General features: G+C 40.3%; 3 protein-coding genes across 4 annotated transcripts in view; 1 reads left to right on the top strand and 2 right to left on the bottom strand.

The window, feature by feature from the left end:
* Positions 1 to 3,609: 3,609 nt before the first annotated feature.
* Positions 3,610 to 10,242, top strand: naa10 (N-alpha-acetyltransferase 10, NatA catalytic subuni). Its single transcript, XM_060937900.1, has 8 exons — positions 3,610 to 3,797; positions 4,150 to 4,248; positions 4,330 to 4,388; positions 4,472 to 4,517; positions 6,434 to 6,549; positions 6,658 to 6,702; positions 6,780 to 6,864; positions 9,849 to 10,242. Exons 1-8 carry the CDS (start codon positions 3,777 to 3,779, stop codon positions 10,050 to 10,052), a joined length of 675 nt encoding a protein of 224 aa, XP_060793883.1. The 5' UTR covers positions 3,610 to 3,776; the 3' UTR covers positions 10,053 to 10,242.
* A 15,434-nt stretch (positions 10,243 to 25,676) lies between these two features.
* On the bottom strand, positions 25,677 to 38,516 carry lmod3 (leiomodin 3 (fetal)). Of its 2 annotated transcripts, none has more exons than XM_060936870.1 (4): positions 38,258 to 38,516; positions 37,743 to 38,020; positions 36,018 to 37,547; positions 25,677 to 25,891 (listed from the first exon to the last, which is right to left on the bottom strand). In XM_060936870.1, exons 1-4 carry the CDS (start codon positions 38,442 to 38,444, stop codon positions 25,844 to 25,846), a joined length of 2,043 nt encoding a protein of 680 aa, XP_060792853.1. In that variant the 5' UTR covers positions 38,445 to 38,516; the 3' UTR covers positions 25,677 to 25,843. The 2 variants fall into 2 exon arrangements, with proteins under 2 accessions (XP_060792853.1, XP_060792854.1); XM_060936871.1 differs by having other exon boundaries at positions 37,743 to 38,017.
* A 5,939-nt stretch (positions 38,517 to 44,455) lies between these two features.
* The window catches only part of zbtb46 (zinc finger and BTB domain containing 46), a 187,848-nt gene continuing 171,355 nt past the window's right edge, over positions 44,456 to 60,948 (bottom strand). The window contains exons 5-6 of the mRNA XM_060937920.1: positions 49,923 to 50,098; positions 44,456 to 48,204 (exon numbers count right to left, since the gene is read on the bottom strand). Coding sequence (XP_060793903.1) covers positions 47,806 to 48,204; positions 49,923 to 50,098 — 575 coding nt within the window. The 3' untranslated portion in view covers positions 44,456 to 47,805. The remainder of the gene's footprint in view (positions 48,205 to 49,922; positions 50,099 to 60,948) is intronic.

The following is a 60,948-nucleotide window of genomic DNA, read 5'->3' as shown; positions in this document are numbered from 1 at the left end:
TTGTTGGATGTTGATAAAATCTGTTGCATCCATTGTTGGGTCAAGTTTTCTATCACAGGTTGATAATGGAGGTGGATGCAAGTGCAGATTTATGAAACAAAGTACAAGCAAAAGAATCATAAACATGGACTATAAACACAATGCAAGAATCATACAAACTAGAAGCAATGGCATGGCACGGCTCAACAACGGCAAGAGCAATAGCAAACGCTTCACAAAGGGTGTTACGCAAGACAAGACGTGTATACAAGTTCTCATTATCCTACAACTTCATATGATTTGGGTTTGTTTGATCATTTGTGGTGTGTGATGTAGTGTGTATTGCAGTTCTGTACTTTTGGTGCTACCCTGACACTACAAAAGAAACTTGAACATAGGATAAAGTATCTCATCTCATTATCTCTAGCCGCTTTATCCTGTTCTACAGGGTCGCAGGCAAGCTGGAGCCTATCCCAGCTGACTACGGGCGAAAGGCGGGGTACACCCTGGACAAGTCGCCAGGTCGTCACAGGGCTGACACATAGACACAGACAACCATTCACACTCGCATTCACACCTACGGTCAATTTAGAGTCACCAGTTAACCTAACCTGCATGTCTTTGGACTGTGGAGGAAACCGGAGCACCCGGAGGAAACCCACGCGGATACGGGGAGAACATGCAAACTCCGCACAGAAAGGCCCTCATCGGCCACAGGGCTTGAACCCGGACCTTCTTGCTGTGAGGCAACAGCGCTCCACTACACCACTGTGCCGCCCAGGATAAAGTATGTCAAAAAAAAAAAAGGCATGTAGACTTTTTCTTAGTTGCATTGCTTATGATAACTAATTTCCCAGTTAAAGCATTCTCCAAAAAGGAGACGGGGCCTTCCAGGTCTTAGAAGTATGCAAATTTTTAATGATAAAATAGCAAGGTATGGAGATATCAAGTCAGCAGCTCTTGTCCTCAAAACTGGGAGCTGTAACAGCACCAAATATCATCACATTCCAACCTTGGTTCACTTTGAGCACATGAGCAATAGCAAATGTGTAGAGGCAGCAAAGGCCAGGAAACTTTTCATGACAATGTCATCGGCTAGATAAACACTCACCAGCCACTTTATTAGGAACACCCATCCACCTGCTGTTTTATGCAATTATTTAATCAGCCAATCACTTGACAGCAACACAATGCATAAAATCACGCAGATACAAATCAAGAGCTTCGGTTAATGTTCACTTCAAACATCCGAATGGGAAAAATTGTGATCTCCAAGTGTGACTTTCACTGTGGCATGGGTGTTGGTGCCAGATGGACTGGTTTGAGTATTTCAGAAACTGCTGATCTCCTGGGGTTTTCACACACATCAGTCTCTAGAGTTTACACAGAATGGTGTGAAAAACATTGAGTGGGTGACAGTTCTGTGGGTGGAAATGCCTTGTTGATAAGAGAGGTCAGAGGAAAATGGCCAGATTGGTTTGAGCTGCCAGGAAGGATATAGCAACTCATATAATCACTTTTTACAACTGTAGTGATTAGAAAAGCATTTCAGCATGTAACAGCAGAAAACCACATTGGGTTCCACTCCTGCCAGCCAAGAACAGGAATCTTAGACTCAAGAACAAGTTCCTATTAAAGTGGCTGGTGAGTGTAAATACTGCATACAGTCTAGTATGTGGATCATTTGAAATAGACCAAACTAACGTGCTGGCAACAGCGGCCTTATGTGGGCTGGTGGCTGGTATGTTTACAGATATGTACTGTCTATTCTCTAATATAGTAATGATTATACTCAACTGATGTATCCATCCATCCATTATCTCTAGCCGCTTATCCTGTACAGGGTTGCAGGCAAGCTGGAGCCTATCCCAGCTGACTGTGGGCGAGAGGTGGGGTACACCCTGGACAAGTCGCCAGATCATCGCAGGGCTGACACATAGACACAAACAACCATTCACATTCAATTTAGAGCCACCAATTAGCCTAACCTGCATTGCCTTTGGACTGTGGGGGAAACCGGAGCACCGGGAGGAAACCCACACAGACACGGGGAGAGCATGCAAACTCTGCACAGAAAGGCCCTCGCCGGCCACTGGGCTCGAACCCAGGACCTTCTTGCTGTGAGGCGACAGCGCTAACCACTACACCACCGTGCCGCCCTGATGTAATAATATTTAATACAATTAAGTAATTATTAAAATAATGATATCAAAAATGGGTGTGAGATTCAGGAGCTGGAGCCAGTGTCCACCTCACTGGTGTTTCAGTCCATGGGACAAGACCAAGACTACCCAAGCAAAGGATGTAATGGAAACACCATTTTCAGTGATTTATTGGCATGCTCAAGATATGAAATTTTTATTTCGAAGGCGAAGAAAATGGTTCAAGGTGAAGGTGGGACTCCATCAAGGATCTGCTTTGAGTCCTTTTTTTGTTTGCCATAGTGATGGATAGCTTGACGGACGAAGTGAGGCAAGAGTCACCATGGAACATGATGTTTGCGGATGATATTGTGAAATGTGGTGAAAGTAGAAAGGAGGTTGAGTTGGGTTTGGAGAGATGGAGGTATGCATTGGAACGAAGAGGAATGAAGGTGAGCAGTAGCAAGACAGAATACTGTACATGTGCATCAATGAGAATGGAGATGAGAGTGTAGTGAAGATGCAAGGAGTAGACGTAAAGAAAGTTGGTGAATTCAAGTACCTGGGGTCAACTGTGCAGGAAAATGGGGGCTGTGATAGTGAGGTGAGAGAGTGAGCGCAGGCAGGGTGGAGCAGTTGGAGAAGGATTTCGGGAGTCATTTGTGAGAGGAAAGTCCCAGCACAAGTGAAAGGTAAGATGTAGAAGACAGTAGTGAGACCAGCTGTGATGTATGGATTGGAGACCGTACCCTTAACGAAGAGACAGGAGGCAAAGTTGGAGGTGGCGGAGTTGAGGATGTTAAGGTCGGACAGGATAAGGAACGAGCACATCAGAGGGACAGCACATGTGGAGAGCTTGGGGAATGAAGCTAAGAGAGATGAGACTGAGATGGTATGGGCACATCCTGAGAAGAGATGCAGAGCATGTTGGAAGGAGAATGTTGAGGATGGAGCTGCCAGCCAAACGAAAACAAGGAAGGCCAAAGAGGAGATACATGGATGTGGTGAGAGAGGACATGAAAGTGGTAGGGAAGGATGCAGAAGACAGGGAGCGATGGAGACGAAAGATCCCCCCTAATCGGGAGCAGCCAAAAGAAGAAGAAGAAGGCGAAGAAAACATGCGCATTCAATGTGTATAAAGGGGAAATGTAATGCAGTGCATACAAATAAATATTCCAACGTTCAAAACTTCGCGATGACGTAGTCGGTGTAGGAATTTTTAGTAACCACTAGATGTCGTAGTGGAGCAAAATGTCAAAAGCTTAGAAGCACCAAACTGTTTTGGCTGTAAAAGCGTCAGTTTCTAGTTTGAAGTTCACTATAGTAGAACAATACCAGTAGACACTCAGGCCTGTAACTGTAAAAGCGCGGTTAAAGTCACTTTTTATAAGCTTCATCTGCTTAACAAAGCAAACTCATGGGAGTAACCATGCATTCTTCATGCACGCATAACGCATGCGCAAGAGTTTTATGCGTCAACTTTCCAACGCGCCCCCTAGTGGTAGTGAAGTAGTTATTGGGCCTTGTTTAGAGTATGAACTGTTAGCGGCTATGAAGTAATTTTGACATATATTACAGATTTAGTTGTGTATATTTGCCTATAGCAAATATATTTTAATTTGTACGGATATAGTAAAAATCAGCAGCTTTTCAAAAATGAATATTCGCAATGCGCGGGTGAGTAAATGGCCTTGTGGTGTTTGGTATTCGGTGAAACGGACACATTAGTGATGCTGTAGTGAGTTAAACCTGCTGTTATTAAATAGGATTGATTAAATTAGCTTGGCAACCAACTGCTCAGCTCGAATAGTGCTGCCACTCACTGTCTAGAGCGTTAATGTGTACTGCAATTACTCCAAATATCGTCTGTTTGGGAGAAAACAAAAGTGTTGTGATTAGCTAGCTAGCTAGCTAGCTAAGGCTAACTTAGCATTAGCTTTGGCTGGAAAGCGTGCGCACAGGGCTGAATACTCAGTGAGTATCCACGCGTGTCTCCTGGATCAGTTGTGTGCGATGTTTTTATTTACAGCCCGAGGATTTGATGAACATGCAGCACTGCAACCTGCTGTGTCTTCCAGAAAACTACCAAATGAAATACTACTTCTACCACGGGCTGTCATGGCCACAGGTCTCCAGCAAACCTACATTATGAAAATACTTGTGTTCGTGTATAATTGTGTTTGTGATTGACCCAAGTCTTGTATTTTAGCTTTCCTATATAGCTGAGGATGAGAATGGGAAAATAGTTGGATATGTTCTGGCCAAAATGTAAGTTAAAATAGTTTTGTTTCATTTATTTTTTTATGTGCTATCAAGGTTATAGTTGTAATACTGTTTCTTTTACTTTGTAGGGAGGAGGATCCTGATGATGTGCCTCATGGACATATTACATCATTAGTGAGTAAAAGTAGTTGTCCCATCGACAACCGGTCTTTGACAGATGATCTTCTTCTTTTGGCTGCTCCCGATTAGGGGTCGCCACAGCGGATCTTTCACCTCCATCGCTCCCTGTCTTCCGCATCCTTCTGTACCACACCTGCCACTTTCATGTCCTCTCTCACCACATCCGTGTATCTCCTCTTTGGCCTTCCTCGTTTTCGTTTGCCTGGCAGCTCCATCCTCAACATTCTCCTTCCAGCATGCTCTGCACCTCTTCTCAGGATGTGCCCATACCATCTCAGTCTCATCTCTCTTAGCTTAATTCCCAAGCTGTCCACATGTGCCGTCCCTCTGATGTGCTCGTTCCTTATCCTGTCCAACTTTATCCCTCCATTCACAAACCTTAACATCCTCAACTCCGCCACTTCCAACTTTGCCTCCTGTCTCTTCGTTAAGGGTACGGTCTCCAATCCATACATCACAGCTGGTCTCACTACTGTCTTTTACATCTTACCTTTCACTTTTGCTGGGAATTTCCGATCACAAATGACTCTTTGACCGATGATGTGAAACCGAAATGCATTTTGGGTTAATTTGACATTTTGGAGGTATTCTGTGGTCAAGTCCAAGCTAAAATAAAACACATTTTAGGATTCCCACCAATAGTCAGCTCGGAACACTTTCTATTTGTTACTTTCCTTTTATTGGTGAAATGGTATGATTGTGTTATGTGAACAGCTGCAATAATAAGTCCAGTGATGGAAAAGTTAATCACGGTGCAAGGCACTGGTTACTTTACTTTATTTTACATTACAGGCATTTAGCAGACGCTGTTATCCAGAATGACGTACAACATAGTTGGGAGTTAGGTGCCTTGCTCAAGTGCACGTCAGCCATTCCTGCTGATCCAGGGATCGAACCGGTGACCTTTTGGTCCCAAAGCTGCTTCTCTAACCTTTAGGCCATGGCTGCCCATGTTTTTTGTGTCTCCACAAAAAACATGTTTGTGTTGTTTAAGTAATGCTACTAAATCTGCTGGTTTTCTGTCTTCTGAAGTAGCTAAATTAAATTTTCTATCCAGGCAAAGACCTGATAAAGACTGATTGCCTCAGTCATCTGTTGTTTGAATTGTAATCTTTTATCTTTATGGTTATGGTTAAGCCCCTTTCACATACAAAACCCATTCATGCATCAGGTAAAAACAGCACGGGATATAGAACAAACTTTCATTCCATCATAGTCTTCATAATGATAAATTAACGGGTGTTATATATTCCCACCTGACTGTATTTAATGGGAGGCTACAAAGCATTAATCTCCATGATAAGTGTGACACCAGATATGATATATAATTCACAAAGTGGCAAATCCATATTGTCGCGAAAAGCCCAAGTGGTGACATTAGCTAGCTAGTTAGTTAGTTAGAAACATGGTCAAGCTGCATCATGTCTCTGTTGAGAGAGAGAGGGTCCTCTTCCTGCTTCTGAACATTTGTTTTGTTCAAGCAAAGACTATTTATAACATATTTTTACTTTGTAAAAACACATTCTGATGATGTGAAGGATTTTGCATGTGCATCGGAATGCATCAGATGAGACCTATGAATCAGACAGGAGCAGATGATGTAGAGGCTACTTTAGAAAAAAAAATAGCGATGAATCCATTGCAATATCACTCCATTTGTGTCACCTCCAGCAATGTCACGACCGGTCACAATATGTTAATACAGTGGCTCCAGTTCACACTGGAGCCTTGGCAAAAGATTATCATTAAATTTTAATAGGTCACCAGGGGATAGACCAATGCTTCGACTTTACAGTTTTGCTCCCATTCCCGCAAGACACCATTACAACATAATAGTGATAAGCGGTTTTCAGTGTGAGGGTGAATGAGTGTGAATATATGTTAATGTCTTAATCTGTATTCTCTTATAGGCAGTTAAACGTTCCCACAGAAGACTTGGTCTGGCTCAGAAGTTAATGGACCAGGCCAGTCGAGCCATGATCGAGAACTTCAATGCCAAATATGTATCTCTTCATGTTAGAAAGAGGTATGGTCTTTACATCTCATGCTCCAGTTTATCAGATGCAGTTGACAAAGTACTTGTCTTGCTTATATATACCGTATACATTTTTCTTTTACTGCATTGCCTTTTCAGCAATCGAGCAGCCCTTCATTTGTACTCCAACACACTCAAATTTCAGTAAGTATCTTATATTTTGTCAACTTCTTTTGCTTTCTGTGAAAAAGATACTCATGATCTGATCTACTCTACTCCAGAATAAGTGAGGTAGAGCCAAAATACTATGCAGATGGTGAAGACGCATATGCAATGAAGAGGAACCTTACACAGATGGCAGATGAGGTATGTTTGTGTGAGTTGAATTCTGTGAAGTATAATGTTGATTTGTGCTATATGCCTTTATTCAGTGCCGTATCTCAGCCAGCATGTCCATGTCGCCCACATGGGTCTAAAAGGGGCTTGAAACTGGTGCCTATGTGGGCAGCCAAGCTGGACCCCACCAACTTTTTTCCACAGTGGCCCCACATGTGGATGCCTGTATGGGTTAATGATTTGGCCCAGACAGGCTGCATATAAGGCCCTTGTAGGCAAAAAGGGTGGTGTGCTTAATGTGGGTTATTATGCAGGGATGTGATTTTTCCAGATTAATCTGGAGATTTTCTGACCTGAAAACGTGACACGTAATTCATGCAGAAAAAAAATTTTCCATGGGGGGAAAAAAAAATTGGGGGGTGGAGTATGAACTGTTATATCTGCAGGCTAAAATGCATGAAAATTTTTCCTTTCCAAGTATCCACAAGGATGTTTGTTTGCGTTCAACTTGAGCTCAACATGCCTCCATACCTTTGCAGATGCATGGGAGGATGTTTTAAGTACAGTGCAGCCCTCTGCCTTTCCCATGCACCTGTAAACCCCAGCCCACTCATGCGTCAGTGGTAACCTGCATTGTCGGTTAACAAGCAGATCGGCATTTCAGATCGGATAATTCGGGTATGCTGTGCCGGAGTGGCTAATCAGGAGAACCTGAAGAATTCCTGTTGGGCCGTGGGTTGGCAATGCATTAAAGTCAGTGTAATAATTTGGAACTACTTGTTGCAGTGTAGGCTGCAGACAGCTGTGCTCTGAGCCGCATCCTCGCATATGTAAACCTGCACATCCTCATACAGGAGACAATGAGAGCAGCCCTCCGAGATTCCTGACTGACTGACTGATTCCAGGCTGGTCACATGACATGTACAGGTTTACAGTTAGTCAAGACAGTCATCTTAGTCTTTAATCAATATGTACAGCAAAAAAGAAAGGGGGAGAGGAAAAGACCAAATTAAAGAAAAGAAAGGCACCAAACTTACAGACGTGTTTGTGACAGTAAAGATGATAGCGATGCAGCTGTTGAGACGAGTATCTATGGCGCACATAATGCGGCACTGCATAATACACTCTACTCCAGCAGTGACTGTGTGATCATCCCAGTGCAAATAATATTAATGCAAATTGCCTACAATTTCTAGATAACTTGTCTTCAAGTTATTTTCAGTTTAATGTTCATTTTTAGCGCCAAAGGAATGTTCAAAGCATTGCAGGGATATTTATGAATTGACTGACTGATTTGTAAGTTTCAAAATGGTTGTGGCCATATAAGTGTGAAAGATATTTGCTGTTTTTGTAGTCTCAGATGCTCTTTTCATATTTTCATTACAAGTGGCTGACTGTGGAGGTTTATCAGTCGAGTCGTAAATATCAGAACAGTTCACTTGAAAGGGAAAAAGGTGAGAGTAAAGTAAGAGTGCCTGTCTGCATAAAAAAAAATTAAAGAATGGTCTTAGTCAAAATATAATTTTAATGTCTTCATTTGAAATGAGCTATATATAAATTTATATTTTAGACCTTGTACAGTACCAGTCAAAAGTTTGGACACCCCTACTCATTCATAGGTTTTTCTGTTTTTTGGCTGTTTTTTACTTTGTAGAACAATGCTGAAGACATGAAAATATATGGAATTATGTGGTAAACAAAAACATGTTCAATAAAACGTTTCATATTTTGGATTTTTCAAAGTAGCCACTATTTACCTTGATGATGCTTTGTACAGTATTGGCATTATCTTCACCAGCTTCATGAGGTAATCACCTGGAATGCTTTTCAATTAACAGGTGCCTTGTCAAAAGTTAATTAGTGCAATTTCTTGCCTTCTTAATGTGTTTGAGATCAAACCGTAAATAGTAAATAATAAACATACAGTAAATAGCCCTATTCCACGACTGTAGTAATCCATATTATGTCAAGAGCCGCTCAACTAAGTAAAGAGAAATGACATCCATCATTACTTTAAGACATGAAGTGTCTTTTAATTAATAAACATAAAGAAAAACCATCGAATTAGGTGTGTCCAAACTTTTGGCTAGTACAGGGTGTTTAAAAAAAAAATTATATTATTTGAGATGTAAATATCCCAGAAACTACATAGTCCAGGCAAATGAAACTGAACAAGCTTAATGTTGAACAATATAAGATTTATTCCTCAAAATTTGAATGAGAAATTCAAAGTTATGTGGAGTCCATGAACAATTTCACAAATTTTCAATATGCACGCCGCCTGAAAGACAGACACACAGACAGCCTTCCTCTTTGAACTTTTTGTGCCGTGTCCAAATCTGCATTGCAGTTGGTGCATTTTTAGAGAATTCTCTCATAAATGCACGCTGCACAGTGTTGTTCGACTGTGTTTGAGCGTACTCTAACACACAAAACGCCTTTTCTTTTCCAGTGAATGGCCTTTCTGTACCTAAAAAGATCAAGACAAAAAACATGAAAAACAAAATTTTGACCCGTTTCCACACATGCTGTTAAAATTTGAGGTCAATTGAACGAGAATTGACAAAGTTATTAGATTCTGAAATGATATCTCATTTTTTGAAATGCCCTGTATTATGTATATTTTCCCAGCAGCCCAACTGGCCCTCAGTAAGTCATGCTTACTGGGGGGGGGGGCTTGCATTTTAATTCTGATATTTTGTTTCAGTTCTCTGTACAACTGTGCAGACACCCCTGCAGTCAGGATTTTAAGTATTCAACAAAGGTCGAGTAGACTTTGTTGTGTAAAGTGACAACTTGTGTATTTTACAAGCTGTCATACCACTTTATTTATCCATTCATTCATTCATTCATTCATTCAAAATATTTGTGTTGATTCTCTGTAACTTCTCTTGGTGGTGGTGATGGGGGAAATCCTCATTTATTTATTTATGAATGAATGACGCATGCACTAGTTCACCGAAACACCTTGTGTTATTCAGTCGTTATTAACATGTAGTGATGCTGTCGTGTAGCTGCAGAAACCTGGTGTGCGTCTGCGGGGATCTGAGACGCCTCAGTCGCAGACAGTTGCAGTCACAGAGCTGGTGCAGAAACTCTCAATGCAGGATGGAGAGAAGGAGGGTGATGGAGACAGCGGAGGAGAGAGCAAAGAGATGAGTGAAGTAAGTGAGGCTACTGAAAGCACAGATGTCAAAGACTCCTCTTCTGATTCCTGAACAGCCTCAAATCATCGGACGACGTCTGTCCCTCCAACATGTCAACCGAGGATTCTGAATTGCTTTACTGTAACTCAGCATTTGGTTTATTCAGCTACGTTATCAATGTACAAAAAGGCAATTTGCAAAAAGTATTCATGACTATGGGAATATTTCTACACAGGAACTGTTAATAAAATTTGACACTATACAGATTTGTTACTGTGTTGTATGTTGAAGTTAATGTTTATTGCGGTTTTACTCAGTGCTTGTTAATTGAACTTGGATATTTGCTAACTTACATATATGCAAAACCTAATCTAATACAGAAACATATTTTAACAAATGTGAGGTCAAACAACAAAGGAGAATGTGAAAATTATTAAAACATGTTGACGTTTGTAGACAGTATGGCTGTCACATGTAGATCATTCATTAAGGTGGAGCTGTCACACGAGTGCTTGTGTGGATTCGAGTGAAACTTAACTTAAAAGCCATATTACAGGACAAGATTTTAAGGTCTTTAGACGACATTTATTAGAGTTACACTTAATATCTTAAAGATAATATACACATGGCTCCAAAAGGTCATGTGTGCTATTCATGTTTCTTCACACAAAAACAAGGATCTCTCTTCAAAAATAAGCTGTACAATGAAAATTATTTTTAGGTTGATTATTTTGATCCAAGTGCTTAAACCCTGCTTTTTGGAACATTTGGCACCATCTAGTTAAATTTGTTATAATTTACCACATAATATGCAAAACCTACTTCTGTCCCAGGTTTTTTTTTTTTTTTTAAGTGTCAAACTGTTCAGCACTGTGAAGATCCATCATTATCAAAAACATGCTGACATTTGCAAACAGTATCGTTCTCATACATCAGTCAGTTCTCAGGAGGCAGAACTGTTTACTCCAACAGCTGAAATTCATTATTTGTTATATAGATTTGAACTAAATCAAAAAAGACATGTTCAGTAAAAAAGTTCTGAGGATGTCTTCTGAGGTTGGGGTGTTATCATGTTGAAACTAAATTTAGTCAGCATGATATCAGTATGTCCATTATAAATTGTAAAAGGATTTTTGATATTGTGACTAGGGCGGCACGATAGTGTAGTGGTTAGCACCGTCGCCTCACAGCAAGAAGGTCCTGGGCTCGAGCCCAGCCGCCAGTGAGGACCTTTCTGTGTGGAGTTTGCATCCAGGGTTTCCTCCGGGTGCTCTGGTTTCCTCCACAGTCCAAAGACTAGGTGTGAAATGTGAGTGTGAATGGTTGTTTGTCTCTGTGGCAGCCCTGCGATAACCTGGTGACTTGTCCAGGGTGTACCCTGCCTCTTGCCCATAGTCATCTGGGATAGGCTCCAGCTTGCCTGCGACCCTGTAGAACAGGATAAGTGGCTACAGATAATGAATGGATGGATATTGTGACTACAAAAAAATGGACTGTGCATCATCTCTAAAAAGTGAAGCCACCACACAGGAAGAACCCGTTATGTTTTGGAGTGGATCCGACTTACAGGTCGGCTCGACAAATTCAGTTCATTTTCGCTAATGTTGTGGCATTTGGCCTTGGTGGATGTCTGCGTTCTCCGAGTACCTTTCTGTTTTCTACTGAAACACCCTGAGGGAGAGAGACATAGAGTTACCCACTCTGCGACAGTTGCAATCCCATTCTGTGTTAAAAACAAGGTGAGTTATTCAGCTCACAGGATGTTTTTTTTTTCTCTCTCCGTGCTTCCATGGAAGGCGGTTGCATTTTTCTCCGCTCTCCCTCTCCCTCCTTTTTTTCCCTGCTTGTGCTCCTTTGTCTTGTCTCGTCTGTCTATACTTTTGAGAGACTCCGCATTGCTCTCTAAACTAAAAAAACAACAACATGGAATTGATAAACTGGTCTCCTAACGAAATTGACCGTTTTCTCGACAAGAAGCCTGGGTTCGGGGGAACCCGCCTGTCCTGCCGGAACGTTCGTGGCTGATTACACGATGGATGCATGGGAGTGGTGGCAGGTCGTGTGCCTGGCGATTCTTTCTGTGGAGGACATTGAAGATATCTACCTATTCGAAACCATGATTACAGGACTTTTGCTGATTGGATTAGGCATTGCCCTGGTTTATCGAGGAAATCAGAAAACGGTGACAGCTGTTCAAAGCCCCACAAAGCTGCCCGATATGATTGAAGTGGTGGGCAGAGCTGTCAGCACTCAGACTGTGGCTATTCAGAACTTGAACCACAACATGGTTGTCATCTTGGAGAAGCTTTCGGTTTTGCAAAGGAAAAGTATTTCGGAGACCAAATTGGACAGATATGGACGATTGGAGTGGACGGGCAAAAAAGGCGTCTGCTCGCAAGACCAAACAATCCCAATCTTATCTACTTTCGGCTCCCTGAGACAGCACCAGCCTCCGCCAAGGCCGTTGCTGGGACAATACCTCCCCCTGAAGGTCACTGCTGTGAGACGCTCTTGCATTCCTCACATTCCTTCCCCCACTTCCCGCGGTCGCCGCCTTCACCCCCAGTGTGACAAGCGGGTGTGTGACCACTGCTCTCATGGCTGCAGGAGTGGACGGCTGCTTGCTTGCGCTGGGTTACCTCTACCTCCTCCCTTACCCCCCCCCCCCCCCCCGATCCCCCCCCCTTAAGTCCCGTGTTTTCATGTTGTAAAGTGTACTTGTGTTTTTTGTGCTTATGTGCTGAGTTTTTTTTTTTAATGTTCCCACACTGTACTCTCGCATGAGCATACAGTGAGGGTGTTTTTTTTCTCCTTTCCTTTCCTCATGTTCTCTGTAATTTCTTTTTATGCCTCCGCCACCGTAAGGTGCAGGAGGCATTGTTTTTGGGTTGTCCGTCTGTCCCGAAACCTTGTGAACGCGATTTCTCAAAGGTTAATGAAAGGAATTTCACCAAACTTTCACCATTTGTGTGCTTTGGGACAAACGTGAACTGATTAGATTTTGAGATCAAAAGGTTTAAGGTCAAGGTCACTGTGAGGTTAAATGTCTGTCCGAAAACCTTGTGAACACAATATCTCCAAGGCAAATGAAAGGAATTTCACCAAATATTCACCCTTTGTGCATTTGGGGACAAAGATAAACTAATTAGATTTTCAGATCAAAAGGTCAAGGTCACTGTGAGGTCAAATGTCTGTCCGAAAACCTTGTGAACGCAATATCTCCAAGGCAGATGAAAGGAATTTCACCAAACATTTACCATTTGTGCACTTGGGGACAAAGATAAACTGATTAGATTTTGAGATCAAAAGGTCTAGGGTCAAGGTCACTGTGAGGTCAAATGTCTGTCCGAAAACCTTGTGAACACAATATCTCCAAGGCTAATACAAGTAATTTCACCAGGTCAAGATTACTGAGAGGTCAAATCTCCATCCCCAAATCACAACTTAATAAGGCGTGTAGTCTACCGGGCGGAGGCATCCCCATCGATGCCATTGGCATCGAGTTCTATCTAGTTTTTCCCTGTCTTCCTGTCCTGTCTACTCCCCTTAATTATGTGTGTATGTATGTATGTATGTATGTATGTATGTATGTACACTTGTGTTCAAAATAATAGCAGTCCAACATGACTAACCAGATCAATCACTGTTTTTGGTGGAAATTATATTACTACATGGCAAATAATTTACCGGTAGGTGTAGTAGAGTCATAGAAAACCAACAGACCCAACATTCATGATATGCATGCTCCTGAGTCTGTGTAATTGAATAATTAAGTGAAAGGGACGTGTTCAAAATAATAGCAGTGTGGAGTTCAATTAGTGAGATCATTCATTCTGTGAAAAAACAGATGTCAATCAGGTGGCCCTAATTTAAGGATGAAGCCAGCACATGTTGTACATCCATTTCTCTCTGAAAACCTGAGAAACATGGGTCATTCCAGACATTGTTCAGAAGAACAGCGTGCTTTGATTAAAACGGTGATTGGAGAGGTAAAATGTATACTGTAAAGAAGTGCAGAAAATGATGGGCTGCTCAGCTAAAATGATCTCCAGTGCTTTAAAATGGACAGCAAAACCAGAGAGACGTGGAAGAAAACAGAAGACTACCATTCGAATGGATCGAAGAATAGCCAGAATGGCAAAGACTCAGCCAATGATCAGCTCCAGGGTGATCAAAGACGGTCTGAAGTTACCTGTGAGTACTGTGACAATTAGAAGATGCCTGTGTGAAGCTAATCTATCGGCAAGAAGCTCCCGCAAAGTTCCACTGTAAAAAAAAAGATGTGCTGAAGAGAATACAATTTGCCAAAGAACACATCGACTGGCCTAAAGAGAAATGGAAAAACATTTTGTGGACTGATGAAAGTAAAATTGTTCTTTTTGGGTCCAAGGGCCGCAGACAGTTTTTCAGACGACCCCCAAACACTGAATTCAAGCCACAGTACACTCTGAAGACAGTGAAGCATGGTGGTGCAAGCATCATGATATGGGAATGTTTCTCTTACTGTGGTGTTGGGCCCATTTATCGCATACCAGGGATCATGGATCAGTTTGCATATATCAAAATACTTGAGGAGGTCATGTTGCCTTATGCTGAAGAGGAAATGTCCTTGAAATGGGTGTTTCAACAAGACAACGACCCCAAACACACCAGTAAGCGAGCAGCATCAGGGTTCAAGACCAACAAAATGAAAGTTATGGAGTGGCCAGCCCAATCCCCGGACCTTAATCCGATAGAAAACTTGTGGGGTGACATCAAAAATGCTGTTTCTGAGGCAAAACCAAGAAATGCAGAGGAATTGTGGAATGTTGTCAAATCATCCTGGGCTGGAATACCTGTTCACAGGTGCCAGAAGTTCTCAGAAACCGTGGTTATACAACTAAATATTAGTTTAGTGATTCACAGGAATACTAAATCCTTAAGATTTTTTCAGTTTATACAGTAAATATTTGGAGTTTGTAATGAAAAATGCAGACACTGCTATTTTTTTGAACAGCCCAATGTTCATTTTTCTTCATTTTCTGTAAAGTAATTAAAATATTCATACATTTTTCTTCATGTTTTGATGTAGAATATAATGTGCAGTGTTCCCGATGCATGGAAATAAAAACTATTATAAGGATTTTGAGCTTTACTCATGTTTTTAAACACACTGCTATTATTTTGAACACAACTGTATGTAAGGACAGGTTGATGGTCAATTTCACTGGTACAGTGATAATAAAGGGTTCATTCATGTTGATGTAAGGTTCACAAGCTAGCCTATGTAAACACACCTCTGGATATAAAATTTCACACAATTATGCCACAGCCAGCGCTCACACACGAGCAGCAAGCACCAGACACCAGAAATATAACAAGATGGTTTGTGTACCTTTCAGCCTCAGATTCTGAGATCACAAACCCATGCTGCCAGTTACCAACACCTCAACTAATGAATCAGTAGTGTTCCATTCCATAGACCTAATGTTATTTGAATGAGCATCACATGGAGATAAATATAAGAAGTCAATTTGTGTCTCAACAGCCAAATGCATTAAATTTATAATTGACAACAGAGGAAAAAATCATGCACTTACCACTGGATATCTTTATAACAACACAATGCGTCTGTTGATTGAGTCCACACGTGGATGTTTTTGAAGTAAAAACAATCCGTTATGATATCACTAATGCTAAATTACAAAAAAATGTGCTCTGGCTAACAGGATGTGAAAGGAAGGTCAAAAGTTCAATGTGCGCTGTACCCATGGGCTGAATCAGATCATCTGTGTTGGCTTTATATTTTTAGCCTAAAAATAATCAGTTTGTGTTAGAAAGTATATTTATTTTTCAAAATATAAATTATAATTTTCACACGTTAAAAGCTTTAAATAAAACAGAAATTTCTTGGGGGTGCTATGGCTGTGCTATGGCTATCCTCGGAGTTGCTGCAGCACCCCCAGGCCCTCCCCTGGTGTCGCCCATGCAAGCCACCCTGAACTGCACAGAACTTTGGAGCTGCAGTTGTACAAAATAACTTTTCATAGCAAAAGGGATCCTTTCTTATAACACTTAGCTATGCTTGTACATATGCTAATACACATCAAACATATCGTTGCCTTACAGACCTCTTTTTCTCCAGCACGTCTCAAAAACTTTCAATGGCATTAAGGTCAGGACTCTCTGGTGGCCAGTTCATGTGTGAGAATGGTTCCTCCTGCTTCCTGAACCACACTTTCACAATTTGAACCTGATGTTCGTCCTGGAATATACCTGTACTATCAGGGAACAAAAAAATTCCTTTGAAGAGATAACCTGGTTGTTCAGTCCATTCAGATAGTCAGCTGACTTGATTTCATTGCTGTATAATGTTGCTGAGCCTAGAATTGATCAATTGAAGCAACCCCAGATCATAACACTGCCTCCAGGGGCTTAGACAGTGGCCATTATCCATAGTGGGTGCATCGCTTCATGTGCTTCCCTTCTGACCCTTACATAGCCTGACACTCTGGAATAGGGTAAATCTGGACTCATCAGACCACATGACCTTTTTCCATTGCTCCAGAGTCCAATCTTTGCGCTACCCAGCAAACTGAAGCCTTTTTCCCGATTAGTGTCATTAACAAATGCTTGTCTAATAGCCACACAGCTGTTTAGTCCAATCCTGTGAGTTCTTGTGTGTGTGTATATACAGTGGTGCTTGAAAGTTTGTGAACCCTTTAGAATTTTCTACATTTCTGCATAAATATGACCTAAAACATCATCAGATTTTCACACAAGTCCTAAAAGTAGATAAAGAGAACCCAGTTAAACAAATGAGACAAAAATATTATACTTGGTCATTTATTTATTGAGGAAAATGATCCAATATTACATATCTGTGAGTGGCAAAAGTATGTGAACCTTTGCTTTCAGTATCTGGTGTGACCCCCTTGTGCAGCAATAACAGCAAATAAATGTTTCCAGTAACTGTTGATCAGTCCTGCACACTGGCTTGGAGGAATTTTAGCCCATTCCTCCGTACAGAACAGCTTCAACTCTGGGAAGTTGGTGGGTTTCCTCACATGAACTGTTTGCTTCAGGTCCTTCCACAACATTTCCATTGGATTAAGGTCAGGACTTTGACTTGGCCATTCCAAAACATGAACTTTATTCTTCTTTAACCATTCTTTGGTAGAACGACTTGTGTGCTTAGGGTCGTTGTCTTGCTGCATGACTCACCTTCTCTTGAGAGTCAGTTCATGGACAGATATCCTGACATTTTCCTTTAGAATTCACTGGTATAATTCAGAATTCATTGTTCCATCAATGATAGCAAGCCGTCCTGGCCCAGATGCAGCAAAACAGGCCCAAACCACGATACTACCACCACCATGTTTCACAGATGGGATAAGGTTCTTATGCTGGAATTCAGTGTTTTCCTTTCTCCAAACATAACGCTACTCATTTAAACCAAAAAGTTCTATTTTGGTCTCATCAGTCCACAAAATATTTTTCCAATAGCCTTCTGGCTTGTCCACGTGATCTTTAGCAAACTGCAGACGAGCAGCAATGTTCTTTTTGGAGAGCAGTAGCAGTAGCTTTTTACTTTCAACCCTGCCATGCACACCATTGTTGTTCAGTGTTCTCCTGATGGTGGACTCATGAACATTAACATTAGCCAGTGTGAGAGAGGCCTTCAGTTGCTTAGAAGTTACCCTGAGGTCCTTTGTGACCTCGCCGACTATTACACGCCTTGCTCTTGGAGTGATCTTTGTTGGTCGACCACTCCTGGGGAGGGTAACAATGGTCTTGAATTTCCTCCATTTGTACACAATCTGTCTGACTGTGGATTGGTGGAGTCCAAACTCTTTAGAGATGGTTTTGTAACCTTTTCCAGCCTGATGAGCATCAACAACGCTTTTTCTGAGGTCCTCAGAAATCTCCTTTGTTTGTCATGATACACTTCCACAAACATGTGTTGTGAAGACCAGACTTTGATAGATCCCTGTTCTTTAAATAAAACAGGGTGCCCACTCACACCTGATTGCCATCCCACTGATTGAAAACACCTGACTCTAATTTCACCTTCAAATTAACTGCTTATCCTAGAGGTTCACATACTTTTGCCACTCACAGATTTGTAATATTGGATAATTTTCCTCCATAAATAAATGAGCAAGTATAATATTTGTGTATCATTTGTATTTGTATTGTAATGTATTTGTATCATTTGTTTAACTGGGTTCTCTTTATCTACTTTTAGGACTTGTGTGAAAATCTGATGTTGTTTTAGGTCATATTTATGCAGAAATATAGAAAATTCTAAAGGGTTCACAAACTTTCAAGCACCACTGTGTGTGTGTGTGTGTGTGTGTGTGTGTGTGTGTGTGTGTGTGTGTGTGTGTGTGTATATATTCAAGAGAGAGAGAGAGGATATTACACAATTACACGAAGATATGAAGTTTGTCTTCAAGTGGTGAATGTATGTGTCACGAGTGAGTGAAGCAAATGAGTGATATATTTTTCAACACGAGACGATAAAGTTCATATCTTCGCATCACAGTGTATTGTTGATATTATATGGACACATTCACAAAAAATGTGCAAGTTAATCAAAAGAATTTTAATTTTGAACCGGTTTGCCATTTTGAGAACGCACATCAAGTCAGCAGAAAACACTGGGAGTGACATCATCAGAGTGAAATATCAGGAAATATGTCACTCAGATCTATGATGTATTTTATATGAAAAATACGAGTTTTTCAACACGAGAAGATAAACTTCATATCTTCAAGCCAACATGTGATTTTCTTTTTATTACATAGAGACATTCACAAACAGAAAGTACCCAAATGTATCAAAACAGTTCATCGATATTCTCATGTGTGACATATTGAAAATTATTATACATACAAGACACTTTTACAATGGAATAAAAACATGTATTCTATTCCCTTCTAGCGGGTTTCATTCATTTGATTTGATAGCATGCAATATTGTTAGCATATCGCTTATCCTATGTGTATTACGCCACTCTACCCAATGGAGAATGAGCGTTGAATATGGTTTACGATATTGCATGGTTGTCAAGACAACATGACATCACACATCGGAGATGTAAAATTTCCGTGCTAGCAAGCGACTGTGACAATTTGTAAACAAACATGGCCGCCAGGTTTGCTTCATTAAATATGGAAGATTTTGAGAGAATTTTGAAAGAGAAACACGCGTTGGACACCCAAAAGGAATGTATAATAATAATAATAGCTGCCTTTTTTGTGGTATATCAGATATATTCCATTCAGCTAGCATGATATTGAGCTTATCTTTGACTTGTTCAATATCATGCTAGCTGAATGGAATATATCTAATATACCACTCAACACCAGCCAATGTTACTTAAATATGTCCCAGATGTAGTGCGTATGAAAAATACAAGTGGTGAATTTCCCAGTAAAAAAAACCCCTCGTGTCTATGTAAAATATAATGTACAACTCTGGAAAAAAAATTAAGAGACCACTTTAATTTTTGCTTAAATCAGCATCTCCATGTATGGCAGCCATTTCATTCCAGTGTCTGTGGTGGAATTCTCACACAAGCACACTTCATTTTATTTAATGAGGTACTGATTACGTGATCACCCGAACCAAATTTTATTTAATGAGGAAAGGTCTAAAAACCAGGCGGCACGGTGGTGTAGTGGTTAGCGCTGTCGCCTCACAGCAAGAAGGTCCGGGTTCGATCCCCGTAGCCAGCGAGGGCCTTTCTGTGCAGAGTTTGCATGTTTTCCCCGTGTCTGCGTGGGTTTCCTCCGGGTGCTCCGGTTTCCCCCACAGTCCAAAGACATGCAGGTTAGGTTAACTGGTGACTCTAAATTGACCGTAGGTGTGAGTGTGAATGGTTGTCTGTGTCTATGTGTCAGCCCTGTGATGACCTGGCGACTTGTCCAGGGTGTACCCCGCCTTTCGCCTGTAGTCAGCTGGGATAGGCTCCAGCTTGCCTGCGACCCTGTAGAAAGATAAAGCGGCTAGAGATAATGAGATGAGATGAGATGAGATGAGATGAGGTCTAAAAACCACTGCTGTGGTCATCACTATCCTCTTGCAATAGACCAGTTTGGATGGCAAAAACAGTGCTAGTTGTACCCTAAATTTAATTAGAATACAAAAATATCTATTCATCATGCCAAAAGAGTTAAAAAGTAAAAGTTTTGAGTGAGAAAAAAAGGTTTAAATTCTGTCTTTACTGGCAGAGGGATACAGTGCGCTTCAGGCAATTTCATTACTGTTTTTACAAGCTCCTGTTGGCCAAATGAAATGAGCCTGTGCTTGTTTGTCACATGTGTTCTGGGGGATTCATCTGATTCACACCAAATTTGGTCAGCATGGACATGATGCTGAACTGTGGAGAAGATTTTGATAACTTTAAGATAACATTAGGTGGCACGGTGGTGTAGTGGTTAGCGCTGTCGCCTCACAGCAAGAAGGTTCTGAGTTTGAGCCCAGTGGTCGTCGGGGGCCTTTCTGTGTGGAGTTTGCATGTTCTCCCCGTGTCTGCGTGGGTTTCCTCCGGGTGCTCCAGTTTCCCCCACAGTCCAAAGACATGCAGGTTAGACTAATTGGTGGCTCTAAATTGATCTAGGTGTGAGTGTGAATGGTTGTCTCTGGCAGCCTTGCGATGACCTGGCGACTTGTCCAGGGTGTACTCCGCCTCTTGCCCATAGTCAGTTGGGATAGGCTTCAGCTTGCCCGCGACCCTCACAGGATAAACGGTTACAGATAATGGATGGAAGATAACATTAAGTCTGTTGCCATGGTGACTTGTCCAGGGTGTACCCCGCCTCTCACCCATAGTCAGCTGGGATAGGCTGCAGCTTGCCTGCGACCCTGTATAGGATAAGTGGCTACAGATAATGGATGGATGGATGGATGGATGGATGTTGCCATGGGGAGGCAATCAATTCACCATTTACACCACACAAACAGTGGCATATTGCCACTACACATCATGCAATGGGGCCCAAAGTTTACATTTATATTCAATGATGGGCCATGGTCACAGGCACATGCCAGTAGTGGTTTATTGCTATAATGCCACCAACTGGCAAGTGAGGCTTTTACATCAAACTTTTTAACACTCCTCCCATGGGGTTTATCATATTTAAACCAAATGACATCAACATGATGTCAACATATATCCATGATAATAAATTATGAATTAATTTTTGTTGTCTTAAATGGTATCGCAATGGTGAGGGCAACAACTGATGTGACGTCAAGCAATCAAGAAGTGTGGCATAATTCCAAAGCACATGATGCAATGTGGCTTAAACTTCACATGTATATTAAATGCTGGGGCTTAGGCACATAGCAAGAGTATTTTTAGTAAGATGTCACAATATCTGTGATACTAAATTGTGCAGGGTGAGTAAGAGTCATAGCACATACAGTCAGAATGACGTCAATGTAGCCATGATATTAAAGTTGGGAAGTAAATGTTGAACTCTGGAACAGCATTGCCATGGTGAGGAGACCAATTAACATATAATGTTAAACACAAAGTCCACTGTACATTGTGCTAATTGGCATAAAGATTATGCGTATGATTAGTGTTATAGCATAATTATATCCACATGCTAATCTTGGCTGTTGTAACAGACACTACTGTGTCCTTCTTGCTTGGGCACACCAATTGCTGCTTGCAATTTCTTTAGCCCAGCAGGAGGCAGCAGTTATAGCAGTTCTGGCAAACTAGATGCAAGTTAGATAAAACAGCAACGTGGAAACAGTTGTGTATATTAAAACGTTATCTTCCTTCATATTATTCTAAAAATAAGTATAAATTTGTGACAATGCAAAGGCAAAGCTGAAAGAATACTGGAAACCATAGACCAGTTTTTACTGAGGTATATTTTAAAATCTGTTTTCTTCTGTGCCTGAATCTAAATACACATCCGTACATATTTGGGTAAACAAAAGTGGAAATACTTTGTTCCCAGGTTACACATCATAACATAGCTATTAAAAATCCAACTTGTAGGAATACAGAGGCAAACTAGATACAGTGTTACTAACCAAATCATCCTGTAGAACTATTTAAAAATTAAATTAGCCATAATTAAATTCAGAGCCATTGACAAAAAAGTAAACCATATGAAAAGTCAATGAAGCAATTTCTAAACACATTTATGTAAGAAAAAGATAAGTGTTAAAAACACGCTGTTGTGTGTGTGTAACAGTTATTTCATGAAATCAAGTTGTAGATGAGCTGATAGCCGATGAGGCGCATAATGCCAAGTTGGCTATAAGCCATGTACAATGAGATTGAATGGAATAACTGTTTTATTCTATCCACATTCACTGGATTTTGAGAAACAGCATTTTTGTTTTTATTGCAAATTTGATAAATAAAAACTTTACATGGGCGGCATGGTGGTGTAGTGGTTAGCGCTGTCGCCTCACAGCAAGAAGATCCGGGTTCGAGCCCCGTGGTCGGCGAGGGCCTTTCTGTGCGGAGTTTGCATGTTCTCCCCGTGTCCGCGTGGGTTTCCTCCGGGTGCTCCGGTTTCCCCCACAGTCCAAAGACATGCAGGTTAGGTTAACTGGTGACTCTAAATTGACCGTAGGTGTGAATGTGAGTGTGAATGGTTGTCTGTGTCTATGTGTCAGCCCTGTGATGACCTGGCGACTTGTCCAGGGTGTACCCCGCCTTTCACCCGTAGTCAGCTGGGATAGGCTCCAGCTTGCCTGCGACCCTGTAGAACAGGATAAAGTGGCTAGAGATAATGAGATGAGATGAAAAACTTTACACAAAATGTCTGACAAAATCATTTCCGCTTAGAATGTAAACAAACCGGTGAAATGACAGTAGCAATTTGTGAAAAATGCGATAATAATTATTGAAAAATAAAAAGATACGTTCTTACTATCAAATACTTTTAGCATACTTTGCATACTTTGTTGCTTTTAAAAAACTTTGGGGGGGGTGGGGTTTCTTCTTCTTTCGAGTTTTTGGTGGTTGGCAAACCAACTTAAAGGTGCTTTACCGCCACCGACTGGGCTGGAGTGTGAAACAGGAGATATAGATGACTTACAACCACGTGATCAAAATCTGCTGCGTCATGAGCATCCGCCATGATGGTGGATATACAAAGCAACTAGGATGGCAACCGCTGAAAGCATGTCTGTAAACAATGCTGAATTTTCTCAGCATTACCATGATTTGAATGGTCAAGCGAAGATTCAATACAAAGAGAAGATAGATATGTGTGGTTTTGACCCATATTATTTAAAAAAGTCAGACTTTTCTGAAGATAAGATGCTTCTACCGACCATCGAGTCCCCAGATATCACGTTCTATCTGGTTTGGCTGCTGAAGAATCAAGTCCGACCTTGGACGAAACACAGCCCATTTTCCGAGTGGGTGCCCAGTCTGGATTGTTTCTATCGTATAATTTTGCTGGCGCTCCTAGAAGCGAAATGGTAATACACGTGTTAAAATTATAACAACGACCGAGTGAACCACGACAAGAGAACGCTCATTTTATAACAAAATTCTAACAACACAAAATTCTTCCATGATGATAGTGAGAAAGCTTTTGAATCTCACCTGAGATAAAATGATTACTGCAAACACGAAGCTGTTTTGGTTTTAGCCTCTGTTAGTTCAGCCCTGCCGATGTTGTTCAGCCGTGCTCGTCTCCTCTCCGTACTAAGCCTCAGAGTTTCCTTGCCCTCTTTCTGAATCACGGACAGAATTCAAAAAAATTGGAACGTGCCATGGTCACGAGTACTGTTGCGACCACAACCATATACAGCACAAAGAGATGGCATAGCTAAAAGAACGCTTAAAGCAGTGGAAAAACAAAGAGAGTTGAGCACACATGATTATGTTTTGTATGGAATGTCACTTGACCTCGCATTTGTATCTCAACCAACATGGCCGACATCTGGGTTTCTATTTTGCTTTGACGGCACTTGCAAGTCAAGGATTGGGGGGAAAAAAATAGCCTCAGTGAGGCTGTAGCTCAAACCTGCCAAGACGCCCATAAAATCATAAATGTCAGGTGGTGCCACCATCTTCACAACTTTTATGCGCACCCAGCTCGGGAATATTGGATGTGAGTTTGATCGAAATCTGATCAATCCTGTAGAAGGAGTAGCGATTTTTGTAAATTTTGGACAGATGACGATACTGGACGATGGACGGATGATGCATGATCACATAAGCTCATCTGACCTGGTCTGTGGCCAGATGAGCTAAAAAACTATATTCTATATACTATTTCTGTTTCTTTTAAATACTTGATACCAATTTTTGGGGCTTTGTTTTTGAATAGTTTTTATTTTGTCCTCGGTTGGTTCAGCAAAATGCTCTGCCATTTTGTTTTTCTCTACTCACGGTATAGGAGCTGATAGCCTAGTAGTAGAGTAGCCAATCAGAGCATGCGATTGAATGTGGATAGAATATCTATATATACAGTGGTGCTTGAAAGTTTGTGAACCCTTTAGAATTATCTATATTTCTGCATAAATATGACCTAAAACATCATCAGATTTTTACACAAGTCCTAAAAATAGATAAAAGAGAACCCAGTTAAACAAATGAGACAGAAATATTATACTTGGTCATTTATTTATTGAGGAAAATGATCCAATATTACATATCTGTGAGTGGCAAAAGTATGTGAACCTTTAGGATTAGCAGTTAATTTGAAGGTGAAATTAGAGTCAGGTGTTTTCAATCAATGGATTGACAATCAGGTGTGAGTGGGCACCCTGTTTTATTTAAAGAACATGGATCTATCAAAGTCTGATCTTCACAACACGCGTTTGTGGAAGTGTATCATGGCACGAACAAAGGAGATTTCTGAGGACCTCAGAAAAAGCGTTGTTGATCCTCATCAGGCTGGAAAAGTTTACAAAATCATCTCTAAAGAGTTTGGACTCCACCAATCCACAGTCAGACAGATTGTGTACAAATGGAGGAAATTCAAGACCATTGTTATCCTCCTCTGGAGTGGTCAACCAACAAAGATCACTCCAAGAGCAAGGCATGTAATAGTCGGCAAGGTCACAAAGGACCCCAGGGTAACTTCTAAGCAACTGAAGGCCTCTCTCACATTGGCTAATGTTAATGTTCATGAGTCCACCATCAGGAGAACACTGAATAACAATGGTGTGCATGGCAGGGTTGCAAGTAGAAAGCCATTGCTCTCCAAAAAGAACATTGCTGCTCGTCTGCAGTTAACTTTTTGGTTTAAATGAGTAGCGTTATGTTTGGAGAAAGGAAACCCACCAACATCCCAGAGTTGAAGCTGTTCTGTATGGAGGAATGGGCTAAAATTCCTCCAAGCCGGTGTGCAGGACTGATCAACAGTTACCGGAAATGTTTAGTTGCAGTTATTGCTGCACAAGGGGGTCACACCAGATACCGAAAGCAAAGGTTCACATACTTTTGCCACTCACAGATATGTAATATTGGATCATTTTCCTCAATAAATAAATGACTAAGTATAATATTTTTGTCTCATTTGTTTAACTGGGTTCTCTTTATCTACTTTTAGGACTTGTGTAAAAATCTGATGATATTTCAGGTCATATTTATGCAGAAATATAGAAAATTCTAAAGGGTTCACAAACTTTCAAGCACCACTGTAAAGCATATATATATATATATATATATATATATATATATATATATATATATATATATATATATAATAAAGCAGATTTCATGCAGCTGTCATATTACTTAAAGGCTGATAGAGAAACCACACCATGATCAAAACAGCGTTAAATGTAAAATGATGGCAGTGTATGGCTCATACAGCAACATCTGATTAGGCCCGTATTGGCTACAGGTACAGGTGAGCAGTCTGTCTAAAAGCATGTTGTCATCATAAAAGACTGGTTTCCCTTGATTCCAGAACTTTGGGAAGAGGCACCTGTGGATTATAAAGTGGATTTGTTTTCAGTATGGTGTATAAATCAGATAAATTTTTGCACAAAACAATTTAATATATTCAGTAAACTAAAATAAGAAATTAACTGGCTCACTTCAGAACCTTCATCTTTGCCTCTTTATTGTTATTTAAAATTTTACTGCTGTCTCCTCCTTTCAGTTTCATTGTACAACCCCGATTCCAAAAAAGTTGAGACAAAGTACAAATTGTAAATAAAAACAGAATGCAATAATTTACAAATCTCAAAAACTGATATTGTATTCACAATAGAACATCGACACCATATCAAATGTCGAAAATAAGACATTTTGAAATTTCATGCCAAATATTGGCTCATTTGAAATTTCATGACAGCAACACATCTCAAAAAAGTTGGGACAGGGGCAATAAGAGGCTGGAAAAGTTAAAGGTACAAAAAAGGAACAGCTGGAGGACCAAACTGCAACTCATTAGGTCAATTGGCAATAGGTCATTAACATGACTGGGTATAAAAAGAGCATCTTGAAGTGGCAGCAGCTCTCAGAAGTAAAGATGGGAAGAGGATCACCAATCCTCCTAATTCTGCACCGACAAACAGTGGAGCAATATCAGAAAGGAGTTCGACAGTGTAAAATTGCAAAGAGTTTGAACATATCATCATCTACAGTGCATAATATCATCAAAAGATTCAGAGAATCTGGAAGAATCTCTGTGCGTAAGGGTCAAGGCTGGAAAACCATACTGGGTGCCCGTGATCTTCGGGCCCTTAGACGGCACTGCATCACATACAGGCATGTTTCTGTATTGGAAATCACAAAATGGGCTCAGGAATATTTCCAGAGAACATTATCTGTGAACACAATTCACCGTGCCATCTGCCGTTGCCAGCTAAAGCTCTATAGTTCAAAGAAGAGACCATATCTAAACATGATCCAGAAGCGCAGACGTCTTCTCTGGGCCAAGGCTCATTTAAAATGGACTGTGGCAAAGTGGAAAACTGTTCTGTGGTCAGACAAATCAAAATTTGAAGTTCTTTATGGAAATCAGGGACGCCGTGTCATTCAGACCAAAGAGGAGAAGGACGACCCGAGTTGTTATCAGCGCTCAGTTCAGAAGCCTGCATCTCTGATGGTATGGGGCTGCATTAGTGCGTGTGGCATGGGCAGCTTATACATCTGGAAAGACACCATCAATGCTGAAAGGTATATCCAGGTTCTAGAGCAACATATGCTCGCATCCAGACGACGTCTGTTTCAGGGAAGACCTTGCATTTTCCAACATGACAATGCCAAACCACATACTGCATCAATTACAGCATCATGGCTGCGTAGAAGAAGGGTCCGGGTACTGAACTGGCCAGCCTGCAGTCCAGATCTTTCACTCATAGAAAACATTTGGCGCATCATAAAACGGAAGATATGACAAAAAAGACCTAAGACAGTTAAGCAACTAGAATCCTACATTAGACAAGAATGGGTTAATATTCCTATCCCTAAACTTGAGCAACTTGTCTCCTCAGTCCCCAGACGTTTACAGACTGTTGTAAAGAGAAAAGGGGATGTCTCACAGTGGTAAACATGGCCTTGTCCCAACTTTTTTGAGATGTGTTGTTGTCATGAAATTTAAAATCACCTAATTTTTCTCTTTAAATGATACATTTTCTCAGTTTAAACATTTGATATGTCATCTATGTTCTATTCTGAATAAAATATGGAATTCTGAAACTTCCACATCATTGCATTCCATTTTTATTTACAATTTGTACTTTGTCCCAACTTTTTTGGAATCGGGGTTGTAAGAATGTCTTTATACACAAGTATTACAACAAAAGATTCATCATCTTTTATCTTAAAAGCTGTATCATTAAGATTTCCCTTCACTGGAAATAAAGGGCACAAACTGTTCCAGCATGACAATGCCCCTGTGCACAAAGCAAGGGCCATAAAGACATAGTTTGCTAAGGTTAATGTGGAAGAACTCGAGTGGCCCAAGCCCTGACCCCAACTCCATAGAACACCTTTGAATGAGTTGCGTCACTTGGGAGCCCCAACTGTTTTTCATACTAATGGCACTCCTCTCTCTCATCCTTCTTTTCTTTCATTCATCCTTCCATCCTTCCATCGGCGATAATGCATTTGCCAAAGATTTCCCATTTCAAAAATATTGACACCAAGCCATTTTCAATTCACTGTCCACTTTATTAGGTACAGCTGCACAAATACACCACTCTATTATGCACATCTGTGCTAACGTGGCAAACATGCTATTGGTTAACAGCTAATGGCTAACATGCTAATAGCTAAAGGCTAACATGCTAGTGTCTAATGTAAACGGCTAACCCCTAATGACTTACATGCTAATAGTTCACATGCTAATGGCTAACCGTTAACGTCTAACATACCTGTTAATGGCTACCATGTTAATGGCTACCATGCTAATGCTAACATGCTAACATGCATGTTAGCTAGCTGCTCCTTGAGATTAAAAGCTAGGATGACTGAAATTGGCAAATGTCATTAGGTTATTGTATCTTACATACATATGACAGGCGGTATGGTGGTGTAGTGGTTAGCACTGTTGCCTCACAGCAAGAATGTTCTGGGTTTGAGCCCAGAAGCCGACAGGGGCCTTTCTGTGCGGAGTTTGCATGTTCTCCCCGTGTCCGCGTGGGTTTCCTCCGGGTGCTCCAGTTTCCCCCACAGTCCAAAGACATGCAGGTTAGGTTAACTGGTGTCTCTAAATTGACCGTAGGTGTGAATGTGAGTGTGAATTGTTGTTTGTCTCTATGTGTCAGCCCTGTGATGACCTGGCGACTTGTCCAGGGTGTACCCCGCCTCTCACCCATAGTTGCTGGAATAGGCTCCAGCTTGCCTGTGACCCTATACAGGATACAGATAATGGATGGATGGCTAAATATGACATAACTTTTTCTATTCTACTCTGTTTTTCTTTCTATCTTTTTCATCTTTCCATCCTCCCATTAGAACCCCTTTGATTTTACTCCTGCTACATCTTTTAGAGTCACAAAACATTGTATATGGATTCGACTGCAAACTTGCAGCACTTTACTGCTTTTCATACTAGTGACACTCATCTATCTCACTCTTCTATTCCTTCATTCATCGTTATCCTTCGATTGATATCCACTGATTGTACTACTCCAACTTTTAAGGTTGAACTGCCAAACTTCATATGTAAATTCAGCTGCTAAAACAAAACATACCCTTACACATATAAATATGGCATAACTTTTCCTCTGCTTGTCTTTCCTACTTTTTGTGTCCAAACTTTAGACTGGTACAGGCCCGGCGCCATGGGGGGGCGAAAGGGGGCATCGCCCCCTCGTGGCTACAGCCCCGCCCCCTCAACGGAGACTCAGATCACTTAATTGTTTTCTTATGAAAATATAATGTATTATAGACGTATTAATAATTTGCATTTTCAAATACGAAATATTAAGTGGTTGCGCATTGCACAAAAATACATTTCACATAAATCACTACTAAAACTGGCACGGTAGAACAAATCTGATTGGTTGTTATGATTCTTACGTTGCAATCGTAGAATTCAACTGTATTAAGGTAGGATTATTTCAAAAAGCCTGAATTTAATATTAACCCTGTTTTAGACATATGTATCAATCCTAACTACTGGGGACTAGTTATTGTGGGTGTATGTGTGAAATGCTGACACAGCCGCGCACACACAGACCTGTGATAAGGACAAGGGGCGGGGCGGGGGTTTTACATGTACACTTACAAGTGCACTGTCTCTGCAATATCCTGCAATATGCAATCAGTTTACGGGAGTAGTCTTTCCCCTTCCGAATTAAACGAATTCAATCACAATATTGTGAATCCATTTTCTTTCTTTGTAGGCTAAGTTTATCTCCGTTTATGTTGGTGTATGTGTTCATATATGGTCCGCTTTGTGCGCAAATAGCGTAAGAATATGTGTCGTTGACGTCACCCCCCATGCAGCGGGGGTGAAAATTCATCACTTCAGAGTGTTTAGTCCCCTACACGCCTAAACTGGGATCGCGGATTAAGTGGTTAGCGTTGACTCGGTGCGAGTCAGGGAGGCTATTACTGGTGCAGCCGCGGGGTCTGTTGATTTTTTTAAATTATGATTTTGGCCGCCGAGCCAAGTACCTTAGACTTGCATTGACGTTTTCATGCCGCGGAGCTATTTGTATGTATTTTAAATGTAAAGGACTTGCCTGTAGGTTTGTGTGTGTTGTTTTATGTTTGGCATCTTTCCGGTTGTACCGCGTGTCTGTGAGAAAATTGGAGGGGAGGGTTAACAGGTGGGCACGGGGGCTGATAAAGCGCAACTGCCCTGGTAATATGCCACATGATTTTCCCAGACTAAAGCAACCTTCGGGGCCGTGGTTTTGTGGTTGGCGCAGTTAATTGTTTGAAACACGTTGTCAGACTGCCATCACTACTACACACTATATGAAAAAATATTTGCCCCCTTGCGATTTCTAATTGCCCCCTTAGTAAACTGTTCCTGGCGCCGGGCCTGAGCACCGCCACCTCAACGGAGACTCAGATCACTTAATTGTTTTCTTAATTGTTATTGTGGGTGTATGTGTGAAATGCTGACACAGCCGCGCACACACAGACCTGTGATAAGGACAAGGGGAGGGGTCGTGCGGGCGGGCGGGGGTTTTATATGTAGTCTACACTTACAAGTGCACTGTCTCTGCAATATGCAGTCAGTTTACGGGAGTAGTCTTTCCCCCACCGAATTAAACGAATTCAATCACAATATTGTGAATCCATTTTCTTTCTTTGTAGGCTAAGTTTATCTCCGTTTATGTTGGTGTATGTGTTCATATACAGTGGTGCTTGAAAGTTTGTGAACCCTTTAGAATTTTCTACATTTCTGCATAAATATGACCTAAAACATCATCAGATTTTCACACAAGTCCTAAAAGTAGATAAAGAGAACCCAGTTAAACAAATGAGACAAAAATATTAGACTTGGTCATTTATTTATTGAGGAAAATGATCCAATATTACATATCTGTGAGTGGCAAAAGTATGTGAACCTTTGCTTTCAGTATCTGGTGTGACCCCCTTGTGCAGCAATAACTGCGACTAAACATTTCCGGTAACTGTTGATCAGTCCTGCACACCGGCTTGGAGGAATTTTAGCCCATTCCTCAATACAGAACAGCTTCAAATCTGGGATGTCGGTGGGTTTCCTCACATGAACTGCTCACTTCAAGTCCTTCCACAACATTTTGATTGGATTAAGGTCAGGACTTTGACTTGGCCATTCCAAAACATTAACTGTATTCTTGTTTAATCATTCTTTGGTAGAACGACTTGTGTGCTTAAGGTAGTTGTCTTGCTGCATGACCCACCTTCTCTTGAGATTCAGTTCATGGACAGATGTCCTGACATTTTCCTTTAGAATTCACTGGTATAATTCAGAATTCATTGTTCCATCAATGATGGCAAGCCGTCCTGGCCCAGATGCAACAAAACAGGCCCAAACCATGATACTACCACCACCATGTTTCACAGATGGGATATGGTTCTTATGCTGGAATGCAGTGTTTTCCTTTCTCCAAACATGAAGCTTCTCATTTCAACCAAAATGTTCTATTTTGGTCTCATCCTTCACAAAACATTTTTCCAATAGCTGTCTGGCTTGTCCACGTGATCTTTAGCAAACTGCAGATGAGCAGCAATGTTCTTTTTGGAGAGCAGTGGCTTTCTTCTTGCAAGCCTGCCATGCACACCATTGTTGTTCAGTGTTCTCCTGATGGTGGACTCATGAACATTAATATTAACCAATGTGAGACAGGCCTTCAGTTGCTTAGAAGTTACCCTGGGGTCCTTTGTGACCTTGCCGACTATTACACGCCTTGCTCTTGGAGTGATCTTTGTTGGTTGACCACTCCTGGGGAGGGTAACAATGGTCTTAAATGTCCTGCATTTGTACACAATCTGTCTGACTGTGGATGGGTGGAGTCCAAACTCTTTAGATATTGTTTTGTAACCTTTTCCAGCCTGATGAGCATCAACAATGCTGTTTCTGAGGTCCTCGGAAATCTCCTTTGTTCGTACTATTATACACTTCCACAAACATGTGTTGTGAAGATCAGACTTTGATAGATCCCTGTTCTTTAAATAAAACAGGGTGCCCACTCACACCTGATTGTCATCCCATCGATTGAAATCACCTGACTCTAATTTCACCTTCAAATTAACTATTAATCCTAGAGGTTCACATACTTTTGCCACTCACAGATATGTAATATTGGATCATTTTCCTCAATAAATAAATGACCAAGTATAATATTTTTGTCTTATTTGTTTAACTGGGTTCTCTTTACCTACTTTTAGGACTTGTGTGACAATCTGATGACGTTTTAGGTCATATTTATGCAGAAATATAGAAAATTCTAAAGGGTTCACAAACTTTCAAGCACCACTGTATGGTCCACTTTGTGCGCAAATAGCGTAAGAATATGTGTCGTTGACGTCATCCCCCATGCAGCGGGGGTGAAAATTCATCACTTCAGAGTGTTTTGTCCCCTACACGCCTAAACTGGGATTGCGGATTAAGTGGTTAGCGTTGACTCGGTGCGAGTCAGGAAGGCTATTACTGGTGCAGCCGCGGGGTCTGTTGATTTTTTTAAATTATGATTTTGGCTGCTGAGCCAAGTACCTTAGACTTGCATTGATGTTTTGTTTTCATGCCGCGGAGCTATTTGTATGTATTTTAAATGTAAAGGACTTGCCTGTAGGTTTGTGTGTGTTGTTTTATGTTTGGCATCTTTCCGGTTGTAAGAAATGTTTGGCATCTTTCCGGTCTGTGAGAAAATCGGAGGGGAGGGTTAACAGGTGGGCATGGTTGTTGATAAAGCGCAACTGCCCTGGTAATATGCCACATGATTTTCCCGGACTAAAGCAACCTTCGGGGCCGTGGTTTTGTGGTTGGCGCAGTTAATTGTTTGAAACACGTTGTCAGACCGCCATCACTACTACACACTATATGAAAAATATTTGCCCCCTTGCGATTTCTAATTGCCCCCTTAGTAAACTGTTCCTGGTGCCGGGCCTGGACTGGTACTATATATGCATACACTGATCAGCCATAACATTAAAACCACTGACCGATGAAGTGACTAACATTGATTATCTCATTACAGTGGCACCTGTCAAGGGGTGGGATACATTAGGCAGCAAGAGCACAGTCAGTTCTTGAAGTTGATGTGTTGGAGTCAGGAAAAATGGGCAAGCATAAGGCTCTGAGCAACAATGACGAGGGCCAAATTGTGATGGCTAGATGACGAGGTCAAAGCATCTCCAAAACGGGCAGATCTTGTGGGATGTTCCTGGTATGCAGCCGTTAGTACCTACCAAAAAGTGGTCCAAGGAAGGACAACTGGTGAACCGACGACAGGGCCATAGGCATCCAAGGCTCATTGATGCTCGTGGGGAGTGAAGGCTAGTCTGTCAGGTCTTATACCACAGAATAGCTACTGTAGAACAAATTGCTGAAAAAGTTAACGCTGGCTATTATAGAAAAGTGTAACAACGCACTTGCATAACAGCTTGCTGCATATGGGGCTGCGTAGCCACAGAATGGTCAGAATGCCCATGGTGACCCCTGTCAACAGCTGGAAATGCCTACAATGGGCATGTGAGTATCAGAACTGGATCATGGAACTATGGAAGGTGGTGGCCTGGTCTGATGAATCACATTTTCTTTTACATCATGTGGACAGCCGGGTGCATGTGTCTTACTTTCCTGGGTATGAGATGGCACCTGCCACACTGCAAAAATTGTTCAGGAATGGTTTGAGGAACATGACAAAGACTCCACCTACAAATTCCCCAGATCTCAATTTGATCGAGCATCTGTGGGATGTGCTGGACAAAAAAGTCTGATCCATGGAGGCCCCACATCACAACCTACAGGACTTAACAGATCTGCCACTGATGTCTTGGTGCCGAAAACCACAGCACACCTTCAAAGGTCTTGTGGAGTCTATGTTTCAACAGGTCACAGCTATTCTGGTGGCACAAGGGGGACTTACATAATATTAGGTCAGTGGCTTTAATGTTATGGCTGATTGGTGTATCTCCTCATCCACTTGACACATAAAGATGAAATTTCCTCTTATTTTTCTTGATCAAAATTTAAAACTTTGTGTCATATTATTTTGGAAGAAATGCCTTCTTCTTCTTTTGGCTGGTCCCATTAGGGGTTGCCACAGCAGATCTTCTGGATCCGCATATTTGATTTGAAATAGGTTTTTACACTAGATGGCCTTCCTGACACAACCCTCCCCAGTCTATCCATGCTTGGGACCAGCACTAAGTTTACACTGGCTTGTGCAACCCCAGTGGCTGGGTATTTTACCTAAGCTGCATATCTTTGCACTGTGGGAGGAAACCGGAGCACCCAGATGGAACCCATGCCGACACGGAGAGAACATGCAAACTCCACACAGAAAGGCCGCTGTCGGCCATGAGGTTCAAACCTAGAACCTTCTTGCTGTGAGGCGACAGTGCTACCCACTGCACCCCCATTTTGGAAGAAATGTAGCCTATCAAGTTTTACATTATTTCCTATCTCATGAAACATTATCCTAGTGTGATTAGTAAACAGTCAGCCATGCAAAACTTTGCATTGTGTTCGTTCACAATCCCAATTAGCATATGTCCTGTATATATGTGCTTGAGTCATAATGCACTCTTTAAAGATTTTAATCGGGGCCAGGATTCAATTAAAAAAGCTGTTTCTCAGGCTGCAAATCCAATGAGGCTGTACTGTATAGTTGTGTTAATCTATGATTTTTAGTATTAACTAGGTTACTTCAAAAACATAGCACATAGCAAGCATCAGGCACTCACATTTCAGCACACACTTCACAGTTTTAGCATTAAGCTTCATTCACAAAATTTTAATAGTATGTTAATCTATGGTTGCTTTTGTTTTCTGTGAAAGTCATTGAGAACCAGCTACCTGTGGTGCAGTCTGTATGCACTGTATGCTGCTTGAGGCTACATTTATTATTATTATTATTATTATTATTATTATTATTGTAACTGTTAGGATTCTTCTTCTTCATGTCCTACAGACATCTACAATTTCCTATCTACAGTAAGAAATCCTGAGGCCATACGCACAAGTGCATAAGATTATTAGTTTTGGCCGTGATCATACACAGAGGACAGATATTCTTTTTTCATTGGTTCTTTTGGTTAAATTACAAAAACTTGCCTTTTGGAGTATTTAACCCTCTGTGGACAATATGTGAAACATTCTTTTGCAAACTAGTTCTTGGATTTTTGTTGCATTGTCACCAATTTGATGACAAACTACTCAGCAGAGTGTGAGGCTCAATAATTGTCAAAAACATTTTGACATTTGTAAACAGTATGACAGCTACATGGCAATCAATTCAAATGGGGTGGAACCTAAATTACTCAAATAACTTTACCACATGATTAGTTGTATGGATAAAAAAAAAAACATAAAAAAGACAGCCATCTGCTAATCAGATTTCAGCAGACATTCAGCAGTGTTAAAACTGACCTGTTATCCTAGGTTCAGGTAAGGAATCACTACTATCTGATGCAGTACTACTCAAATTGGTCACTGGGATGTGCTATTCATGTTTGTGCACACCAAAACAAGCATACATCTTGGAAAACATGGTGTACAGTGAAAATTCTTTGTAGATTATTTCTGTTGCTCAAACTCAAAAACTGTACCTTTTGGACCATTTAGCTCCACCTACTTAGGTGATCATTTGCGTAATATGCGAAACCTACTTTTGCAAACTGGTCCTAGGATTTTTGGCCACTCTTCACAATCACATGGCTGCGTTCAGCTAAATGGCTTTCAGGAACATTTCATAGAATATCAGACATTTCATACTTAAGTTTTGTGAGCAGTGCTTACAAACTTGGAAAGTATGTTCATCTATGAAATCATTATTGTTTTAAGTAACTTGGCAAGAACAAATGCAAACGCAACTCTGACTTACATTAATATGGTGTAGTAATTTTGTATCTAAGCTATAGATATAGGTACTGAATGCATAGGTAGTTCTCTTAATTTGAGTCCTGATCTGAGAATTCTTAACTGCACTTACCGCTTTCAGATAGGCCACATTGCTCTGTCTAATTTCACTGAGGAGTAGGTCACGTGGCGTTAGTTCTACTTTTGGTGGCTGCCTTCTTCGGGGAACTGGCTTCAGTGCCTTTATCACATCTTTCAAGTTGGCCCTGTCATCCAGAAAGTCTTCACTTGCTGTGTTTGTCTGCTTGGGCATGCTTCGTAACTGAATCTTAGCCCTCCCATCTCTTTTCTCTTCTTTTTTAGTTAAATCCAGGAGTGGGTCACGGCGTTTAGGAGTCTTCTTAAGCTTCACATCTTTTAGTATATTGCCGGAGTCTGAATCTGAACTGGGTGGATGTTGTCGAGTAGGGTGGTGTGTCTTGTGTAGCTGGCGACCTGGTGTTGATACTATGGGAGGTCCTTGAGATTTTTCTGAAAGATGCTGAGGACCCTGAGCAGGACACAGAAGTTCCATTCCAGGAATATACCCTCCTAACATCTCCAGCAGACCAGGTGGCAAGTTCAGGTGGCTCTCATACAACTCCATGATCTGATGTTGCTCTTTTATCTGCTGAAGCCTCTGCTCTTCCTTCCTTTGTTGTCGCTGCCGGTCAAGGTTCCTAGTGAGCAAGTTGGTCACTACCATCCTGGGCCCAGGAAGCTCAAAATGGTAGCCAATCTTAAGCAGAGTGTTATTAGCTTTCAGGAGACGTGCTACTTCCATCTCTGCATGATGGCCCAACATGTGTCTCTGATTGTGGAAGCGGAGTTCTGTCAAAGTCTCATTGAACTGTAGACAGCGCATGATTGCAATGATACCTTTTCCAGTAATGAAGTTGGATTCAATGTTCAGTGTGGTGATGCTCCTGTTCTCTCGTAGCATGTTAGCCAAGGCAAAGGCCACATTTTCGTCTGCACCTGTGTTTGCAATGCTGAAGGTCTTCACATGCCTGTTCTTCTTCAGGGCCTCAATGTAGTCTAAGAGCATGTCTTTAGGAATGTTCTCAATATTGTTTAGGTTAACCTCAGTGATAGAAGAGTTATGACTGCGGATTTTGTCCAGGGTGGTTTCCAGATTGGTATCGTTCCCCGATGGTCTTGCAGTTTTTTTAATCAAACCATCACCAAGTGCAAGCTTTGGGATCTTCAACTTGGATATGACTCTCTCTTCTTTCTTAGGAACCCAGTTCTCATAGGCTGAAGGAGCAGGTTCACATTTAATCTGATCTGCTTCCTTCATTTTATCTATTGTTGAGTCATCCTCATTCAATTCAGCTTTCTGAGATTCTTTCTCTTTTTGTGAATCAGGGAAATTTGGAGCTGGCTGAGAGTTGGCAAACATAATGCTACTTTCTTGAGCTTCTGTTTTAATTGACTGGCTCTTTTCATTTTCACCAACTTCTACATCCACCACTTTGTCTTTTACCTCTTCAGTCACTTCCTCAATCACTTCTTCATGATCCCCTATCTCAGCATCTTCCACTATCTCCTCATTCACATATTCTACTTCAATATTTTTATTATCTTCTTTCACTGCATTCTTCAGCTCTTCCTCCCTTTTTTTCTGATGGTGACAAAAATACGTACAAGCATCATACCTCCAGCCATGTATGATATAGTGTATGAATAATATTGATTGAAGTAACAATGTTGATTCTAGTAAAATAAAGAATATGGTATACAGTATAAAAAGTAAAATCTCATCAGAGAATGTCCAAACTCATGCTTTTAGATTTGCCTGAGAAAGGTGCTGTCTTACCTGACTGGGAAGCAGGGTTGTTGGGATTCTTTCTTCTTCTAGTAAACGTTTAGATTCTTTCTCCCAGTACAGGTAGTCCACTAGTGATCTATGGTCAAATGAACCTGTTGGCGGTTTATCAGTCTGGTCTTTTTGTCGCATCCCTACTGGCACTCTCTCGTCAGGAACAATTACCTCCATCTCATTCTGGAGCTCTTTGAGCTCTTCAGCAGAGAGACCTGCCAGAATCACATCTTCATCAATGTCTTCCTGATCCTCAGATTCCCCTTCTTTGTCTGCTGAAATTAGCAGAAAACAGCAATGACAAAAAGAGAATTATACAGTTACTGTAACCACATTTATGGTGCATATTTTAGACAATCGACAATTTAAGTCTTCTTGATCATAAAATACAGAATACTAATCATTAAACAACATAAAATTATTTAGTGGATCAGGAGCAAATATTACAGCCTGTGGAAAAATAGGCAGAAAATAAGGAGGAACAATGTTACGTGACAGCAAAAATAGAAAACCTTGAGTCTTTGCTTCAACAGATGTGTTATTTTGTCTCATTCCCACTGGTACTGTCTGATCCGGGGCAATATCATCCATCTCCTTCTGGAGCTGCTGGAGCTCTTCAGCTGAAAGACCTGCTAGAATGTTGTCTTCATCAATCTCCTCCATGTAGGAGTCCTGGTCACAATACTTGGACATGTTCATACAGGTGTGGCTTCAAGTAGGAAAGCACAAGCTCAACCAAAGGCAGAATCACAAGTCAGTGTGAAGTGAATGTCAGCCTGAACTTCAGCTGGGTGCAATAATACCTCAGTGTCTTATCTGAGTTTAAAAATATCCCTGTTTCAAGAGGGGTGGGTATTTATGATACACCAACATGTTCTTTTTTCAGCAGCTTGAGTCAGCTGAACAGTTCAGTAGTACTCCAGTGTGACTGAAGGGGGTGGAGAAAGACAGAAACAGGTGGAAATGCCAGTGAAATATCTTCCATTGGCTTAGTCCTGAACCATAAACATTTTCTGTGCTGCCGTCTTTCATATTTATTAGGACCAGTTTTGTGTAGTATCGAAATGTTATTGAAATGAGTTGGTGTTCTGTAATCGAAGAGCAGGAATGTTTTCAATGTTATTTTGGTTGATCTCAGTGACAGAGGAGTTATGATAACAGATTTTGTCCAGAGTGCTTTCCAGAATGGCCGCAATCCCAGATGACCCTGCAGTTTTGTTTTGTTTTTTAAATCAAACCGAGCTTTGGGATCTTTAACCCCAAGTGCGAGCTTTGGGATCTTCAACTTAGATATGACTCTCTCTTCTTAGGAACTCATTTCTAATAGGTTGAGGGAACAGGTTCATATTGAATCTGATCTGAATGTGATGTTGAAGTGCTCATGAGTTGGCCTTCTGTAGTAATCAAAATACACTTGAATCAGTCTTGCAATTATTTAAAACCCTTGAACAGGGAAAACAACTACTCAAAATATACGAAACTTCATTTTGTATATTTTGAGTAGACTGATTACATTTTTTTTAATCCCCTGCTGGCCGAAAGGCCCGAAGGGGGATTATGTCATGGCAAAGTCCGGCCGTCTGTCCGGGCGTCCGTCCATCTGTCTGTCTGTCTGGGAAAGAGGTCCAAGAAAGGACAACCGGTGAACCTATGACAGGGTCATGGGCATCGAAGGCTCATTGATTCATATGGGGCATGAAGGCTAGCCCATATGGTCCAATCTCACAGAAGAGTTACTGTAGCACAAACTGCTGAAAAAGTTAATGCTGGCTAAAACAGAAAGCTGTCAGCATTAATTTTTTCAACTTTATCAACACAACTCAGTTTATTCCCGTATAACTAATGTACACTTTTAAATCAGGTAAATTCAATGATTTTTTTCAGTGTAATTTCATAATGAAGATTAATTTCAGCCATTCACATAGAAACACATTATTTACATTTACAAATAATGAGTAATTTCCAAGTAATATTACACTGAAAAATAATGTGAGGAAATGGAATACTGTCACAGGAGTGCCATAAAAAGACAAAAACTGTAAAAGAATAAAACCAGATAATGGCCAGCATACACATAGAGAAAGCAAATTCTTTCCTTCCCTCCCCAGTTTAAACCGCTACCATATTCACACTGTGCAAAACAAGATTCTTGTGTGCAGGAATTGACTACTCAGCCTGGGCAGGAAGGCCCACCCAAAGCCAGTTGATTGACAGCTTAGCTCTTTAAGCAAAAGAAAAAGCAATAGGGATTAACAAAAACAAGAAAGAAAAGCATTTGTTTTTTATTCCTTTAATTTTATTTCTGCATTTATTTCCATGTTCTTTTATTTTTATTAATGCTTCATATTCTTATTCTGTTTCAACTCTTATTCTTTTACAGATTTATTCTTTTTTATGGTACTCCTGTGATTTCATAGGTCTCCCCTCCAGTTAAAAAAAATGAAAAATGAAAACAAACCCATCATAGAGATAGAAAAAAAAATGTTGCCAAATTGACCATTTGGTGTATTTTAAAAAGAATGAACGCACTGGTGATCTCAGGAATTCCTTAGGTCTGGACCACCACAGAAAACAACTGTGGTGAATCATTTCCCTGGTGAAGAAAACCCCTTCACAACAGCTGGCCAGATCAAGAACACCTTCCTGGAGATAGGTGTATCTGTGGCAAAGTCACAAATCAAGAGAAGAAGAGAAGACTTCACCAGAGTAAATATAGAGGGTTTACATTATGTAAACCATTGCTATGCCTCAAATAAATAAATAAATAAATAAATAAATAAAAAGACCAAAGAAAGACCAAATTAAAGCCAAAACATATACAAAAGCCTGATTAGTTATTCAACAACATCATATGGACAAATGAGACAAAGATCAACTTGTACCAGACTGATGGGAAGAAAAGTGTATCAAGAAGGGAACGACTGCTCATAATCCAATGCATACCACTTTATCTTATGGCGTGGGCCTGTATGGCTGCCAATGAAACTGGTCCCCTTGTTCTTAATTGATGATGTGCTGATAAAAACAGCAGAATGAATTCTGAAGTGTACAGGGCTATATTCCCTGCTCAGACTACTTCAAAGCTCATTGTATCTACAACCCCAAATCAGCAAAATTTGGGATGGTATGGAAAATGCAAATTAAAAAAAAAAACCAAAAAACAAAACGAAAGCTGTGATTTCTAAATTTACTTTGACTTGTATTTTATTGCAGACTATATGAACCCAAGATATTTTGTGTTTTCTCTGGTCAACTTCATTTCATTTGCTAATATACATCCATTCCTGCATTTCAGGCCTGCAACACATTCCAAAAAAATTGGGACAGGACCAATTTAGGGCTAGTATTGAGGTAAAACAATTAAATAATGATGTGATTTGAAACAGGTGATTGTAATCATGATTTGGTGCAAAATAAGGAAAGGCTTAGTCTTTCAGGAACAAAGTTGGGCCATGGATCTCCACTTTGTTAACAAATGTGTGAGAAAATAAATTAAATGTTTAAAAACAGTGTTGCTCAAAGAAAGATAGGAAGGGATTTGGATAGTTCACCCTCTATAGTGCATGATATCACTAAACGATTCAAGGAATTGAGAGGAATTTCAGTGCGTAAAGGGCAAGGGCGCAAGCCTAAGCTGAACACCCATGTTCTCCCTCAGACAGCACTGCACCAAGAACAGTCATTCATCTATAGCTGATATAACGAGGGCACAGGATTACTTTGGCAAACCTTTGTCAAGCACTACAATATGGAGTTATATCCACAAATGCCAGTTAAAACTTTACTATGCAAAAAGGAAGCCTTATGTTAACTGTGTCCAGAAGCACCGTTGACTTCTCTGGGCTCAGAGGCATCTGGGATGGACCATCACACAGTGGAAATGTTTACTGTGGTCAGACAAATCAGTATTCCAGGTCTTTTTTGGGGAAAAAAATGGATGACGTGCTCTGGACAAAAGTCAGGGTCTGCCATGGTATGGGGTTGCCAGTGCCCTTAGCAAAGGTACCTTACACTTCTGTGATCGAGCATTAACACAGAAAAGTACATTGAGATTTTGGAGCAACATATGCTGCCTTCAAAACGACATCTTTTCCAGGGATATTTCAACAAGACAATGCAAAACCACATTCTGCACACAATACAAAGGCACAGCTGTGGAAGAAGAGGGTGCCTGTCCCCTCTGTCTCCAGTAGAGAACGTGTGGAGAACTGTGAAAAGAAAAATATGACAATGATGACTCTGTACTGTTGCACACCTTAAGACCTGTTTGCAGGAAGAATGGGACAAAATAACACCTGAAATGCTTCATCACTTGGTGTCTTCAGTCGCTAAACATCTTTTAAGTGTTGTAGCAAGGAAAGGCAAGATTACAAAGTGATAAATGCTGTACCGTCACAGCTTTTTTTGAAATGTGTTGCAAGAATCAAAATTGAAATAAGTGTCTATTTTGGAAAAAAAGAGCATCAAATACATGAGCATGAAATAATGGGCTTTTGTTGTTTTGAGTCCAATACAGGCCAAAGATGATTTACAACCCCGATTCCAAAAAAGTTGGGGCAAAGTACAAATTGTAAATAAAAATGGAATGCAATGATGTGGAAGTTTCAAAATTCCATATTTTATTCAGAATAGAACATAGATGACATATCAAATGTTTAAACTGAGAAAATGTATCATTTAAAGAGAAAAATTAGGTGATTTTAAATTTCATGACAACATCTCAAAAAAGTTGGGACAAGGCCATGTTTACCACTGTGAGACATCCCCTTTTCTCTTTACAACAGTCTGTAAACGTCTGGGGACTGAGGAGACAAGTTGCTCAAGTTTAGGGATAGGAATGTTAACCCATTTTTGTCTAATGTAGGATTCTAGTTGCTCAACTATCTTAGGTCTTTTTTGTCGTATCTTCCATTTTATGATGCGCCAAATGTTTTCTATGGGTGAAAGATCTGGACTGCAGGCTGGCCAGTTCAGTACCCGGACCCTTCTTCTACGCAGCCATGATGCTGTAATTGATGCAGTATGTGGTTTGGCATTGTCTCATTCTCATCTCATCTCATTATCTCTAGCCGCTTTATCCTTCTACAGGGTCGCAGGCAAGCTGGAGCCTATCCCAGCTGACTACGGGCGAAAGGCGGGGTACACCCTGGACAAGTCGCCAGGTCATCACAGGGCTGGTTTGGCATTGTCATGTTGGAAAATGCAAGGTTTTCCCTGAAAGAGACGTCGTCTGGATGGGAGCATATGTTGCTCTAGAACCTGAATATACCTTTCAGCATTGATGGTGTCTTTCCAGATGTGTAAGCTGCCCATGCCACACGCACTAATGCAACCCCATACCATCAGAGATGCAGGCTTCTGAACTGAGCGCCGATAACAACTTGGGTCGTCCTTCTCCTCTTTAGTCCGAATGACACGGTGTCCCTGATTTCCATAAAGAACTTCAAATTTTGATTCGTCTGACCACAGAACAGTTTTCCACTTTGCCACAGTCCATTTTAAATGAGCCTTGGCCCAGAGAAGACGTCTGCGCTTCTGGATCATGTTTAGATACGGCTTCTTCTTTGAACTATAGAGTTTTAGCTGGCAACGGCGGATGGCACGGTGAATTGTGTTCACAGATAATGTTCTCTGGAAATATTCCTGAGCCCATTTTGTGATTTCCAATACAGAAGCATGCCTGTATGTGATGCAGTGCCGTCTAAGGGCCTGAAGATCACGGGCACCCAGTATGGTTTTCTGGCCTTGACCCTTACGCACAGAGATTCTTCCAGATTCTCTGAATCTTTTGATGATATTATGCACTGTAGATGATGATATGTTCAAACTCTTTGCAATTTTACACTGTCGAACTCCTTTCTGATATTGCTCCACTATTTGTCGGCACAGAATTAGGGGTATTGGTGATCCTCTTCCCATCTTTACTTCTGAGAGCCGCTGCCACTCCAAGATGCTCTTTTTATACCCAGTCGTGTTAATGACCTATTGCCAATTGACCTAATGAGTTGCAATTTGGTCCTCCAGCTGTTCCTTTTTTGTACCTTTAACTTTTCCAGCCTCTTATTGCCCCTGTCCCAACTTTTTTGAGATGTGTTGCTGTCATGAAATTTCAAATGAGCCAATATTTGGCATGAAATTTCAAAATGTCTCACTTTCAACATATCATATGTTGTCTATGTTCTATTTTGAATACAATATCAGTTTTTGAGATTTGTAAATTATTGCATTCCGTTTTTATTGACAATTTGTACTTTGTCCCAACTTTTTTGGAATCGGGGTTGTACAAATCATTTTCAGTTTTAATTTAAACTTTAACATACCGTCCCAACTTTTTCTGATTTTGCATTGTAAAATATCATCTACAATAAAAATACATTTGTCAATGTTTAAATATTTATGGACCTGACAGCATACCCACACAAGGACTGAATCAGTCTTATGCCCTACGACATGAATATCTACTGGTTTTGTCTTAAAGTTCATAAAACTTATAAAAACAAACAAAAACAATATATTTGTTAATCTTTTTCCTGGTTTTATTTTATATATTATGAGCTCAGTTTTGTCCTATTGAAAAGAGGACTGACACTTTAATAATAAGGTTTTTGAAATTACCTTGTTTTATTTAAATTGTTTCATTCAAGCAAATAAAAAAAATGTGTGTGTGTGTGTGTGTGTGTGTGTGAAAAGAAACAAGAACAGTATGAACCTTAAATTGAATCTAAAGTTTACTTATGGCTTCATACTTTTTTCATTTAGACATGTACCCAAACAGATTGCGGTTTTTTCATCAGGACTGATTTGTCCCACATTAAACTTAACTTTATAGACAAATACAGGTGAACAGTCATGAGCAGAAAAGTCAAAGCAATGCGTCAGAAACATACACAACACCAAATTATACAACCTTTGTGATTTCTACAGAAACTATCCCTTGAAATGTTATACAATAGAAAATAAGGCTCACACCATAAAATAGAAGTTATAAGTTGAGTTCATACAAAGCATACCTTTTATACTTTTATGTGCGCACACACACACACACCCACCCACACCCACTCACCCACACACACACCCACACACACACAATGTCCCAAAACTCTCCATACATCGGGCAAATATTAACACGTTTTAGCAAAATGTAATTTTATTTATAAAACATTCTCTACATGATTGCCATTTCTTTGTAAACACACATGGAATCATCTCTCCCACTCATGATGAACTCATCTTACCACATCTGGTGCTATGCATGTAATTGCACTTCAAATGCGTTCCTTTAAATGATCTTTGCCCTGTGTCTTTTTGTGGTACTCCAAGCCTTCACATGCCCCCACAGGTAAAATAAAGCGAGCTGAGCTCTGGGGATCTCTGAGGCCACTCAACGGGACCAAGACAACCAACACAAGAACCCGGAAACTATTGGTCCAACCATCCCCTACATATTGAGATTTTTGGGACACTCTGTACACACACACACACACACACACACACACACACACACACACACACACAAATACATTTAGGCACATTTGAGAAGTATCCTGATTAAAAACCAGATCGAAATGATGTCATCCAATTTCCTTCTATTAATTTAAAAAGATGTTTTACATTTTATTTAAAGGTGAGGATCACAATAAATTAAACAAAGAAAACCAAGCAAATATCCCAGTCTTGGAGTTAATTAGATGGGACTTAAGGTCCAAACAATGTATTTTAATTCTCACTTAAATGTACATTTCCCATAATTCCCAATCCAGTGCCATGTCTTAGACCTCTATGTCCAAGGTGAAAACATACAGTAGCGCATATGAATGAAACTCTGAGCAGATCTCTAAGGGCAACATTTTTAAAGCTAAACTCATCTTAAGGAATCTTAGAACACCCTTTATTTTATATAATGACACCAAATATCTGTGCATACTAGAGTTAGTGAAAAATAAGATAAGTTAACAAAGAAAAACATTATTCAAAGCTTCACACCTGCACACTGTTGAAATAAAAGCACTTCATGTAATGTATACAAAGTATACTAGATAAGTTTTTTTTGGCATAATATTCATTACTTTAGTGTATGTCAGTAAAATAAAGAAACATGTGCAGTATATATCTTTCTCTAAAAAAAAGATTAGCCAAGCTGCAGGTTTCTGTTCTCATGGAAAAAAAAAGAAAAGTCATTTAAAATATCAAGTAGAAATGCAACTGGCACTCATCATAAAAAGCCACACAGTAGACTGCCCACAAACAAGGCAAATCTGAGAGTTTATGCTCTCGTCCAAGAGAAAACAAATAGCTAAATGAAATTCCCAATAAAGCTTAGCATCCAGCACTTAATGACAACGATAATAATAATAACAACAACACAAACAACATCAATAATAATAATAATAATAATAATAATAATAAGTACTCATAGCAAGAACACACAAACAATGAAAACAGACATTCACAAATCGGTGTCATACATAAAAAAAATTACACGTTTTTACTGTTTGTGCTCTTGAAACTAGAGACAAACAGAAGGGTGGAAATATCTAAATAGATGAGTAATCATAGGCTTAATAAATAACCTATTTTAAAAAACCCAGCCAAAATTCACTTAAAGCATGCACCAGATTTAAGGTAATTTCAAAACAAACCTTTTACACAGTTTGGTGTTTTTAACAAACTAGACACCAATCATTGAAGAAGAAAAACAGTCTTAAAGAGGAATGGAAAAAAGAAGAGATATTAAAAAGAAACATCACAGAAGATCAAACATCTCGTGTGATCCATGAATAAACAACAAACAAACAAACCAATGCATACATTTCTGAGTCCAGATGTAACAAATACTTTTGAGGAAGGCATGGCTCTCCCTGTCAAATTACAGAGGTTTCAAGATTCCAGAGGCAGAAGGTGAAATTCAGTACAAGAATTAAAAAAGTAAAATACAATAAACTAATGAGTGACAATTTTGAGAAAGTTTAAAAATGATCAATAGCAGTAAAGACTTATGAATAGTTTAAGTGGCTTCACATATTCAACAATGCCACAACCTTAGGTCCTATATAACTCACACATGTGCATATACATTCAGACATTAACTCAGACACACAATCACCCACCTCTCACTGGATATTCTCTAAATAAATCAAGCCTTTCCCCTGACTAAGAGACATGGAATGCAAGTTATATGGAAATATTAAAGATAAAAAAAAAAGTAATATTACAATTAATTCAAATATCAACCATAACCCCTTTCTCTCTCTCTCTCTCTCTCTCTCTCTCACTTCCTTGAAGGAGAAACTAGAACTACAGCTGACAAATTCATTTCTGCATAGTGTTCTCTTTTCTATCCATTGTCTTTTATAAACACAAAATCTTCAAATATACGCATTCCTGTTTTTATGTGCACGTGATTTAAGAAAACATAATTGGCAAAGAAAGAAAATATTTAAAAAACATACATTATAATCAGCAAACTCTGCACAAATATATAACAGTCTTGAGGAACTGTATATTTAAAGGTAGGAGCGGTCACCATATTTGTAAATTGGAATAAAAATGTAAACCACAAAAACAAGGATTTGACACAACAGTCAATATTTAAAGTGCAAGTCTGTGGCAGCTTTTGTTTGCAGAAAACAATGTGCTCAAAACTGCTGAAAGTCATTGGACATACCCAGATTTGGAATAGTTAAGACAGCAGCCAGTGGTGACTGCGTAAGTCATATGCTTTGTTTCTCCAAGCCATCAACACAGTTTGATTGATTAACAGCAACATCCAAGACACTTTTATTCTCTCTGGTCATAAATAAATTATATAAAACACCAACATCCCAACTCATCTGGTCCTTAGGATGAAAGAAGGAAGAAGATGAAGCAAACACTGGCTCAGACAAACATTGCAGCATGAAGAGAGGATTCTCTTCTCTCATTTGGCCGCCAAATCTTCATCTCGAGGATTGGTATGCGTGCGTGTGGCTCCCTTTGAACACAGAGATCTAACTCTGGCACTTCAGACTGGCACACGCCTATCAGAAGGTGCGTCAGGATGGACTGGACTCCTGGTGCACAACTAGGAAATCCATGCAAATTCTTTATCACTGCCTGCCCTGGTCTCAACCTCTTGCACTGAATCACTCTCCTCCTTGGCATCATCTGTAATGCGTTCATTGCGCTGTGCCATACCTGAGTCACCAGGCCATTTTGTGCCCTCTCCTTCTTCTCCTGCTTCCTCCATCAGCTCCGCTTCTGGGATCATCTCTTCTTCACCCTCATCAGGGAAACGGTGATTGCCAGGATAGAGGAGCTCTTCCTCCTCGCCGTTGTGGTCCAGCAGGGCAGCCATACCACGACCTGAGCACTCTGTACAAACACCATGGCGACGAGAACCATGTTTGATGCCTACACTGGCAGCTGACATGAAGACCCGACTGCAGACCTTACATACATACTTTTTATCCTTACTGTGCACCTGGGGAAAAAAAAACCCAGAATATATTAATTGTATTAACTTTATTTATCCCCCATAAGGTCAGCCATTGTACAGCACCTATGGAGGGCCTTGCACAACTGTGGAACTCTAATCATTCTCGGAATTTGACTTTGCAACCTAATGATCATTAGCAAAAACAGCTAACCTATTTTTTGTCATTAAAGGAGGGATAAATAACAGAAACAAGGATAGCTACAGTTTTTAAAGGCCAAAACTGACAGGCAGGCAACCAAGCAGTCAACATCACTACTGATTACATATAAGGATATTTACATAACTGATTCCCAAATGCTCCTTACATTTCTGCGGCATAATTTCTCTGGCATCCTTGCTTAACCACACTTAGATAAACATGAGAATCAGAAACAGAGGGGAACAGAGAAAAGCTGAAATACTTATCTCGCTTATTTAAATACATATTTCCCCTTTGCACAGGGTGGTAATTTCAGTAAACAATCTCATTCTCATCTCATCTCATTATCTCTAGCCGCTTTATCCTTCTACAGGGTCGCAGGCAAGCTGGAGCCTATCCCAGCTGACTACGGGTGAAAGGCAGGGTACACCCTGGACAAGTCGCCAGGTCATCACAGGGCTGACACATAGACAACCATTCACACCTACGGTCAATTTAGAGTCACCAGTTAACCTAACCTGCATGTCTTTGGACTGTGGGGGAAACCGGAGCACCCGGAGGAAACCCACACGGACACGGGGAGAACATGCAAACTCCACACAGAAAGGCCCTCGCCGGCCCTGGGGCTCGAACCCAGGACCTTCTTGCTGTGAGGCGACAGCGCTAACCACTACACCACCGTGCCGCCTCAGTAAACAATCATACAAAATAAAAACCACTCCGCAGTTATTATATACTGTATATTAAGCCATAGGCTATTTTTCTTTATTGTGCCCATCGTGCAAGAACATTCCACCAGCACAAGTTGGTAAAACGCTTTAAAATATTCTAAACAGGAAACAGAAAGTGACACAAAACATAATTTTACCAATTCTGAGTCAGTTCTTTCATTCAAAACTTTTCAGTGTTGGCAGAAAAATACTCAAATGCCCATTATAATGACGATCTTAAACCTGAACCTCAAACATATTTGCTTCTATGACGACAAACAAACCTACTCTTAGAGCACTGTTATGCTGATAATTACTTGAATGCTGATACTCCTTTTGAATATCTAGGTGTTTTCTTTGATGTGACCAACAAACTTTGGTGCTTATGGTTGCCTTAATTATTTTGCACTATATTTTGCGAAGCTCTGTGAAGTTCGCACCCCATGTAGAAGCCAAGAAGCCTTTATTTGTAACACGTACACTCAAGCACAGACTTAAGCACACAGTGAAATTTAACCTCTGCATTTAACCCATCTGAAGCAGTGAACACACACACACACACACACAAAGCAGTGGGCAGCTATACTACAGCTGTATCTTGCTCTTTCTATTATTTCTGTAAGCATCTTGCACTTATTTCTAGTCAGATGAATGAACGTCTGCGCCACATGCATCACTGTCAGCTCTTCGACAGCTGTATACTGTAATAATATCCTGACTCATTTTTCAGTGACCTGGATAAAAGCATACTTATGCCTACTTAATAAATGTACGTTTTCCATGTGTGAATCTGTACACTTGGCAGTGCTGTCCCCTGCTGGCTTTCCTACCACACTGCACTACTGTCAACACACCAGTGTATGCCTTTTCATGTGCTCGCGGCGGGTGAACTTCTTGCCACAGATTTCACATGGGTAGGGCCTCTCGCCTGTGTGAGAGCGCATGTGCCTCTTCAGGATGCACTGGTGCATGGCTGAGAAGCTGCAGTATGGACACTTGAACTTCTTCCTGATAACCGTGAAGTCGTTGACTGCAGAAAGGAAAAAGAGAAACATTGAGAGATGGTGTAAAGGAGGCATGAGAATTCATTAGGGTAAGTTTTATCAATTGGATGCAAGCTAATTGACAGAAGTCACTTCACGTAGGCCCAATTTTACAGCATTACTCTGGTTTACTATTTTATTTCGGCCACATAAAAGAACAAATTATATCAAGACTGGGATGAAGCAGTGGTCCCTAATATAGAATTAATATGCATTAAACTTAGAAGAGCATGTCAGTGAAACTAGGAACTCTACAAGCAACAGTGACCCAAATGTCCCAAAGACTTACGGTATATATGGCCACTATATGGCCAAAAGTATGTAGACACCTGACCATCACACCATTATATCAGTCTTCCAAAGAAGTTGAAAGCACATAATTGTCTAGAATGTCTTTGTATACTGCAGCATTAGGATTTTCCTTTACTGGAACTAAGGGACTAAGCCCAAACCTGTTCCATCATGTCAGTGTTCCTGTGCACAAAGTGAGGTCAATAAAGACATCATTTGCCAAGATTGGTATGGAAGAACTTGACTGGCCTGCACAGAACCCTGACCTCAATGCACTGAACACTTTTGGGGTGACTTGGAATGCTGCATGCCATATCTTCACATAAGTGCCTGACCTCACTAATGCCTTTGTGGCTGAATGCGCATAAATCCACAAAGTCACACACAGTTCCAAAATATAGTGGAAAGTCTTCCTAGAAGAGTGGAAGCTGTTATAGCAGCAAATAGGGAACCAATTATGAATGCGATTCTCAACAAACGTAAGTGTCAAGTGTCCACATGCTTTTAGTATAACCATACCATTTGATGCTCAGTAACTGAAAATATTTTTGTTTTATTAGTATGAACGCTCTCCCCGTTATAAGAAACATTAAGGAAACTATCTCTGCTAAGCTCCCTTTACCTTAGCTCACAAACCCGGTCTTCAAGTTTCTCTTGCAACCACCACAGCACGAGCCACATTGTTTTTATTTATTAATTATTTTTTTGGACCCCCTTCAATTAAATATGACTAATTCCCACCCACCAGACAGGTCTCCCCATCACAAGGCAGCTACCAACCAGGGAGGGCACATGACACCAGCCAACCACATTTTTTCGAACTGCTGCTTATGCTTATGCAACATTAGGGGGCAGTATAACACACTCTGAGGAACGCGCTATCTACCCACTTTCCTGGGCATGAGCTCATATGAGCTCTTGGGCTCCTGGCTACAGATGGCCGTGGCATCAGTGGGACTCGAACTAGATCTCCGTACAATAGTGCAATGCAAAACACAAGCTCTACATAATACATAAGTACATAAGTACAAACTGTACTTTAACTGTATGTTACGAAGAAACAGAAATAATGGTTTTGCTGAAGCTTTACAAGAAAGATTATTGAATCCAATTATGCACAGACTTACTAAAAAACTTTATTCTGAATCTGTATTCAGAATGAAAATACGTTTCATTCTTAAATCAAGAAAAATAGCAGTGATTGCTACATCAAATACTATATGACCTTTAATAAGATCTCTAAATGGTATCTTGCACAGGCATTCAGTTAGAGATACACATTATAGAGAGATAATAAAGCTTTTCCCCTGAGTCTTGGGAGCCTTCACAAAAGTTCATATTCTGTTTTCCTTTTTACATTTTTTTATTATCAGGTTTTTACAATGACACTCACTGTTCATCAAGTCTATAAACTCAATTCCACATACAGGAACTAGGCAGAACATATAGGAAGGAGTAGGAAAGAAGAAGCTTGAGAGAGAGAGAGAGAGAGAGAGAGAGAGAGAGTGTAAAAAAGACTACATAGCCAAAACAGGACAACAATTAAGGCATCAAACTACTGTATAAACACTTACTGCATTAAATACATCACCATTTCCAAGTATAACCATTAAGGTATAAAGATCTTCTAAAATCTAGCAGATTTTTGATGCAAGTCATGTGTTAATTTTTCTCAGGGCAGTGAAGTAGCTACTTGTGTAAGCCAAATCTTAACCAATGGCACTTCAAGCTTAATAATAATAATAATAATAATAATAATAATAATATACAGTTTTTAGCCAGGTCAGTAAGAATATTCTCATCTCATTATCTGTAGCCGCTTTATCCTGTTCTACAGGATATTTAGTGGAATAGATAGTTTCAGCATTGGAGTTACCAGGAATTCAACAAATAAACACTGGGAGACATCTTAAATCCTTATATATTTTGTATCGTTACAGAAACCCATTTCCAAAAGGTTTGGATCTTGCCACAATTCCAAAACATATACATGACAGAGCCTATATCAACCTTATGCTTGAAGCACAAATTAGAGGTGTTGGGGAATATTTTCTGAAGATGGACCGGGGTTAAGTAAATTCTATGAATAAATAAAAAATGTTGTTCATGTAAAATCACAGAACTACACTTTGGGAAAGCCTGGTCACATATGTAAAGCCAGTCATAATCACTAAAAGATAACGCTAGATCACATTCCCAACATACCCTCAACACATGAGATGAAATGTTCCTACTTGACAGAATTCTGTGTGAAATCTTGCCCTTCATATTACCTTTGTAATATCAGCTGCTACTCAATATTGGTAAGTTTGAAAAGTATTTTATCCTCTTTCCTTAGGGACTCAAAGAAATGCCTTAGTTGTAAAACAAAAAGTAAAATTCATTATTTGTCAAAAAGATCTTTCAGTTGACCAAATGATGTGAAGGCATTATCAGTAAACAAATGTGAAAAGTTTGAGATTTCTTTCAACAGCCACGCTAAGAGGACAATGTTCCTAACCTGCAGAGGAAAATCTGGATTAGGTCAGGTTACTTTATTTGTACCTGTAGGTAGATTTGTTTTGCAGCAAAATGAGAAACCTCTGAATGTGAGTGTGAATGGTTGTCTGTGTCCATGTGTCAGCCCTGCGATGACCTGGCGACTTGTCCAGGGTGTACCCCGCCTTTCGCCCGTAGTCAGCTGGGATAGGCTCCAGCTTGCCTGCGACCCTGTAGAACAGGATAAAGCGGCTAAAGATGATGAGATGAGACACCTCCAATTTGGCACTCGATTACAGAACAACCGTAACATGACACCAGACAATTTTTAAAAAAAAAACAAGGTCAACTGGGGACCATAGAAATAGGTTGGTTGGGATACTTATATCTCTCCAAGCAAATAATGTGTTTGTGACTAAATAGTTGTCATAAATCGATTGGATCTTGTGAAAATCTTGGATAAAGGGGAGAGAACCAAACAATCTTGGTTGACATTCAAAGGATTCCATAGCAGTCCATAATAAATCATGTCTACTCTGAAACCAACTCATCATACGCTTTTGCAGACCAATAGTAAAGATGCATATGTGGTAAAAATGTTCCACCCAAATCTTTAGGTTTGAACAGTGCGAGGAGCTTTTTTTAAAAAAAATTGTTCCAGATATACCTTGAGATGCAGATATTGAGCCTTTTAAAAACAAGATAATTTGCAGGGAAGAGTTTGAAACAAATAGTTCAAACAGAGAAGTATGTTCATTTTCACAGTGTTCTTTCTATCTAAAAATTAAGGTAGAGCAGACCAATTGACAAAATCTTACTCTTTTTTCATCAAATATGGATAATTTTCCCTGAACATACTGTTTGAAGTTAGGGGTAAAATATATTCCAAGATATTTAAAACCAGTGTCAGCTAAATAAAAGGAGATTTAAATATTGGATTGGGAGTGATGTTTAAACACATCGTCATAGATTCATGTAAATTCATTTTGCAGCTGAAAGTTAATTGTACTGTGAAATCACATCTAAAACAGGCAGGATTGAGGTGGATTTGTCAAACACAGCAATACATCATCAGCATATAGAGAAATATAATGATCTTCCTTACTCACTGTTGCACCTCATATATTGGTATTTGATCTGATGGATTCAGCCAGCAGTTCTATTGCTAAAGTAGATAACAGAGGTGACAGAGGACACCCTTGGTGGCAATCCATGCCAATTAAAGTTTTGTCAGAAAACAAGACTATTTTTACTGATGGAGGCCTGAGGATTAGAATATATTAGAATATTAGAATTTGATGAAATGCGTGCCCAAATTGATGTTTTCTAGAACAGCAAATAAAAATCTCCACTCCACCCTATCACATTTTCAGCATATAATGATACAATACTTACTGGAACTTAAGCCCTTTTAGATAATCTACAATATTAAAAATACAGTGTAAGTCATCTGATCTGCACTTTGAATTAACAAGACCAGTCTAGTCTGGTTTAATTAAACAAAAAGGCAAAGCTCCCAATCTATGGGCCAGTATTTTCACAATGATCTTGAAAAATCTACATTAAGTAAACTACTCAGCCGATAGGGATTTTAAAAGCAAACCAACAGAAGCCATTTTCCATGTCTTGGGAATTGTGTTGTATTTTGCCATATCACTGATAGCAGGCAAGAGTCTGAGACTTAGTTCAGGACAAAAAGCTTTAGAGAATGCTAAAGGATATACACCCAGCCTGGTGATTTAAAAGAAGGCATTGATTTAAGAGCCATACCTCAGCAGGGGTGAAAGACCACAGCTAAATAAGATGATATGCCATCATCTAAGCCAGAAAGTTTGGCAAAGCGCAAAGAAGCAACAATAGTATTGTGCATAGTACTGCAACCCAAATAATCAAAAGAGGGCCATATGTTCTATTGCCTTAATATAGCATTCATTTTGCACTGATTTCAACTGGTATGATAGGAAATGGCTTGATTTACTTCCAAATTTGTAATACTTCAGTTTGGAAAGAAAGAGAAGACTTTTTGGCGGCACGGTGGTGTAGCGGTTAGCGCTGTCGCCTCGCAGCAAGAAGGTCCGGGTTCGAGCCCTGTAGCCGGCGAGGGCCTTTCTGTGCGGAGTTTGCATGTTCTCCCCGTGTCCGCGTGGGTTTCCTCCGGGTGCTCCGGTTTCCCCCACAGTCCAAAGACATGCAGGTTAGGTTAACTGGTGACTCTAAATTGACCGTAGGTGTGAATGTGAGTGTGAATGGTTGTCTGTGTCTATGTGTCAGCCCTGTGATGACCTGGCGACTTGTCCAGGGTGTACCCCGCCTTTCGCCCGTAGTCAGCTGGGATAGGCTCCAGCTTGCCTGCGACCCTGTAGAACAGGATAAAGCGGCTAGAGATAATGAGATGAGAAGACTTTTTTGCATGATTTGTATATTCTGTATTAAGTTTTCATTTTGCATTTTTACTAAGTTCCATTTTTGTTTGATTGGTGTTTGTTTTATTTTTGCTCGAAACAAGCAACCTCAACTTCTGGCACTTTCCTTTTTTGCGCTCGTATTTTTGTCTGTAAAGATGTGTAAGTAATAATGTGACCCCTTAAAGTGCCTGAAAAATGTCCCATTTGATCACAAAAGAGGTGAGTGAATGCTGACTATCATGCTAGTCCAATAGGGTGCTTTGTCTTAAGTGTATGGAAAAACAGATTCCATATTTGCACCCCTTGTAAAGATTAGTAAAAATGGTTAGAAAAAATCCACCTTTTGGTGACGTAGCTTCATGGGGAAGCCATGGCCGAATGGTTAGAGAAGTAGCTTTGGGGCCAGAAGGTTGCTAGTTTGAGTCCCTGGACCATCAGGAATGGCTGAAATGCCCTTGAGCAAGACACCTAACCACCAACTGCTCCCCAGGCTGCTCTGGGTATGTTGTGCTGGATAAGAGCGTCTGCTTAATGGCATTAATGTAATCTCATGCTAAAGAAGAAAATCCAACCTTTAATTTAAATACATTTATTCAGAGAAAAACAAATCCCTCATCAAGAAATAATTATTTTCAACAAAAACACATGTGCCCCTATTATTGGCACCCTTGCATTTAATACTTTGTACAACCTCCCTCTGCCACTAAAACAGCACTGAGTCTCTCCTATAACATTTTATAAGGTTGGAGAAAACAGAGCAGGGCATCGGAGACCATTCATCTTTACATAATCTCTCCAGATCATCCAGAGTCCTAGGCCCTCTCTTGTGCTCTCTCCTCTTCAGCTCACCCCACAGATTTTCAATGGGGTTCAGGTCAGGGAACTGAGATGGCCATGGCAGAATCAAATAAGCATTGGGCAGCACTGGAGCTTTGTGGGGAAATGAGTGATCTGTAGGCCCTTTCAATTCCTAGCAAATCAGATACTGTAAGTGGGGTGCTTCCTTCAGCATCTTTAGATAAACCCACAATTCTCCAATTTTTACGATGATCATGGTTTACTAAGTTGATGACTTTGACCTGTAACTGGTCTACTTTCTTGTATAGTGTAGCTAGCACATTTGATTTGCTTGAGAGTTAGCCGTATCCTTGTTGGTAGAGATTTGCCATTCAGCTTTACTTATTCGATTCCCAGTGTCTGCAACGCTTTCAGTCAGGCTCGAAAGAGAAGTCTCAAGGTTAAAAATGCCATCCAAACAAGAGCAAACTGATTTTGGCTAATATAATTGCCATGCTAGATTACAGACAGGCATCACTGTTAGCATCTTCCCTGACATCACTGGCTAGCCGACTAGGCTTTTTCTTTTCCTTGTTTTTCTGAGAGCATATTAATGAAAAAGTCAGGAAGTCTTTGTCATTCTGAAAATCTGACTGTGGAGGTGGAGGCATGGTCAAGCATCAGATTGTGAATGGAGTGCAAGGCCGTGGGAGGTGAGTGGCAAAGCAATTACACCTGGGACTGATGAGAGAGAGAGAGAGAAAGAGTGTGTGTGTTCTGTTGCAGTGATGACTGAGGGCTTAAAAGAGGAGAAAGAGCCAAGAGGGGAGAGAAAGAATTCAAGATCCAGCAGAGAGCTGTTTGTGTATGTGGCTGTGTGCGCGCTTGTGTGTGCCTCCAAGTGAGACTGTGAAGCAATAAAACAAATGAAAAGGGAAAGTTGAAAGTAAAGTGAATAAAGCGACAGTCAAAGTAACCCACCTGTCTCCATCTCTTTAGTCTCCCAACCCCCTAAAGTGTCACAGTGACATAATCACATAAATCAGGGACCCTTCTGAAAGTGTAAATTGAAGTAAAATAAAAATAAAAATGTTTAGTTTTAACGTGGAGCACATTTTCAGGCAGCCATTTCGCTCCCGGTTCAAGTGATACTCCCGTTTTCCTTTTTTAATAATAATAGTTAAAACACCGAGTACATGACAACTGGTCTAGCACAAGTCAACAGTACCCACATGCTTTATCACATTTATGTCAAACATGGAAGAAATATATCAAAATACTCATGTAAATCATGAAAGTAAAGTTTTCACACAAAACACACGACGCATAACCACACAACGTGACCAAATTATTGAGAGCAAGGGGAAGAACTTGACTTAACCATGACTGTAGGACAGATTAGAGCTTATACTGTATTTAACTGTATTCTGTAGACTTCCTGACAAATAATCCTGGATATAACGGGCTTGATCAAGCAGTAGATGGCTGCTTGTAATTGGGTTTTGCATACAGATAGGTCTGGCTTTGTTAATATGGTTTTAGATCCAGTGACTTATCCAAAGTAAATGACTACACATACAGTGCATGTAGTCTTAAATCATTTCTTAGAAATTATTTGGAAAAAGAGTAGCTCTAAATGCAGAACTGGCTCACATGAATATGCAATTACAAAATGCATTTCATTTCCTGTCATCCCAAAACTGCCATTCAACAACTGTGTATGTCTGTATAATGTATCTTGTGTAGAATATGTACACGATATGGCCAAAGTATGTGGACGTCACAATCACATGTGGGAACACAGAGTTTGTCCCCACTTTGCTTGCTATAACAGCCTCCCCTCACCTGGGAAGGCTTTATATTATATTTTGGAATGTGGCTTTGGGGATTTGTGCCCATTCAGCCACTAAAGAATTAATGAAGTCAGGTATTGATGTTGGGCGAGAAGACCTGGCATGCAGTCAGCATTCCAATTCATACCAAGGGTATTCAATGGGGTTGAGGTCAGGGCTCTGTGCAAGCCACTCAAGTTCTTCTACAAAAACCTTGGCAAATAAAGGCACTGTCATGCTGGAACAGGTTTGGGCTAGGGCCCTTAGTTCCAGTACAGGGAAATCTTAAAGCTACAGCATGCAAAGATATGCTAGAAACTGTAGGCTTCCAATTTTGTGGCAACAGTTTAGGGAAGGGTGTGATAGTCAGGTGTCCATACTTTTGGCGATATATATACTGTGTATATATATATATATATATATATATATATATATCCCATTCTCATTATCTCTAGCCGCTTTATCCTTCTACAGGGTCGCAGGCAAGCTGGAGCCTATCCCAGCTGACTACGGGCAAAGGGCGGGGTACACCCTGGACAAGTCGGCAGGTCATCACAGGGCTGACACATAGACACAGACAACCATTCACACTCACACCTACGCTCAATTTAGAGTCACCAGTTAACCTAACCTGCATGTCTTTGGACTGTGGGGGAAACCGGAGCACCCGGAGGAAACCCACGCGGACACGGGGAGAACATGCAAACTCCACACAGAAAGGCCCTCGCCGGCCACGGGGCTCGAACCCAGGACCTTCTTGCTGTGAGGCGACAGCGCTAACCACTACACCACCGTGCCGCCCCTATATATATATATATATATATATATATATATATATATATATATAAAAATCATACTGCATATATTATATTGGGATATCTTAACTGAAAATCATATCTAAATACTTCTAAGTATTCAGGGAACACAAAAATTGTCTTCAAACATGACTGGTCATGCGATCCATGTGGAGAAATGGGGGTCGCAAGAGAAAGTCACAATCCCCTCTTTTTAAAATTTACTTTACAAATTAATATTAGAAATATCACTCTATGAAAACTCGTTTTGTATTTTGAAATGTTACTGACAGTTGCATTCAATCAAGACATTTAAATGAAACGTGAACTATTTTAGCCTTTTCATTATCCTGACACGCAGCACTGGTGAGCAGTAAGAACTCAGAAATAAAATGAACAAATTTACACATCCCTTGATATCCACTAAACAAACTAATGTTAGGTCTCAAATCTCATACCTATGTACTATTCTAGACATTTATTAACTTATTCCTATTGTGGTTAGTGTTTTAATTTTAAAAACCTACTGAAACGTTTGTTTTGTGTATCAGCCTTCTGGAATTTCTGGATTAGCAAATACATGAATATAAGGTCAGAGTTTTCCATTTTTATTTTCTGATGTCAATAAGGTCATTATGTTTGGTTCTTCATCTATTTTTTGAAACTGAACATGCCAGTGGAAAGAGATCCGCCTTTTCAAACACGCTTTTTGTAAAGCTGTGTCAAGAAATGCAAGCTTACCCTACTCACTAGACTGGTAGGCCAGTTCAAGGAATATTTGTTTGGTTTTTAGTCACTTACATTATGATGCCATTAATATATGGGTAAAGTGTTCAAAATGTTACAGGAGTCTGAAATTGTAAATAATGTGAAAAAAAAGTAGTGTGGTGAAGGCTTGAGGTTGCAAAATATTTATAACTGACATTTGAGGTCAACTGCCGAAAAAGTTTAGGAATCTGTGGTATTGATAATAAATTTGGATTAAGCAATGATTACCAACTATTTTTTTCTCTGCAGCCTAATGACTACAAAGTTCAAATCATACAGCCTTCTGCTGCACGACACCCAGGGATGATCACAGTTTCGATGGCTAAGGCGGTACTGCCATCCCTGGCGCCACCAGCAGCTTAATATTACTGGGGGGTGTCTAAGATGGTTAATACTGCCATCCCTGGCACCACCAGCAGCTTAACGCCACCGGGGGGTGTCTAAGATGGTTAAGTAGTTTACTAGGTTATAGTTGATCTCAGAATCAGAATTACTTTATTAATCCCCGGAGGGAAACTCTTGGTTATTAGTGATCTGTTGCATTCCTCTTACGGGCTTTTGCCCATATCCAACTAGACCCTTGTTCCACTGCTGCCTGCAGGCGTTTTTTCGCTAATTTCAGTTTACGGCTACCAAGGCCGAGGTAAGACAAGAACGTTATCATAGAACGACCCACAAAACCACGACAGCCGACCTCTACAGGCCACACTGAACATCTCCAGCTATTCTTGATACAGGTGACTCGAAGATCCTCGTATCTAGCTTTCTTACGTTCGAATGCTTCTTCCCATGGAACGGTAAGTTCGACAAGTACTACGCTCCTTGCAGAGTCCGACCATATAGTCAAGTCTGGTCTTTCATTAGTGATGGACCGGAAACTGTAAAGCTTTCTCAAGATCAACTGCAACCTGCTAGTCGGCGGCTCCTTGTAAAAGCCTTGTCTGCTTAGTGACCTTCCTCTCACTAGGACGCTCACCTATGGTACTTTGCAAAAGATGACTTCCAGGCATGCTTGGTTTATCAGTGACTTGTTGATAGCCTCATGCTAATGACTACAAATATTTAATCACCAGCCATCCTAACCTAAGAAAGCTGTGCATTAAAGCAATATCCAAAGACAATACCCTAAGAAAGCAATATATATTAATTAACATTCCCCATCACTATCTACTGTTAACAATGAGCTGGAATGACTACTACAAAAACAAACAAAACAAAATTCACACATAAGTACAGTTTAGTTTATGGCTAAGATCCATAGAGTTTAAGAGGTTTGAAGATCATCTATTTTGCACAAATCTGTGAGAATCCCTTAGATGCACCCTAAGAGGTAGAACTACTGAGGCAGAAACTTGTTTTGCTTTAAGAGAGGCAAAGTGAGTAGGATGAAAGTTTGAGAACAAAGTGAAACAACGAGAGTACTTGTACTTATTTCTATAGTACAAATACTGTTTTCACAGTATAAATTGCCCAAAACCATATACATGGCCAT

The sequence above is a fragment of the Neoarius graeffei genome, chromosome 13, assembly GCF_027579695.1.
Source record: "Neoarius graeffei isolate fNeoGra1 chromosome 13, fNeoGra1.pri, whole genome shotgun sequence".
Taxonomy (NCBI): Eukaryota; Metazoa; Chordata; class Actinopteri; order Siluriformes; family Ariidae; genus Neoarius; species Neoarius graeffei.
This window is presented reverse-complemented; position numbering and strand designations above follow the sequence as displayed.

Excerpts from the sequence above, each read along its gene's own strand:
- lmod3 (XM_060936870.1), bottom strand. The coding sequence starts at position 38,444 with ATGAACATGTCCAAGTATTGTGACCAGGACTCCTACATGGAGGAGATT. Across the intron at positions 38,021-38,257 it reads TGTTGAAGCAAAGACTCAAG|CAGACAAAGAAGGGGAATCT; the intron begins GTTTTCTATTTT and ends TGCTAATTTCAG. Across the intron at positions 25,892-36,017 it reads ATGTGGCCTATCTGAAAGCG|GTGCCTCTTCCCAAAGTTCT; the intron begins GTAAGTGCAGTT and ends TATAATCCACAG.
- naa10 (XM_060937900.1), top strand. The coding sequence starts at position 3,777 with ATGAATATTCGCAATGCGCGG. Across the intron at positions 6,550-6,657 it reads TCTCTTCATGTTAGAAAGAG|CAATCGAGCAGCCCTTCATT; the intron begins GTATGGTCTTTA and ends TTGCCTTTTCAG. Across the intron at positions 6,865-9,848 it reads TTACACAGATGGCAGATGAG|CTGCAGAAACCTGGTGTGCG; the intron begins GTATGTTTGTGT and ends GCTGTCGTGTAG.